This window comes from Papaver somniferum, chromosome 1 (assembly GCF_003573695.1).
Source record: "Papaver somniferum cultivar HN1 chromosome 1, ASM357369v1, whole genome shotgun sequence".
In the NCBI taxonomy this organism is placed as follows: Eukaryota; Viridiplantae; Streptophyta; class Magnoliopsida; order Ranunculales; family Papaveraceae; genus Papaver; species Papaver somniferum.
This window is the reverse complement of record NC_039358.1, coordinates 157,148,478-157,220,566: the sequence shown is the minus strand read 5'-3', so window position 1 is coordinate 157,220,566 and position 72,089 is coordinate 157,148,478. Positions and strand designations below refer to the sequence as shown.

The 72,089-nt window shown below is 36.0% G+C and overlaps 2 protein-coding genes, 2 long non-coding RNA genes and 1 pseudogene across 5 annotated transcripts; 3 read left to right on the top strand and 2 right to left on the bottom strand.

Moving 5' to 3' along the window:
* Positions 1-20,265: 20,265 nt before the first annotated feature.
* On the bottom strand, positions 20,266-24,050 carry LOC113305343. Its single transcript, XM_026554400.1, has 2 exons — positions 23,662-24,050; positions 20,266-23,593 (listed from the first exon to the last, which is right to left on the bottom strand). Exon 2 carries the CDS (start codon positions 23,010-23,012, stop codon positions 21,924-21,926), a length of 1,089 nt encoding a protein of 362 aa, XP_026410185.1. The 5' UTR covers positions 23,013-23,593; positions 23,662-24,050; the 3' UTR covers positions 20,266-21,923.
* An 18,078-nt stretch (positions 24,051-42,128) lies between these two features.
* Positions 42,129-44,338, bottom strand: LOC113333644. Of its 2 annotated transcripts, XR_003352179.1 has the most exons (4): positions 43,972-44,338; positions 43,571-43,788; positions 43,426-43,457; positions 42,129-42,394 (listed from the first exon to the last, which is right to left on the bottom strand). It is a non-coding gene; the product is annotated as an uncharacterized LOC113333644 (long non-coding RNA). The 2 variants fall into 2 exon arrangements; XR_003352178.1 differs by having other exon boundaries at positions 43,571-44,338.
* A 7,943-nt stretch (positions 44,339-52,281) lies between these two features.
* LOC113352712 lies at positions 52,282-56,421 on the top strand (annotated as a pseudogene).
* Positions 56,422-56,866: 445 nt separating this feature from the next.
* On the top strand, positions 56,867-58,079 carry LOC113305336 (ylmG homolog protein 1-2, chloroplastic-like). The gene has a single exon (XM_026554396.1). The coding sequence runs from the start codon at positions 57,058-57,060 to the stop codon at positions 57,814-57,816; it is 759 nt and encodes a 252-aa protein (XP_026410181.1). The 5' UTR covers positions 56,867-57,057; the 3' UTR covers positions 57,817-58,079.
* Positions 58,080-64,790: 6,711 nt separating this feature from the next.
* LOC113333639 lies at positions 64,791-65,832 on the top strand. The gene is made up of 2 exons (XR_003352177.1): positions 64,791-65,011; positions 65,304-65,832. It is a non-coding gene; the product is annotated as an uncharacterized LOC113333639 (long non-coding RNA).
* Positions 65,833-72,089: the final 6,257 nt, after the last annotated feature.

Below are 72,089 nucleotides of genomic sequence, written 5' to 3'. Positions count from 1 at the left end.
ATAAAAACCATGCCCAAACATGTACGTGTATGTTGGTTCAACATAGTAACCCAAAAGGTTAACCATATGAGCATTTCATATTAACCTTATTCTTCTTCACCATAACTAGTTCAATTGACTCAAATGAACTAGTTAAAGAGTTGTTCAATTGCTATCAGATCTTATGTAACTACACAAGACACAATTGAAACAAAGATGATTCTATTCGATTGAAATAGCTCATGAAAATTATAGCCACGGTTTGCATAAAGCATTCCTTAGTAATTTAATGTTTCATGTTCAGAGCACATCTTTAGATCATAACCTCTTAAGTTCACAAACAAGTTCGCGGACTTAAGTTAATCGGTTGAGTTTTCCAAACTCAGCAGAAATTATCGGAAACAGAACTTCCTCCAGTTCGCGGAATGGGGACTGAGTTCGCGGACTTAGCACGCAAACGAGTTTTGGAAAATCCAGCAGAAATTCTCGGTCGAGAACTTCCGACAGTTCGCGGACTTGGCAAGCCAATTCCACAATCCTCCCGATTTCTTTTGATCAACAAAGTTCGAAAACTTCGGTTCAAGGAATACATGGTTATGTAATCTAAACTCTCATTTCAATCATTGAGACATTCTCAGAGGACGCTATGTAGCCGTTATTCACAGACCGATTCACGTCAGAGCAATTCTCAAAGTGATTGAAACTTTTCATGACTTTCGTCACTAGGTGAATATAAACTTGATCAAAGCGAAACGCTTTACCAACACACTATTTCGAGATAAAAGATAAGCAATGAATGCTCAGCTAGAAATGTCAAATGTGTATGATCTAGTCTATATAGCATACGATTTTTGTCTCATAAGAAGTAGGAGATAGAAGAGATAGACTTTTGAGTGATAGATAAGTTCAAGTCTCCACATACCTTTTTTTGATGAAATTCCACGGTTCCTTGTATAGATATTCGTCGTTGTATGATGAATCGCCATGAAGTCCTTGAGCTCAACTACACTTTTCTATCCTAGTCCGAGACTTAGCTATGTAGGCTAGAAATCAAGACTTATAGTTTTGATCACTAACATTGACAAACATGCTTGAGATAGAAACGCATGCGAGGTTGACCGAGCTATGCTCTAACAATCTCCCCCTTTGTCAATTTTAGTGACAAAGCTATTAATACATATGGAATACAAAAAAGATAAACTTTAGTGGATCCTATTCCATAGTCTAATCTTCAACGTTCCTTGAAATCTTCGTTTTTCCAAGTACTCCAATGATCCCAAAAATTGTAAGTTTAGCACCATCGTTGTTGAAGATCCGTAGCTATAAAAATGAGAGAAATCGAGATTCTCGATCATTATTATATAGTGTCATAGTATTATTATATAACATCAAAATCCAATTGTATCACGACTTTAACAATAATTCTACGGTGATATGTATCACTCCCCCTTAGTCAATACTCCATCTCGATCATGGAAACCACTCCCCCTTACACAATGATCCGAAAACCATATGTATTTGTAGTGTGAACTACAATATTTCTCCCCTTTTTTGTCAATAAAATTGGCAAAGGTACAAGAATGGGATCATAATGAAATTTCCACAAGAGACATTGCTTGACCAAAAGAAAAATACATACCAACTTAATTTAGATGCAATCTAATAGCCGAAGCTAACAACATTCATCAAGGAGTTTTAAGATACAAGATAACCCCTATCAAATTCCACAGCCGCACTCCCCGCAAGATATTACCATTAAGCACAAGTTCAAAAGAACTCTCCCCCATTTGATGTCATTCCCGAGAGAACAACAAGAGCGACCTTAATTTCGAAAGAAAAGAAGGATTTTTTATTGGACACCAAAAAACCATAGGAATGATTTTCTATATCCAAAGGTCAACGAAATTAACCACAAGTAAACCCATGATTAATTCAATTGGAATACACAACTAAATCAAACCACAAAAGTGATCAATATAATTGAAAGTGCTCAACATAAGTAAACTCACGGAGCTACGACTAAGTCAATCATATGGAGATGACTAACTTAACCGCTCAAATACTCAACATAAGGAAAACCTTACGGAATATATGACTACATTAACCAAATAACATGATAGTGTAGCCTTTCATATACGCAACACAAGAACTTGTGGAATATATGAAAACTCAACTAGATTAATTACAAGAGAACCTATAATTAATCTAATTTGAATACAAACAACCAAACTAATCACCGAAGTAATCAATTTAATTATTTTGGGATCAACATAAGAGAACTTATGGAACCCCGACTAAGCTCATCATAGAATATGACAACCTTAAACGTACATGTACTCAACATAAGAAAGAAGACTTATGGAGTAATAACTAAATAACCAAACTAGTTGATTAATTTAGTTCCTAATACTCGACATATAGCATCTTATGGAACAACCAACAAAGACAAGGTAAATCGACTTAGTTGTAAGGTGCTCAACATAAGACACAGAATGGAGCCTTCACAGTATAATAAAATGGATCAATGAAGATCAATACCGTGGATAACATACAAGGATCTATTCTATTTTACATCATAACGATATAATACAATTTATCCTTGTCAAACAAAAGATTTTATCCTATTTTCTATCAAATACATGATTGCATAGGCATAAATTTTGTATATGTCAAAAGTCCATTCGTCCTTTCATCAATACGAATACCGATTCATGAACGACTTTACTTTTGACTGCAATATGAGACCTTCAAGTTCACGGACGTAAACAATACATATCCCATAAAAATATTGCAATATCACAAACCATTAAAATACTACAATAAACATCATCCTCCAAATATTTTTAGAATTTAATACCAATAAACCTAAAAAATAACATAAGAAGATGAAAACAAAAATAGCTATGTGTAGTCACAATCATCGCTATTCAAAGCACTAGTTATTCTTCCAACTAATCCAAAAAGAAGACATCCTACGCGACAATGCCTTTGAGAAATTCAGCATCATTCCCAAACTCCTTGTTGTCAACAGCCATTGGAACATACGATTCACGAAGATAGGAGTTTATATCAACGAACTGTCTTGGCTGATTATGTCGTACCAAGGCTCTCTGAATTTCTAAGGACTTTGACACAAAAGCCTTTATTTCATGAACCTCCTTTCTTACTTCCTTCAACTCATCAAGAACATCGGAAAACTTCTGAGAGTTAGAAGGCACAGCCCTGGGATTTCTTGTATTCCTTCTTTTTCTTTTCAGGGACTTAGAAATAGGAGATTTTTCTTCTTCCTTGATTGAAGATTTAACAATCATGTTGACATCCTTTCCATCTGACATGGTGCTTTGAGAACAGTTATAAACTACTGGATTTGTGTGATTGAATCACTTAACTCAACAAGCAATCTTATATAGGATGTCAAAAAGGGAAAAGGAATGTAGGGTTCGAAACCTATTGACAGGTTCGTATACGCCCAACTCTAAAACCCTATAAAGAGTAGAATTGTCGATAATTACCCTTTATTTTATTTGATAGACAGAAAATAACAAATATAAGAAAAGAAGGAAAAACTTTACTGAAGCCTAAAACAACACTCAATCTTGCCTATTTTCGATCAGGCACATGAGACAAGATTTTCCCAACAACACAATCAAGTTGTGTTGCGATGAACAACGATTTTTCCATCTTTTTCCTCAAGGGAGGAATCTTCAGACTTCTGTCTATCAAAACGATTCGACCATACTTTCTTTTCAAATGGTTTTACTCTATCCCTGGAAACCAACTTCTTAGACGAAGATAAGATCTTACATACCTCGGCGGTTTTCTGAGCAAGTTTCAGCTTCCTTGCTAATCGATCTGCTCTTCGTTGAAGTTTGCTGTCGTGCCTTATCTTGTGCTTGTACTTGTAACACCTTGATAGTTCGTGTCCCTTCATCGAACAAAACGAGCACGTCAAACTTGGATAGTATTCAGGCATCTGAGATGTGCAAGCAGCTAGACATACAGTAGATCCTGAAACATTACTAACAGGGTTTCCAGTTAGAGAATCTTCCATCTTGATTGGGTTTCCTTTTTCTTCGAACCCATTGAGGTTGATATATGTATTGCTACAAATATCAAAATCGATGTTTTTACCAAGGAGCCCTACACTTGATTTCCTATCTTCATCGGAATTATAGGTTTCAGACATTTCATCAAGTGTTACAGCTAGACCTATGTTTCAAGTGTATTTTCTAGGATTTGGGCATTCGTTAGAAAAATGGCCAAAACCCTTACACTTAAAGCACTGAGGCATGTCCTCGTCATCAGCCTCGTCAGCATCCATGTTTTTAGGAGGTACGCGACCGTGAGGTTTGTCTGATGACCTAGGTTTGTCTCTTGAAAACCGTTTACTTCTCTTCAACAGAAGATCCATAAGTTTTCTTGTGATCAAGGACACCGACTTGTCAAGGTCTTCATCTGAAAAATCATTCTCAGATTGATCATCCTCAGAGACATGAACACTTTTACCTTTGGCAAGTAATTTAGTGCTCTTCTGTGCTTTAAAGGCAACATCCTTACCGACTTTTGATGTATGCTCATGGTAAAAGATCTTTAGCTTCCCAACCAAGGTGTTTCTGGAAAGATTATTGAGGTTATTCCCCTCAACGATGGCATGCTTCTTATACTCGTATCTAGATGGCAGGGATCTGACAATTTTCATCACAATGTCCTTTTCAGAAGTAGTCTTACCCAATGCAAAAGATGCATTAATAATTTCAGACACTTCGTGATTAAACTCATCAAATGTTTCTTCATCTGCCATACGAAGGTTCTCCCAATCAGAATTAAGGTTTTGAAGCCTAGCTTCCTTTTCACTGGAGTTTCCTTTAAATACGGTTTCTAAGATATCCCAAGCATCTTCAGACCTAGTGCAATTAAACACATGGTGTTGAATACTTGGGGCAATGGCATGTATGATAGCATTTAACCCTTCAGAATTCTGCTTTGCAGCAAGAATCTCGGCAGCATTATATTCACCAATATTCTTGGGAAAAGTTCCGTCTCCAACAGCAACAACGGGCACATCATAACCATTCACCATATATACCCATGATTGAAAATCACGCCATTGAAGAAAAGCTCGCATAGCAATTTTCCACCATAAGTAATTGGAGCCATCGAAGACTGGTGGTACGTTAATAGAGATAACACCTCTGTCCATAGAGTCAGATCGCTACAAACACGGACTTGTTAGGTCTTAAACGTGTTTGCCTGCTCTGATACCAATTGAAAAAGCGGGGGTCTAACAACACCACCCAATATTTCTCTTAGCAATCTGTATGGACTAACTCCGAAATACTTTGTTAGAGAATCAACTAGATGGTCAGACTCAATCAAGATAAAAGTATCTCAAGGAGTTAATATCTCTCTCTTTATTTGATTTTTACTCAAGCTAAAAACAATATCGAGTCTTAATCAAATACAAGGAATACTTGTACGGTACCAAAGACCAATGTCCAAGGATCAATCAATATCAATCAACGACCAAAGGTTGGATTTCCAATTGATGATCACGAACGCACAACCTGTATTATTTCAATTATATAAAATATAATGCGGAAAAGAAATAACACAGACACCGGAATTTTGTTAACGAGGAAACCGCAAATGCAGAAAAACCCCGGGACCTAGTCCAGATTGAATATACAATGTATTAAGCCGCTACAGACACTAGCCTATTGCAAACTAACTTCGAACTGGACTATAGTTGAACCCCAATCAGTCTCCCACCGATCCAAGGTACAGTTGTACTCCTACGCCTCTGATCCCAGTAGGATACTGCGCACTTGATTCCCTTAGATGATCTCACCCACAACCAAGAGTTGCTGCAACCTAAAATAACAGACTTGATAATAAACAGATCTGTCTCACACAGAAAAGTATATCAAAGGATAAATATGTCTCCCACAGATAAACCCTAGGTTTTGTTCCGTCTTTTGATATAAAAGCAAGGTAACAGGAACCAATTGATAATCCGGTCTTATATTCCCGAAGAACAACCTAGATTAATCAATCACCTCTCTACAATCCTTCCTGATTACACAAGCGGATTGTCGAGGAATCACAAACAGTGAGACGAAGATGTTTGTGAATTCTTTATCTTGCCTATCGGAGAACTCTCACGATCTCAAGTCAATCAATCGATTGTACGCGTACGATAGAAGATGCAAGATCAGATCACACAACTACGATAAAGTAGTATCGGTCTGGCTTCACAATCTCAATGAAGTCTTTAAGTCGTTAACATTATTTTAGAGAAGAAAATCAAAGGTTAATGGAGATCGACTCTAGCGGGCGCACTAGTAGCACACGGACGTGTGGGGATTAGTTTTGCACAATGCTAGATGTCTCCTTTATATAGCCTTGAAATCAGGGTTTTGTCTTAGTTACAAAGCAATCCTTATTCACCGTTAGATGAAAACCTGATTTAGATTCAAGCTAATATTTCTCAACCGTTAGATCGAAAACTTAGCTTGTCACAGACACTTGGGTATAGGTTTACTGGGTTCGTGAAAACCATGCCCAAACGTGTACGTGTATGTTGGTTCAACATAGTAACCCAAAAGGTTAACCATATGAGCATTTCATATTAACCTTGTTCTTCTTCACCATAACTAGTTCAATTGACTCAAATGAACTAGTTAAAGAGTTGTTCAATTGCTATCAGATCTTATGTAACTACACAAGACACAATTGAAACAAAGATGATTCTATTCGATTGAAATAGCTCATGAAAATTATAGCCACGGTTTGCATAAAGCATTCCTTAGTAATTTAATGTTTCATGTTCAGAGCACATCTTTAGATCATAACCTCTTAAGTTCACAAACAAGTTCGCGGACTTAAGTTAATCGGTTGAGTTTTCCAAACTCAGCAGAAATTATCGGAAACAGAACTTCCTCCAGTTCGCGGAATGGGGACTGAGTTCGCGGACTTAGCACGCAAACGAGTTTTGGAAAATCCAGCAGAAATTCTCGGTCGAGAACTTCCGACAGTTCGCGGACTTGGCAAGCCAATTCCACAATCCTCCCGATTTCTCTTGATTAACAAAGTTTGAAAACTTCGGTTCAAGGAATACATGGTTATGTAATCTGAACTCTCATTTCAATCATTGAGATATTCTCAGAGGACGCTATGTATCCGTTATTCACAGATCGATTCACGTCAGAGCAATTCTCAAAGTGATTGAAACTTTTCCGTCACTAGGTGAAGATAAAATTGATCAAAGCGAAACGCTTTACCAACACACGATTTCGAGATAAAAGATAAGCAATGAATGTTCAGCTCGAAATGTCAAATGTGTATGATCTAGTCTATATAGCATACGAATTTTGTCTCATAAGAAGTAGGAGATAGAAGAGATAGACTTTTCAGTGATAGATAAGTTCAAGTCTCCACATACATTTTTGTTGATGAAGTTCCACGGTTCTTTGTATAGATATTCGTCGTTGTATGATGAATCTCCATGAAGTCCTTGAGCTCAACTACACTTTTCTATCCTAGTCCGAGACTTAGCTATGTAGGCTAGAAATCAAGACTTATAGTTTTGATCACTAACATTGACAAACATGCTTGAGATAGAAACGCATGCGAGGTTGACCGAGCTATGATATAACACATCTTTTGCATTGGGTAAGACTATTCATTAAAAGGACTTTGTGACGAAAATTCTCAGATCGCTGCCATCTAGATACGATTCTAAGAAAGCATGCCATCGTTGAGAGAAATAACCTTGATAATCTTTCCAGAAATACGCTTGTTGGGAAGCTTAAGATCTTTGATCACGAACATTCCTCCAAAACTAAGGACGTTGCGTTCAAAGCACAAAAGGACACTAAATTACTTGATAAGAGTAAAAAAGTGTATATCTCTGAAGATGATCATTCTGAGACAGATTCATCAGATGAAGATCTTGACAAGTGAGTCTCGATGATCACAAGACAGTTTAGAGATCTTCTGTTGAAGAGAAGTAAACGGTTCTCCAGAGATAAACCTAAAGCATCAGTTAAACCTCATAATCGTATTCCTCCTAAAAACAGGAAAACAGATGAGACTTATGATGAGGATATGCCTCAGTGCTTTAAGTGTAAAGGATTTGGTCATTTTGCAAACGAGTGTCCAAATCGTAGAAAATACACTGGGAACAAAGGTCTTGCTGCAACTCTTGATGAAATGTCTGACAGCTATGATTATAATTAAGAAGAAAAATCAAGTGTTGCACTTCTTGGTGAAAATATTGATTTTGATAACTGTAGCAATACATACATCAATCTCAATATTCTTTCAGAAGATAATCCAACTAATCTGGAAGAAAAAATTGACCCATTTCTTGGAAACTCTGTTTGTAATGTTTCAGGTTCCACCATGTGTCTAGCTGCATGCACATCTCAGAAGCCTGATTTATATCCTAGTTTGACGTGTTCGTATTGTTCTCTAAAGGGTCATGAACTTTCAAAGTGTTACAAGTACAAACTCCAATTGAGGCACGTCAACAAACTTCAACGAAGAGCAAATCATTTAGCAAAGAAGCTTAAACTTGCTCAGAATACCGCTGAGGTATGTAGGATCTTATATTCGTATAAGAAGTTAGTTTCCAAAGATAAACCAAGACCATTAGAGAAGAAAGTATGGTCAAGTCGTTTTGATAGACATAAGTCTGAGGATTCCTCTCAAGAGGAAAATGGTGGACAAATTGTTGTTCACCGCAACGCAACTTGATTGTGTTGATTTGGAAATCTTGTGTCATGTGCCTGATCAAAAGAGACAATGATTTTGTACCTCTCAGGCTTTAGGAAAAGTTTTCTTTCTTCTTTTCTTAGCTTTTGTTCTTCATGTCTATCAAAGGAGGGTTATTATCGATAATTCCACTCTTTATAGGGTTGTGAGTTGGACGTGTGCGAACCTGTTTAAAGGTTTCGAAACCCTACATTCTTGTTTTCCTTCGTTGTGACTTCTTTTTATCTCAAGACTACTTGTTGAGTTCAATTTGTGATTTCCTCTCACAAATCCATACGTTATTGATAACCCAAGCATGATGTCTTCTGATGGAAAAGATGTTAATATGATTTTAAGCCATCAATCATGAAGGAAAAAGAAAAATCTCCGTTATCTTCTACCTTGAAAAGAAAACGAAGGAATGTGAGGAAGCCAATAGCCGTTCCTTCAAACTCTCAGAATTTTTCTGGTGTTCTTGAAGAGTTGAAGGAGATGCGAAAGGAGATTCAACAAATAAAGGCTTTTGTGTATAAGACTCATGAGATTCAGAAGGCCCTGGTTCGACAACATCATCCAAGAAGGTTTATTGATATAAACTCCTACCTTAATGAACCTTATGTTCCAATGGTTGTTGACGACAAGGAGTTCAGGGACGATAAAGAATTCTTCAAAGGTCTTAACATCTAGTAAATCTTCTATATTTCTGTTTTTATTTAGAAGAATAACTAGAGGTGGAATAGACATTATTGTGATTTCACATAGCTATGTCCAACGTTTTCATCTTCATGTTTTTAGATTTATAGATTTAATTCTAAATTGTTTGGAAGATGATTTTTGCAGTATTAATCTTTATGATTTTATATATTGCAAGTTTGTTATGGGATGTGTGTGTTTACCTCCGTGAACTTGACTATCCCATATCTTGTCAAAAGTAAAGTTTTTCGAATGTCGATATTCATGTATTAATAAAAGAATGAATAGACTTTTGACAAATACAAAAGTTAAGCCTATATTGTCAATTACTGATGGAAGATAGGTTAAAATCTTTTTTTTGCAAGGATTATGTCTATTAAATGTCGTTATGCAAATAGTGATGGAAAATAGAATGAATCCTTGTATATTCCGCAGTAATTGATCTTACCTGATCCATATTTTATGTATTACTGTGAGGCTCTTTAAAGTGTCTTATGTTGAGCATTAAACAACCAAGTTGATTATTTTTGATTAGCTATGTTGTTGTTCCGTAAGGTACTTTATGTTGAGAAAATTGAACTAAATTAATCATCTTGTTTGGTTATTTAGTTATGACTCCATAAGTCTTCTTATGTTTGAGCGTTCATGACTGGGTTGATTGTTTTCATGATTAACTTAGTCATTGCTCCATAGACTCTTTTATGTGAGTATGACCAATTAAATTGATTACTTTGTGATTAGTGTGATTGTGTATTTCGATTAGATTAATTATGGGTTTATTTGTGATTAATCTAATTGAGCGCTCTTAAGTCTCCAGAAGTTTACTTGTGTTGAGCGTTTTCGGTTAAATTAATCATGATCTTCTTGTGGTTAATTTAATATTTTGGATTCAAATTCATATTTGTATGTGATTTGTTATGTAAAAGTAAATCCTTCTTTTCTTTCGAAATTAAGGTCGCTCTTGTTGTTCCCTTGGGAATGAAATTTTATGGGGGAGAGTTCTTTTTGAACTTGCGCTTAATTGCCAAATCTTTGTGGGGAGTGCGGATGTGGAATATTATAGGGGTTATCTTGTATCTTTATAAACTCCTTGATGAATGCATTTAGCTTAGGCTTTATGATTGCATCTAAAGAACAAGTTGATATTTTTGCTTTCTTTTGGTCATGAAATGTATCTTTCGGAAATTTCATTAGGATCCCGTTCTTGTACCTTTGCCAATTTTATTGACAAAAAGGGGGAGAATTAATATGTAGTTCACACTACAAATACATATGGTTTTCGGATCATTATGTAAGGGGGAGTGGTTTCCATGTGAGATGGAGTATTGACTAAGGGGGAGTGATACATATCACCATAGTATTGTTGTTGAAGTTGTGATACAATTGAACTTTGACGCTGTATAATGATACTATGACACTGTATAACAATGATTGAGAACTATTGTTTTCTTGTTGTTATAGCTACGGATTTTCAACAACGATGATGTTAAACTTACAACCTTTGGGATCATTGGAGTACTTGGAAGTTACGAAGATTTCAAGTAATGTTGAAGATTAGGCATGTGGAATAGGAGCTACAAGAGTTAATTTATTTAATTTTTGTATTCCATATGTATTAATAGTTTTGCCACTAAAATTGACAAAGGGGGAGATTGTTAGAGCATTGCTCGGTCGAACTCGCATGCGTTGCTATCTCAAACATGTTTGTCAATATTAGTGATCAAAACTATAAGTCTTGATTACTAGCCTATTAGAGCTAAGATCTTGGATTACATAGAAAGTGTAGTTGAGCTCAAGACTCCATGGAAAACATCAAACAAGACGAAGGACTACTCAAGGAACTGGTGAATCTTCATCGACTAAAAGGTATGTGGAGACTTGAATTTATCTGTCACTCAAAAGTCTATTTACTCTACCTCCTACTCTTGAGATCGTTTTGATATATAGACTTTCATTATACATATTTTCTATTTCGAGACGAGTTTATCTCGCCTATCTATTTCTCGAAATGTGTGCTGGTAAGCTTTCGCTTTAGCCGAATTCATCTTTACCAAGTGATAGACACATTTTTGTGTTTAATTTATCTCGATCCTATATATTGATAGTGCTCATTTTTGTACTTATTATGGTGTTTTATGTGTGTGTAGGTATTTTTGGCCAATAAACATTTTTGGAAAAATCTGCTCGAAAATTTGCGCGAGGCACCCCCGGAGGACACTTGCTATTCGGACCCCTCAAATGGATAAGGGGTAACCAATTACTAAAGGGCATCCATTTCCAGGAAGCTGCTAAAGGGAGACCAGCACAGGATAGGGGGAGGTCATCCTCATCATTTGAATTCTGGTTTTGGCGGGAAACAAAACCAGCGAGCCTGCAGCTTAAGAAATCAAAATTTTGAGAAGTTTTAGGGAGATTCAACCTCGGATTTTTGTTGGGCTGGACGTGATATAACTAAACAGGCCTGGTATGGGTGATTTAATCGATCAAATTGGGCTGAATAATCTGGAAGAAAAAAACAGAGGTTGACTTGTAAAAGGAAACTGTATGGAATTATTTTAGGAATTTCAGGGAAACTAAAGGTGTGATATTGTTTCCTAAGGTGGGATTCTATCTAAGGAAGAGTTTCGGATGATTTGGAAGTCTTAGAAACGCGTAAGGAAGTTGGCAGAGAAGATTATTGTCGTGGCTTGCACGAAAAGAAAAAGAGAGAATTAATCGTTATTTTTAGGTTTCTGAGCAGTATAAAAGGTGTGTTCGAGTTCCAGGGAAGGTTACGAAGTTATTGGAGCAGTCGCAGAGGAGTTTGTAGCACTACAGAGCTGAATTGATCAAGTTGCAGGAAAACCCGTGTTTCTGCTGCTGCTGCTGAAGAACAAACGTTGCAAATAAGAACAGTGTCTCAAATTTGTAACACTGCTACAGTGACTTCTTTGTAACAGTCAGTCCTTTGTTTTGCAACGCCATTACATCGTTGCAAACAATCAGTGTTATAGTTTTTCATCTTTTAATCAACTTTTGAACCATAAACAAATATTTTGAGCAAGTGATTAATATGAGGAGCTAAACCCCATTGCTGAGGCGATAGAGGAAGCTATTTTTCCAACAAGAAGTGGTATATTCTATTTTATTTATTTATTTGCAACTATTTTATGATTATTTTCCTTGGTTGAAAATTGTTTGAATGATCCTTGTTAAGAAATTGTTATTTATTTTGATAGAGCATACTTGGACCTAGGTTTTTGATGTTCTATGCTTCGGATTTACACTTGTTATTTTGAGAATCTACTTGTTGCAATAGTTAGAATCAAATTGAACGAGAAAATTGCATAAATATAAATATTGGGATTAAATCACTTTGAACTTGGAAAATAGTGGAATCTTAGCCTCAGTGTTCTTTTAATATTGATATCATCTTTGGTTGATTTTGTGAAAATTTTTAGTTTGTTTTCTATTTTAGTTTTAGAATTTAAGTCTATATTTTATCTTTCGCAAGTCTGAGAATCGAACCACTTTTACCACTATCTACAAATCACATCAATTTTTGGCGCCGCCGACGGGGATTTGCTTTTAGGGTTTTAGACTTATTTTTCTTTTATTTTTTAGGTTTTTATTATTTTTTTTCTTTTTTACGTTTTTGGGTATTTATCTTTTGTCTACAGGTTATGTATCATAAAGAGAATTGAGCCAAGGAGTTTGGTGATTTCGTAAAGATTGGATCTTAAAGCATAAATACTTGGAGCGAAAGATTAAAGCAAAAAGAACGGAAAAGAAGACAATTTCTTTTTAGTTATTTTTCTTTATTATTAAAAAAAAAAGAAAAAAAAAAAAGAGAACTGTATTAGGGTTTGTTATTTTTGTAATTTTTTCTTTTCTTTTTGGACACTTGGACAATAAACTTTGGACATTATTATTTTTAAACCCTAACGAAGGGTTAGTTTAAATACAAACTGTGTGCAGGGAAGGACGGTGATTACGATATCACCTCGGCCCCTCGGGTTCGTACATGACATAGGAGTCGTGGCCCGAGTCGACTTCAACGGTTCTTCGCCCGTCTGGTACGGAAGGTAAGTTTTTCGAAACACCCGCGAATCCCCTGTCAGCGGGTTTACTGTATTCCTTCGTTTGCATATATGCTGAGGACTTGAAAACGACTGCTTTAATTTCCTAGTAAATGGCAAGAACTGGCCATACAAGATAAGGGTTCGGATTTCATCACCGTTCTCTTCTTGCCCGCCTTAGGAAAACGAAACCAAACGCGAACCTAAGCCTAAAATTTTGACTAGAACGAGACCTATAGGGTAACGAGCTTAATAGGAAAGTCGTTCGAAAAATATTGGTTACTCTTTTGAGCATACTTTGAAGTTATTGAAGGTTTCTGTGAGTTGAATGCGTGACTGCGCCGCCTTGTAACCGGTGAGTCCTTGGGTATCAAAGCTCCACTGAGCTTCCCTCGCCTCGATTCAACTTACTTTGACTCAGATTGATTCGAGAGGGGTTTGCTCAGATTGTAACGAGTTGCTTTCCGAAAGAATAGAAGCTGGTCTAGAAACAATCTAAGTGGAGCCGTCATGCTTTTTGGTTGTTAGAAATCAATAGGTTTGATTTGGTTGAGTCAGCCTTGTTTTGTGATTGCATAGAATTCCCCACCTTATTCTTTTGCATGCCTGAACGTAAAAGAGACGCCCTAGGTAGATTTGTTAAAGAGAAACCTAATAGTTCTAAGCGTCTCGATTACCTCAATTTAGAAAGCCCGATTCTTGAAGATTCCGTTTTTGAACGTCTGTTTGAGGAGAAAATCCCTGATATTCCAATAGTGCCAGAAATGGAAACTTTGAAAGCTTTGTTGAACCCTACTAGGACTACTCGTCCCTCATGTATCAGGTTATCTGAAACTGGAGCAAATTATGAACTTAAGCCTGAAACCTTACAGTTGCTCCCAATATTTTTAGGGAAAGAAAATGAAAACCCCTATTTCCATGTTAGGGACTTTGAGGAAATTTGTAGTACCCTAAAAATTAGAAACCTTGATGATGATGCTTTGAAACTCAGGTTATTCCCCTTTTCCTTGAAAGATAAATCCAAACCGTGGCTATATAGTTTGGCTTCCGGATCAATTGAAACGTATGAACAACTTTTATCTGCCTTTTGAACAAGTTTTTCCCTAGGCATAAAACATCGTCTATTAGGACGCAAATCTGCACATTTTATCAACAGGAGGGAGAATCCTTATATAGGTATTTGGAAAGGTTCAATGATCTATTAGCCCAATGTCCTCACCATGGTTTAGAAAGGTTAGGTTAGTTCAGATCCTTTATGAGGGTTTAGATTATCCCACTACAACCACAGTAGAATCTATGTGTACAGGTGGGTTTGAAAACCAAACAGTTGATGATGCGATGACATATTTGCATGAAATCGCGAAAAGACCCAACAATGGGAAAGTAATAGGGGACCCCAGAAAACAATTCTTCTAGGCAGAGGAAATATTAATAGGGTAGAAGGAAACTTTGAATCAGATGCCAAAATTGATGTTATAGCGAAAAGGTTAGAAGCTTTAGAAGTGGGTCACACTAGTGGTAGATTAGAGCCTTTTGGGGAAGGCCAAAATAATGAAGAGCAAGCCAATGCTCTCTATAATAACACTAGATTCGATAACCGTCAGAAGTTTGACCCATATTCAGAAACCTATAATCCTGGTTGGAGAAACCTTCCGAAACTTTCATGGTCTAAAGGCCAGAGTCAAGGTCAGTTTAGTAATTCTAATGCTCCCCTAGGTTTTGGTTCAGATAAGAACTCTTCAGGTCAGTTTCAGAACTCTTCAGAGAATAGAATAACGAGCTTAGAGGAATCTCTTAGTATATTAAGAAAGAGCCAGGATATGTTAGCACAGAGCCAGGACATGTTATTAAAGAGCCAAGTTAGTTTCCAACAAGAAACCAAGCATAACTTTCAAACTAATGCTCGGACTCTTGCTAAGTTAGAGCTTCAAGTCGGCCAAATAGCTAAGACCTTAAGTGAGAGAGATAACGGAAGATTCCCTAGTCAGACTAATCCCAATCCTAGAGGAGTTCATGAAGTAGGTGCAAAACCATCGAATCAATTGAATGTTGTTAGAACCCTTAGGAGTGGTAGAATAGTAGACAATCAGGTAACCATGCCCGATAGTGAACATATTGTAGTTCACCCCTCAGGACCAACCATAGCTGAGGAGACTGATAACGTTTTTTATGATGTCAATTCGGTTCCTGAGAGGCCCTATTTTGTGCTTAGAGCCCCATTTCCACAGCTATTAGTACCAACAAAGAGTGAATCCAACTTTAATGACATAATGGAGGTTTTTAGGAAAGTTACCATAAACCTTCTGTTACTAGAAGCAATTAGGAAACTTCCATCTTATGCCAAGTTTCTTAAGGATATGTGTACGCGAAAGCGAAAGCTTAGTGTCCCTAAAAACCCTTTTTAGCTAGTCATGTAAGTTCGATCATTCAGAACCCCACAACTCCTAAATATAAAGACCCAGGTGCGCCTACCATTGCTTGTACGATAGGAAAACACAGGGTACACAAAGCTTTACTTGACTTAGGAGCCAGTGTGAACTTACTCCCATACCATGTGTACTTAAAGCTAGGGCTCGGTGAATTGAAACCTACCAAGATAACATTGCAGTTAGCTGATAGGTCTGTCAAGATTCCTCGTGGTGTGATAGAAGATGTTCTTATTGAGGTCGACCAGTTTATTTATCCTGTGGATTTCGTGGTCTTAGATACCCAACCTGTCCCTGACCCAGAAAACCAGATACCTGTGATTTTAGGTCGCCCATTTTTAGCTACGTCTAATGCGATCGTAAACTGTCGAAATGGTATTATGAATCTATCTTTTGGTAATATGACTATTGAGTTAAATATTTTTAATTTCAATAAGCTACATTCTGAGCTAGATGACACGTGCATTGAAGAGGTGAACATGATAGGAACCTTAGTTCAGGAGTCATTACCAAATATCACATCAGAAGATCCATTAGAGAGTTGTCTAGCCCACTTTAGCATGGATTTCGACGAAGATAGCAACATTGAACAAGTGAATGCTATGTTGGATTCTATTCCTATGTTAGATACTGATAAATGGAAATCTAGGTTCGAACCATTACTAGCTTTTGAGTCTACCTTAATCCCTTGTTTAGAAGAGCCTCATAAGTTGGACCCTAAATCTGCATTCTTAGGGCCATCTAAGACTTTTCCTGTGATTATAGCATCCGATCAAGACAGCAGGCCAGAAATTGTGCTTCAAGACAATAAAGAAACTTTAGGGTTGACCATACAGGATATGAAACATATAAGTCCTACAACTAGTATACCTCAAAAGAATTTAGAGGATGAACCACCCCATTATAATTCAGAGAAAGCAATTGACCTTTTTCAGGAACCTGATGGTCTAGAAGTTAGGAATATTGTGACTTGTCTATTTAGAGACACCCAAAATTCTAAGTTTGGGGGTAGTGATCGTCAATTATCCCCAGTAGAAGTCCCTAACTTGGGACTCGAGCCTACTGCATATGAGGTATCACTTGAGTCTATTCATACTCCTCAACTCGATCCTCCTGATACTGTCCAGGAGGAAATCCAGCTATTAAAGTCCCGTTGTTCGGATGAATATGTTTTTCAAGACACTCATATGAAGCCCAAATGGGCGCCCCAAATAAATCCAGTTGTCTTGCAAGAAACTTTCAATGAGGTTGTGCTCCTTATGTTATTTTTCTGATCCTGTGCAGTTGTTTCATATTAGTGGCAGTTTTATTTGGTTTTGATGACCCACAGTTATTTCGACTACTGATATATGATTTGAAAGGTAACTAGCCATTTTATGAAACTTGATGTCTGGCTGAAGACTTTAAACTTAGCACTTCTTGGGAGGTAACCCAATCTCATGCAACACGGTAATATCTTTCCTTAACTCTTTTGCTTCAATGGTAACAGTTTCTCCTTGTTCATGCTTTTAATTTCATCTTTAGAACATTGAGGACAATGTTAGATTTAAGTTTGGGGGTATGGGAGAAAATTTTTAGTTGCATTAATAAACTCCAGAGCATAGAAATTTATGTTTATTAAGGATCGCACTAACTAATCTAAGTGGATGGAAGCATTTTGGTTCTAGGAGTTGAGAAACCAATCTGATTAGATGGCAACATCTAAAGAGTCTATTCATAAAAGCACAGAGCTCAGTTGTTAGGAATAACATGATAGTTTCACCATATCTCGTTGAGTCCTTTTCACTTCTTTTTGATGTTGTTTTGTTTTTAAACTATGTTTCTCTAAGTGATTAGGTAGGGCTCACGATTCAAGTTGTTACCAATGCTAGGGTGAATTATAGCGATTGAGATACCATGGAAAAAAAATTGAAAAAGAAAAAGGAAAATAAAAGTTGAAAAAAAAAAATTTGAGACCAGACCATTTGACCAAAAGGAATAAATTCAATAAAGTCGACCACTGGTACCCTTGTATATGCCAGCTGTGTTGACCTAGAGTTAGGATTATCAATCAATGGTTCCCTTGTATATGTCAGTTGTGTTGATATTAGTCAGACTAGTATCTCAGTCCATTAGGATAGGTTCATTTTTGGCGGAGGCCTTCAGACAGATATGGGAAACACCGTTCACTTAGTAAACATCAAAACCATCTACGTTTTTCTATATCCATCTCTTAATCTATCCATGTGATTGGTTTGACTCTGAATATTGATGTCCATAGTGCAACTATCTGAGTAGAGCTCTGTCACTTTATATGAATTTTAGTATGCTTGAGTGCAAACTCGTGTACATCAATTGGAATTTCTCATCAGGGTATTTCTTCCTGTAGTAAATAAGTATGCCAACCAAGGAGATTCTTTAGTGCTTTCCAAGGTTCTGCGTAGATATCTAGGGTCTGGAGTATAAAGGTTTTGTGGGTATACCTCTAGTAAGCCCTCCCGAGACTATAACTCGGCCACGAGGGCCACCTAGGGATTTAAAGGCTTATTGCATACGCTAAATGCAATCGACGATGCCTGCGTCAGTGAGTTAGGATTTTATTTTCTATTTTGGATTTGCTCGAGGACTAGCAAATAATAAGTTTGGGGGTATTTGATAGACACATTTTTGTGTCTAATTTATCTCGATTCTATATATTGATAGTGCTCATTTTTGTACTTATTATGGTGTTTTATGTGTGTGTAGGTATTTTTGGCCAATAAACATTTTTGGAAAAATCTGCTCGAAAAGTTGCGGGGCACCCCCGGAGGACACTTTCTATTCGGACCCCTCAAATGGATAAGGGGTAGCCAATTACAAAGGGGCATCCATTTCCAGGAAACTGCTAAAGGGAGACCAGCACAGGATAGGGGGAGGTCATCCTCATCATTTGAATTCTGGTTTTGGCGGGAAACAAAACCAGGGAGCCTGCAGTTTAAGAAATCAAAATTTTGAGAAGTTTTAGGGAGATTCAACCTCGGATTTTTGTTGGGATGGACGTGATATAACTAAACAGGCCTGGTATGGGTGATTTAATCGATCAAATTGGGCTGAATAATCCGGAAGAACAAAACAGAGGTTGACTTGTAAAAGGAAACTGTATGGAATTATTTTAGGAATTTCAGGGAGGCTAAAGGCGTGATATTGTTTCCCAAGGTGGGATTCTATCTAAGGAAGAGTTTCGGATGATTTGGAAGTCTTAGAAACGCATAAGGAAGTTGGAAGAGAATATTATTGCCGTGGCTTGCACGAAAAGAAAAAGAGAGAATTAATCGCTATTTTTAGGTTTCTGAGCAGTATAAAAGGTGTGTTCGAGTTCCAGGGAAGGTTACGAAGTTATTGGAGCAGTCGCAGAGGAGTTTGTAGCACTACAAAGCTGAATTGATCAAGTTGCAGGAAAACCCGTGTTTCTGCTGCTGCTGCTGAAGAACAAACGTTGCAAATAAGAACAGTGTCTTAAATTTGTAACGCTGCTACAGTGACTTCTTTGTAACAGTCAGTCCTTTGTTTTGCAACGCCATTACATCGTTGCAAACAATCAGTGTCATAGTTTTTCATCTTTTAATCAACTTTTGAACCATAAACAAATATTTTGAGCAAGTGATTAATATGAGGAGCTAAACCCCATTGTTGAGGCGATAGAGGAAGTTATTTTTCCAACAAGAAGGGGTATATTCTATTTTTTTTATTTATTTGCAATTATTTTATGATTATTTGCCTTGGTTGAAAATTGTTTGAATGATCCTTGTTAAGCAATTGTTATTTCTTTTGATAGAGCATACTTGGACCTAGGTTTTTGATGTTTTATGCTTCGGATTTACACTTGTTATTTTGAGAATCTACTTGTTGCAATAGTTAGAATCAAATTGAACGAGGAAATTGCATAAATATAAATATTGGGATTAAATCACTTTGAACTTGGAAAATAGTGGAATCTTAGCCTCAGTGTTCTTTTAATATTGATATCATCTTTGGTTGAGTTTGTGACAATTTTTAGTTTGTTTTCTATTTTAGTTTTAGAATTTAAGTCTATATTTTATCCTTCGCAAGTCTGAGAATCGAACCACTTTTACCACTATCTACAAATCACATCACCAAGTGACGAAAGTCATGTTATGTTTCAATCACTTTGAAAATTGCTCTGACGAAAAATGGTCTGTGAATAACGGCTATATAACGTTCTCTGAGAATGTTTCAATGATTGAAATGAGAGTTTAGATTACATAACCATTGGTGGATATAAGCATTGTTGTGGATTGTAGTGATCTACACTACAAATTAGCACAGAAAAAACTCAGAATCTCTAAGGATAGAGATTAGACTGGGGAGAACAGAAATTGGGAGAGAGAAAAGCAAATTTGATTAATTCTTTTTCATGTCTTTACACAGATACGAGTACAGACTATATCCCTTCCATCACAGGAATAACGCGCAGTGTTTGTGTGGTTGACACACTCTACTAACGGCTATCTAACACCGTCAGCACTATCTAACAGAACTACTGGGGTGCCCTTAACACACACAAGGGTTGCCCTAAACAAAAACATAAACATAAACAAAATGGAAGATTTATGACAAATCCCACTCCTTCAAATCATCCTTGTCCTCAAGGATGGAGGATATGGAAAATGAGTTGAGCTCTTGATGGAAGTCATAGCTGCGGCAGCTTCTTATCATCAATCATAAGAGTTGAGTCCTTTAAAAATTTCAGCTTCAAGGCCCACAAGAGACTGAGCTCAAACCTCAATCTTAAAATTTCAGTAAGCAAGCCAAACAGTAAGCATAACTGGTATAAGGACCATATGGTGTCTCTGTTTTTATCTAGACAGTTAGCATACCAGGTAATAAGGTGGATTGTTGCAATGAGAGTTGATGGAACCAGCGAGACCCAATGTGTGTTTCTGGTACTCCACACAACCAGGAGGAACAAAGCTAATCCCATCACCATGAATAAAACCACATCATAAGGCCAAGATTGTGCAGCCAACTAGTTGAGGAATGTAAGAGTTATTTCTACAGAGCTAAGCATGTTCTGCAAATACCTCGTTCCTTCGTACTGCTCAATATATTCCTTAATTATCACCTGACTGTATCCCCTCCTCACTTTTGAGTCGGATATGATGTTGACTCTAGATAAACCTTCAATCTTGAGCTTAATGAGAACTAATATATCCAGAATGTAATAAGTTGCAGGTCTGCTAGTTACTGTGTAAACTGAAGTTAGGTGACCATTCATTGCTGAGAGACGGTAGTTTGTATGGATCACAATTTGATCCAACAATATTACTTTTCCTCTGAAGTTGTGCATAATAACTCTGGTGATATGTCTTCTAAATGATTTAGGAGTTGAAACTGCAAAGAGTGTCGAGAATTCCTGTAAGCCACAGAATGCAACCTCCCTTAACTGACTAGTAATCCCTGGATCTGAAGAGGACAATATTACCTCTAACTGAATATCTAATGTGAATTCCTGTTCGTTCCATTCGGCTTCTCTGAACCTGTTTTGCATTCTCATTCTCCATTTGAACTCCTCGGGAAATAGCAACAAGAATGTATGGAGATGGACACATTTGAACCTGAGCTCGAAATCCAGAGAGCAATAATAACTTGTAGATATCCTCACACTCAAACAGTTCTTAAGCTGTAGACTCCTAAAACGGTCTTCATCATTAATATCTCCCAAAGCTTTAATAAGACAACATATTTGCGTTATTTTCAAAGTTACAATATCTTCCACACTCCATGAACCTGTAGACTCAACATTCTTGGCCTGCACTCCCACTCTCCTTACAAGGAACTCTGACAATCTCAAATTCTTCTCGAGTTTGTCTATGAACTCCCATCTCAACAGTATATAGTTGAGCTTAGCATAATAAATTGTTGTAACCTTCCACCTCAAGTAATCCACCAGTATTAGCACATTCAAAATTTGAATTCCCCTGAGTAAGACTTGGGTTCCCACTAACCTTGCAAGAAATCTGGTCCAGCTATAACTTTATGTTGCTTCATATACCCATCCCCACAAATAATTGTTACAAAGAAGTAAGTAGTGAGTGGAATGATAAATGGATACACCCGCCACATGGTTGAAACAAGAAATAAGATACTGGGCAAGGTCAGATGTGGCCGGACAACTCCAATTGGGATGCTTAACTGCCATTAAATCTCTATCTTCAGCATCTCTATCTACTGGGATCTTTTCGAAACATTCTGACGCACTAAGAACTCCAAGTGAATGAACATAACTAGCCAGAGAATGTGTGTAGGAAGGAAACACAACCCAAGACGCATACTGAATTGCCTGAGTACTCTTTTCTTGACTTGGAAAATTCACAAGAGAAAAAACATGGAACTCTACAGTATCGTTATCTTCATGAGTGGCAGGAAACAATAAGATGCAATACAAGTAAGATGTGAACTCAGATTCTTCATACATCCACTTTCTCTTGAACACAACACCATATACTCCATGAAAACCCCAGCTAGGGATACCAGGAATTTGATCGAAAAGTGGTGGAGCCCTTCCAAACTCCTTTTCCAATGGCACTTGAAGTGACGATACATCCCAGAGAGTAGCACGCTGCGAAGATTCATCAAACAACCTACTAGAACCACTTGTTGCACCATCTGGATTAAGCACAAGGAATGATAGCCAATAACTCGAGTGAAAGAAACTTGCACTTAAAAAAACCTCTACAAGCTGTCGATCAAAAATTTCTTGTGCCATGTCGTACTCATCCTGCCTTGGCATTTGGGGACTCAATTTAATGGTCCAGAGAAAAAAATATTGTAATGGCATTTCCTCAGGTAGCTTCTTAGCATCACTACTGCTACCATCTTCATAATAAGGAGACCTCTTTCTTGAGTCAAACAACTTCCCTCTATCAATTACTCTTCCAGCAAAAACCAGGACATCATAGGAACAGTTTTCATAACTTTCACACATAAGAACTGATCTGAATTCCATTATTCCAGTGTACTTAGGGAGAATATGAATTAAGACCAAAAATGAAGCATCAAATCCTTTCGATTGAGAACTCCACATTATGGTTTCACTCATACTTCCTCTATCAAGCAACACCATACCTACTGATACTATCACTTTGTGACACTTTCAAAAACAATTTCCAAGCAACACAACTGTCACAATTTTTAACAACTACAAACACAATTGAATTCATAAACCTTGAAACCAATGTGTACCCCTGTCGAAGAACAAGCTCATAATTGATTGCAGAATTACCCACAACACAACAAAGATACCTTCTAATAACTTCAAACTCTCTTCCCCGATCAAATATGACTCGAACAAAATCAAAATTAAGTAATACAATACATTCAGACTTAAATAGTAATATATGTAAGTTGGAAAGCACCTTGAATGACTTGAATAGGTAAGAATCAAATTGATTAAAGTTGTCAACAGTTACAAACTTCCAATCTTCACATTGTTGAAGCTCATCATTAAAGTTCAGATTTAACGCACTGAAATCATTTACCTCAGGGGTTCCATCTCTTTTACTTCGAAAATCCACCACCAAATTAGTATCAGGACTGAAAGTTTTACCTTCTTGATAGTCCAGAAATGTTGAATTCCCATTGCGTTTTTGAAATTCAGCTTCAGAACTAGCTTCATCACGGTTCGAGAATTGTGTTTTGGTAGATCTACAATTTCCTTCACTTGTTAGATTTGAATCTATAAATATTGAAGAATTGGGGGTGAAATCACTCACTGATTTGAAATCTTCCTCGAATTGGCATGTAGATTCAGATGAGGGTTTTGGTAAGACTTCATCCACTTTCACTTTGCTCAACCGATCTTCTACAATCTTCAATTCAGCAGATAAACTCTTAAAGTTGGCGATAAGTTGTGGTGAAGGATTGTTGTAAGTATCCTTCAATTCCCTAAGTAAGTATCCCTGAATTCTCATCAGAGAATCAACTTTCTTAGCTAACTCATCAAATTATTTTTGATTCTCCATTGTAACCAGGTCACTCAGGAAAGAGTGCTCTGATACCAATTGTAGTGATCTACACTACAAATTAGCACAGAAACAACTCAGAATCTCTAAGGATAGAGATTAGACTGGGGAGAACAGAAATTGGGAGAGAGAAAAGCAAATTTGATTAATTCTTCTTCATGTCTTTACACAGATACGAGTATAGAATATATCCCTTCCATCACAGGAATAACGTGCACAGTGTTTGTGTGGTTGACACACTCTACTAACAGCTATCTAACACCGTCAGCACTATCTAACAGAACTACTGGGGTGCCCTTAACACACACAAGGGTTTCCCTAAACAAAAACATAAACATAAACAAAATGGAAGGTTTATGACAAAATACATATATGTATAAGTCCTATTCCTTGAACCAAAGTTTGCTAAACTTTGTCGATCAAGAGAAGTTGGAAGTGGCGTGAGCCAAGTCCGCGAACTAAGTCTGCAAACTCAGTCCGCGAACTTGCAGAACTTCTCGACCCGAGATTTTCTGCTGGAGTTCGTGTACTCCTTCCATGAGCTTAATTCCGCGAACCCAGTCCACGAACTTGAGCAGGTTATATCTAAAGTCGGTTGTTCTTGAACTAATATTTAAATAAACTAAGGAATGTTTTTGCAAACCGTGGATATTAAGTTCATGAACCGATTCGAGTGAATCAACCCAATTTTGCTTCAATTGTGTCTTGTGTAGTTACATAGGATTTCCTTACAATTGAACAACTCTCTAACTAGTTCATTTGAGTCATTTGAACTAGTTATGGTGAAGAAGAATAAGGTTGACATGAGAGTAATCATATGGCTAACCATTTGGTTGACTTGTTGTACCAACAAATGTTAATGTTTGGATACGGTTCATAAACCCAAAATTGGACATTTCATTTGTGTGTGACAATCTAAGTTTTCGATCTAACGGTTGAGAAATATTAGCTTGAATCTAACCAGGTTTTCATCTAACGGTGAATATTGAATGCTTTGTTACTAAGCTAACATTGATTGCAAACCCTGATTTGAAAGTGTACATAAGGGAGAACTCTAGAAACTTGGAAACCTAATCCCAAAACATTCTGTGTGATACTAGTTGTGCTAAGCTAGAGTCGATTCTCCTTTAACCTTTGGTTTCTTCTTCTAAACCAGGTTAACGACTTAAAGACTTCATTGGGATTGTGAAGCCAGACCGATACTACTTTTCTTGTAGTTGTGTGATCTGATCTTGCATCTTCTATCGTACGAGTGAAATTGAAATAATTGGCTTGAGATTTTATATCTCCGATAGGCAAGATAGAAAAGTAATCACAAACAAACTTCGTCTCATCGTTTGTGATTCCGGAATATATTTTCTCGCTGCGTCGATTAAGATTATTGTGAGGTGATTGATAATACTACGCCGTTCTTCGGGAATATAAGTCTGGTATTATTGATTGGTTCCTTTTCACCTTGATTTATCAAAATACGGAACAAAACTCGTAGGTATATTCGTGGGAGACGGATTTATCTATTATCGTAGACTTTTCTGTGTGATACAGATTTATTTACTAAATTCTTCGACTTTGGGCCGTATCAACTCTTAGTTGTGGGTGAAATCAGCTAAGGGAATCAAGTGCGCAGTATCATGCTAGGATCAGAGACGTAGGAGCATAACTGTACCTTGTATCAGTGTGAGATTGATTGGGGTTCAACTACAGTCCAGACCAAAGTTAATTTGGAGTAGGATAATGTCTGTAGCGGCTTAATACAGTGTGTGTTCAATCTGGACTAGGTCCCGGGGTTTTTCTGCATTTGCGGTTTCCTCATTAACAAAATTCTGGTGTCTGTGTTATTTCTATTCCGCATTATATTTGTTTATATAATTGAAATATCACAGGTTGTGCGTTGTTCAATAAATTAGAATATCCGACCTTTTTGGATGTTGATTTAAATTGATTGACACTTGGATATTGGTCTTTGGTACCATCCAAGTTAAGTCTCTTTGATAAAGACTCGCAGATTTCTATTTGCTTGAGTAAAGATCAAATCGAGAGATTGAGATATAAACTCTTTGATATAATTTTAATCTAGATTGAGTCTGACTGTCTAGTTGATTCTCTAGAAAGTATATTGGAGTTTGTCCATACATATTGCTAAGCGAAATATTGGGTGTGGTTGTTAGATCCCCGCTTTTTCACATTCGATAAAAGAAACGTTTACATGATGGTTTTCAAGAAAGATAAGTACATCAAAAACAATGAAACAATTACAAGTAAGCTGCAACGCGCAAATAAATCGCGAAGAGAAAGAGTGATCTATAACAAGGACAACACCCAATTCTTGTACATAGAGACTGGAGAAGGAATGGTATTCGAAATTATAATTCGACCATTTTGATTTCTTTTCTTCTTTGAAAAGGGATGCTCCTATGAGAGAGGAGTAATTTGCCCCAAAAATCTTCATGTGTAGCGAATAACCCGGAAAATTTAGATTTACTTTTGATGAACACTTGGTCTTGGCCGCGTTAAATCGTTGATGTACTTGTATCTCGATAACGAATCACGAACAAATCTAAGGAAATAAACACTATGAAAGTGTAAATAGAATCGCCCTAATAGCGAAAAATAAAATCGCCCTAATAGCGAAGATAAAATTGCTCTAATAGCGAAGAAATTTATTATAATCGACGATTAACTACAAAAGCAAGAAATCTTTGCTCAGGTCCGGCTCCTAAAGGACCATATCTGAGCAAAGAAGGTAAAAGATGAAGAGGTGTTTTCTAAGGTTTTATGGAAACTATTACTGAAATGTTAATCAATAATCAATAACGTGAAGGTTAAAACGGGGAAGTTTTCAAATATTATTATGGAAAACACTTTGAGAAACATTATGCTATCATTGTAGAAGATAAAGTAGATTATGAAAGATTCATCAAGAATACAAAACACAGTTTAGATAACTTAGCCTAGATAAAGAGTGAATGAAATTTGTCTAGGAAGAAGATAAATCTACGGTTGTGGTTTGTTCAACTTAACAATTATAAATGTTTTATTAATTAGTGACTCATTAATTGCTTATAACGAATGATTAATTAATATTCTATTATAAATATCCCCTTAATTAATCTCATAATACATATTATTATTAATAATTAATTTTACTAAAAATTATAGTATTACTAAATGGTGGTAGTGGAAGAAGCAATAGGAGGTAGAAATAGTGGCGGGTGTTTTGTGAGTGGCGGAGGCGATAACATTACTGGTGGTGGAGGAAATAGTTACGCTGGCTGATTTTTATGGTCGTGGGCGTTGGTGAATAGTAGTGGACAATAATAGTTTTGTGACTTTACAAAACATGCAATATTGCATTGTGAAAGATGTAGTTGGTTGTTTTTAGCACGATTGGTAAGGACAAAAACTAAATATTTGATGATGGTACCAGATCATATAAGACAATATGATCATGATCGCTGCACCCAAGTGGTATCCCTATTATATATGATTCCCGATCGAATAAATCATGGTTTTTGATGTTAAAATAAAATTGATTACAATATAAAAGAGAATATGACAAAAAATAAATAATTGAGTACTTAAGTTTTTCAGTCTAAACTTTATGCATGATGTGCCCAACTGCGGGGATGGCAGCGTTGGCGGTGGGGGAAAGAAGTGGTATCAGGTGATTTTGTGAGGGTGGAGGGTGATGGTATAGTATTACTAAATGGTGGTAGTGGAAGAAGCAATGGGTGGTAGAAATGGTGACAGGTGTTTGTGAGTGGTGGAGGCTGTAACATTACTGGTGGTGGAAGAAATAGTTATCGTTACTGATTTTTATGGTGGTGGGCGTTGGTGAATAGTAGTGGACAATAATAATTTTGTGACTTTACAAAACATGCAGTATTGTATTGTGAAAGATGTAGTTGGTAGTTTTTAGCACGATTGGTAAGTGTTGATGGCGGACTTTTGACAAAGGCTAGAATCGTAAAATCACAATTTAAAATATTTCGAACACAGCTTCAGACACGTATGTGAAACTATTTTAGGATTCAACGAGCAATCTCTGACTGCGCGTACATCCTCTCAGAGATCACAGTTTTGCATATTTCTGACACGGCTTCAGACACATATGTGAAATTCACGAACAAATTCTGACCGAGCGTACACCCTCTCAGAGCCCTACATGAATATGTGATTCGTAAAGTCTCTTAACTGAGCTTTTCGACACTTCACATATTTTATGAACACTTCTACATATAATCGAAATGATTGGAAAACTCCTAGACATATTGCATTCTAGTATAGGGATTTAACGTCTTTAGGATGCCTCACTGTTTCCTGACTATGTAGAATGCATATGTATAGAATCTTAATGATTGGGAGGCTCTTAGACATATTGCATGCTAGTATAAAGCGTTAATGTCTTCAGGATGTCTCAATGTTTCATGACTATGCAGAATCAGTATTCAGAACGAGTATGATGTCGCTACCATGTCATACCTCGCCTCTCGAATTAACTCGCTCCTAGACATATTGCATGCTAGTATAGAGCAATTCATAGATTAATTCTAGCACAAAATTCATCAACTGAATTCCTAGAAAATATCTATTTTATCTCATTACTCCGTTTCATGGTTTATCCTCAGCTGGATTCCATGAAATAGTACTAGATATTCTCATTACTTCGTTTCATGGCTTATCCTCAGCTGGATTCCATGAATTAATAATATATATTCATCTCATTACTCCGTTTCGTGGCTTATCCTCAGCTGGATTCCATGAATTAGTAATAGATATTTAACCCATTTTATTACTCCGTTTCATGGCTTAATCTCAGCTGAATCCATGGATTAGTAATAGATATTCACTTTTCGGACATTTGGGCCACCACCAAGTAATTAAGCCCCGAGAAAATGGTGCGAGTGTACTTAACAATAATGCACGAACGAGCACCCAAACGCATAAACGAGCATTCAAAAATATGGACGAACGTGGAAACCTATGTGAAACATGGTAGAAAATAATAAAAAATAATAAAAGGAAGGCGTACAGGACCGGCCCCATTGGCCGGCTGGTCATGTCGCCGTGGCCGGTCCACGCCTCTCTCCTTTTATTTTTTTTATCTTATTTTGTTATTTTCCTCATCTCATGAAAACTCCCTCGTTTGAGCAAAACTCTTAGTTTCTCCGTATTTCTTCTCACAACGATAAAATAATAACATAAAATAGGGAAGAACGTCATGGGACCGGGACCAGCGGCTGGCCATGCCTTGGACGTGGCCGGTCACACTCTTTCCTAAATCCTTATTTTATTATTATTATTCCTTCCCTCGTTTCATGAAATTCTCTGTTTGAGCGAAAAACCTAATTTTTTCCATATTTCTCCAATGTTGCTCAAACTACCAAAAAGCCAAAAAGTCAAATGGCCACACGACCATCTGTGCTTCTCATGACAAATATTAAAATATCATTCTTTTAATATTATCAAAATATTGGTCGCACGAGCAAAGTTCTACTTGCTTATTCAAGCAAAATCAAGAGTTTCTGTCAAGATCAAACTCTTCTGAAAATCCAAAATATTGCTCGAACGCGCACCAAAAAATACCAAAATTCTCAGAATTGAGTCATGGGAAATATGGTGACACGGGATTGCTACCTTGACCGACCAACGACGGCCCTTTGGCTTGCAAAATCCGGTCCCACATCTTTTTATGATTTTGACCTAATTAATCTTTTATAGTTCATATTGGATTCAAACTCTTTCTAAACAATTTGGAATTTGATCAATCGACCATCAGTTAGTCCCAAGACCACCATGGAAGGTTTCATACCCCTTGGTCGGTCTCTCCTCTCTCCATAATTATGTTTTAACACATAATGCTCAAAAAAGCATTATTTTAATAATGATTAAACGATCATTTAATCATCCTTTGACCAACTGGTCTACAAAGGACTTTGGTGCATGCTCATTCGAGCACCTGGGTGCTACAAGGTCGGCCTATCATCCCCTGTAGCTCTTATTTATTTGGTAGATTTTCAATAAATCATCAATTGATCAACAATCGATCAAAATTAGGGTTTCAAACCAAATGCTCTGCAAACCATAATTCTGAGAAAATCCAAACACTAATAATTTTATGTTGATCCAGAAATAAACATCTTGATTAATTATATAATATTCGGTCCAGTTACCAGTATTTTTAATTAATATTTTACTAGGTCATGCTACCAATAATTCATGGATCGAGAAATATTGCTCACACGAGCAATATTTGTTCACACGAGCTATATTTGCTTAAACTAGCAATATTTATTTTGCTCATCTATTAACACTAAATTGCTTAAGTTAAAAAAATACACGATCAACTGGGTTCAAAATCCACTTCTGGCAATATTGATACAACTATGAATATTTAATTGCTCAACCGAGCAATATTCCTCATGTTGATTCAACTGTCAACATTCGAGAATTATACTGATCTTCATTGGTTGATCAACCAATATTTGGTTCGTCAGTCGACCATTATAATATTTCTTCGTCATTCGACAACTCATGACGCAGACAAATGATCAACAACATTTCCTATTAACAAGTCCATGATCGAGCAATCTCATTGGACGCTCATCGATTTAATTTATCGACACATCATTTGTTAGAGCATAGCTCGGTCAACCTCGCATGCGTTGCTATATCAAGCAAGTTTGTCAATGTTAGTGATCAAAACTATGAGTCTTGATTTCGAGTCTATTATAGCTAAGTCTTGGACTAGGATAGAAAAGTGTAGTTCAGCTCAAGGACTTCATGGCGATTCATCATAAAACGACGAAGATCTACTCAAGGAACCGTGGAACTTCATCAACAAAAAGGTATGTGGAGACTTGAACTTATCTATCACTCAAAAGTTTATCTATTCTATCTCCTACTTCTTATGAGACAAAAAGTCGTATGTTATATAGACTAGATCATACACATTTGACATTTCGAGCTGAGTATTCACTATTTATCTTTTTCTCGAAATCGTGTGTTGGTAAAGCGTTTCGCTTTGATCAAGTTTATCTTCACCTAGTGACGAATGTCATGAAAAGTTTCAATTACTTTGAGAATTGCTCTGACGTGAAACGGTCTGTAAATAACGGCTATATAACTTCCTCTGAGAATGTCTCAATGATTGGAATGAGAGTTTAGATTACATAACCATGTATTCCTTAATCCGAAGTTTTCGAACTTTGTTGATTGAGAGAAACCGGAGGAATTGGCTTTGCCAAGTCCGCGAACTGACGGAAGTTCTCTTGCCAAGAATTTCTGCTGGGATTTTCCAAAAACTCGTTTGCGTGTTTAGTCCGCGAACTCAGTCCGTAAACCTAGTCCGCGAACTGGAGGAAGTCTCTTTGCCGAAATTTTCTGCTGAGTTTGGAGAACTCTGCCGGTTGCATTAAGTACGCGAACTTGTTTGTGAGCTTAAGTGGTCATGATCTAAAGATGTGCTCTGAACATGAAACTTAAATTACTAAGGAATGCTTTATGAAAACCGTGGATATAAAGTTCATGAGCCTATTCATCGAATCGAATCATCTTTGTTTCAATTCTGTCTTGTGTAGTTACATAAGATCTCATAGCAATTGAACAACTCTCTTAATTAGTTCATTTGAGTCAATTGAACTAGTTATGGTGAAGAAGAACTAGGTTAATATGAATTGCTCATATGGTTAACCTTTTGGGTTACTATGTAGAACCAACATACACGTACACGTTTGGGCATGGTTTTCACAAACCCAGTAAACGTTTACCCAAGTGTGTGTGACAAGCTAAGTTTTCGATCTAACGGTTGAGAAATATTAGCTTGAATCTAAATCAGGTTTTCATCTAACGGTGAATATGGATTGCTTTGTAACTAAGGAAAAACTCTGAATTGAAGGCTATATAAAGGAGACATCTAGCATTGTGCAAAACTAATCCCCACACGTCTGTGTGATACTAGTGCGCTCGCTAGAGTCGATTCTCCTTTAACCTTTGGTTTTCTTCTCTAAAACCAGGTTAACGACTTAAAGACTTCATTGGGATTGTGAAGCCAGACCGATACTACTTTTATCCTAGTTGTGTGATCTGATCTTACATCTTCTATCGTACGAGTACAATCTTTGATTGGCTTGAGATCGTGAGAGTTCAACGATAGGCAAGATAAAGAAGTCACAAACATCTTCGTCTCACTGTTTGTGATTCCTCGACAAACCGCTTGTGTAATCAAGAAGGATTGTTGAGAGGTGATTGATTAATCTAGGTTGTTCTTCGGGAATATAAGACCGGATTATCAATTGGTTCCTGTTCACCTTGATTTTATATCTTAAGACGGAACAAAACCTAGAGTTTTTCTGTGGGAGACAGATTTATCCTTTGATAGACTTTTCTGTGTGAGACAGATTTGTTTATTATCAAGTCTGCGATTTTGGGTTGCAGCAACTTTAGTTGTGAGTGAGATCAGCTAAGGGAATCAAGTGCGCAGAATCCTACTGGGATTAGAGGCGTAGGAGTACAATTGTACCTTGAATTAGTGGGAGACTGATTGGGGTTCAAATATAGTCCAATCTGAAGTTAGCTTGGAGTAGGCTAGTGTCTGTAGCAACTTAATACAATGTGTATTCAATCTGGACTAGGTCCCGGGGTTTTTCTGCATTTGCGGTTTCCTTGTTAACAAAATTTCTGGTGTTTGTGTTATTTTTTTTCCACATTATATTTTAATAATTGAAATAATACAGGTTGTGCGTTAAAGATCATCAATTGGAAATCCAACCTTTGGTTGTTGATTGATATTGATTGATCCTTGGATATTGGTCTTTGGTACCGTCCAAGTTATTCCTTGTGTTTGATTAAAGACTCGTTATTGTTTTGGCTTGAGTAAATCAAAACAAGTGAGAGATATTGACTCCTTGAGATACTTTAATCTAGATTGAGTCTGACTGTCTAGTTGATTCTCTAGCAAAGTATTTCAGAGTTTTTCCATACAGATTGTTAATCGAATTATTGGGTGGTGTTGTTAGACCCCCGCTTTTTGAATTGGTATCAGAGCAGGCAAACACGTTTAAGACCTAACAAGTCCGTGTTTGTAGTGATCTGACTCTATGGACGAAAGTGCTATCTCTGTAAACGTACCACCAGTCTTCGATGGCTCAAACTATCTACGGTGGAAAGTTTTTATGCGCACATTTCTTCAGTCGCGTGACTTCCAATCATGGATCTATGTTGTGAATGACTATGAAACTCCCGTTGTTATGGAAAGAGATGCATTTGTACCTAAAGAATTTCTTATGTATAATGTTGCCGAGTTAATTGCTGCAAGGCAAAACTTCGACGGGCTAAACGCCATCCTGCATGCTATTACCCCAAATTTTCGACATCATGTGGCCTTGTGCACGACATCTAAAGAAGATTGGGATACTTTGGAAAGCGTATTTGAAGGTAACCCCAGTGAAAAGGAAGCTAGGCTTCAAAACCTTAATTCCGAATGGGAAGACCTTTATATGGCAAAAGAAGAATCGTTTGAAAATCTTTTATCACAAACTGTCTGAAATTGTTAATGCATCATGTGCATTGTGTAAGACCATTCCTGAAAAAGAAATTGTGATGAAAATCCTCCGATCGCTGCCATCCAGATACGAGTCCAAAAAACATGCCATCGTTGAGGGAAATAACCTTAATACTCTTATGCGAAACACACTTGTCGGAAAACTTAGAATTTTCGATCACGAATACATGTCAAGAGGTGACCATCTATTGTATAGCAATCACGTCACTTCTCCTGATTGTAAGACCCGTCTTCCTAAATTGACGAACAAGAAAAGTGAGAATTGCTTTATTTCTACGTTGTCTCTGTTTATACAGAAACTTAAGAAAATACTCAGACGTAGTAAAAGAAAGTCTCAAAAAGAAACTCCGTTAGTCAATGTAAAGGATAAGAATATCGAGAAAAGCCGTACAAATGAAACTGGTCTCACGTGCTATAAAAGTGTTCAGGTCACTTCGAAAGATCCAGAAACGGAGGTAAGAGATATAACTAAAGCATGGATGAATACTCTTGATTATTGTCATGAGAAAATCTGTGATTGATCTCACAGTATTTTTGCTGAAAATCATTCTCATAATTCCTTCATGACATGTTCATCTGTGTCTCATGAGTGGGGTCAGCAAACCTCTCCTGATTTTGTGTTGAACTCCAGAAGGTTCTCGGAGAAGGCTCTACCAAATCTCTCTGTTCATTTGAGTTCATCTCAGGATCATCTTAGCACGATAAATCAAAAACAGTCCCGCCCGACTAACCATTATATGCATAAAAAGAAAAGGAAGTCTACCTTTCATCAAAAGGTGTTTTCAAAAATGGTGCAGGATTTGCAAAGATCTGCAGTCAAGTTTTTTTTAAAGCTGTGATTACAATGGATAGGAAAGTTCTTCATAACTCTCATTTTCAAATAGATAAGAAGAAACCTAGTGGAATGAGTGGCTTCTCTCTTTGTAGAGATTATCCCAGTCCAATCTTGGATAGGAGGCCTTATGCTCAGTAATCTTGTTGAAAAATGATTCTTGTATTTTCTTCCTCTTATACAAGAATCATGATATACAAGAGGATTGTAACATAATCTTGTTATTTTCTGTTTGTGCTTTTACCAGGTCTTGTTCGTGAACGGCTTCAGCTTTTTGGATAACTAACTTCTGTTAGGGTTTGGTAAAAAGGGTGTTTCTGGGAATTCGACACATGTATTCCTTTTAAAATCTCTACCTCTTCAGCACTCTCATTTCATCTTCTCTATCATGTCCTCCTCTAGTCTTTCAAGTAAAGAAAGTGATGTATGGACAATTCTTTTTCCTTCAAAAAGGATTCGTTTCGATTCTTCTGACAATGAGACATACTACGAAAAACATGTCTCTTCTTCTGATGAGAACCCTACTGTCTCTCAGTTTGATAAGCTCTCTTTAACCATGAATCTCGTCTTGGAACAAGTTCGTGCTCTGAAAAATGAACTTGAAGTTTCTTCCAAAAGACTTGAGGAGAAAATGGATAGTTTTGAATCCAGGATTGACCTAATCAAAGATGAGCTTGAAGAATATAAAGAATACGAGAAGATTATTCAAGGTGAGTGAAATGATTGTTAAGAGGTATAGATACCTAGTAAGTCTTCTTTTTGGATTAGTTGGAAGAATAACTAGCGTTTTGAATAGCAACGATTGTGACTACACATAGCTATTTTTGTTTTCATCTTCTTATGTTTATTTTTTAGGTTTATTGGTTTTAAATTCTAAAAATATTTGGAGGATGATATTATTGCAGTATTAATCTGTTTTGAAGTATTGCAATATTTTTATGGGATATGTATTGTCTGCGTCCGTGAACTTGAAGGTCCCATATTGTGTCAAAAGTAAAGTCGTTCATAAATTGATATTCATATTGATGAAAGGACGAATGGACTTTTGACAATTACAAAGTTATGCTATGCAGCCATTTATTTGATGGAAAATAGGATGAAATCTTTTGTTTGACAAGGATAAAAGTCTATTATGTCGTTATGCAAATAGTGATGGAAAATAGAATAGATCCTTGTATGTTATCCATGGTATTGATCTTCATTGATCCATTATGTTATGTTTTACCGTGAAGGCTCCATTCTGTATCTTATGTTGAGCACCTTACAACTACGTCGATTAATATTGGCCTTGTTGGTTGTTCCATGAGATGTTGTATGTTGAGCATTCTTGAACTAAATTAATCATCTTGATTGGTTATTTAGTTATTTGCTCCGAAAGTCTTCTTTTTTCGAGCAAAATCTTTTGACAATTAAATTGATTGCTTCGGTGATTAGTTTGGTTGTGTATTCCAATTAGATTAATTATAGGTTCTCTTGTAATTAATCTAGTTGAGTTTTTCATATATTCCAGAAGTTCTTGTGTTGAGTATATGAACGGCTATACTAATCATGTTCTATTGGTTGATTTAGTCGTATATTCCGTAAGGTTTTCCTTATGTTGAGTATTTGAACGATTAAGGTAGTCATCTCCGTGTGGTTATCTTAGTCGTAGCTCGGTGAGTTTTCTTATGTTGAGCACAATCAATTAAATTGATCACTTATGTGGTTTGATTTAGTTGCGTATTCCGATTAAATTAATCATGGGTTTACTTGTGATTAATTTGGTTGAGTTTTGGATATAAAAAATCATTTCCATGATTTTTGGTGTCCAATTAAAAAAATCATTCTTTTCTTTCGAAATTAAGGCCGCTCTTGTTGTTCTTTCGGGAATGAAATCAAATGGGGGAGAGTTCTTTTGAACTTGTGTTTAATGGTAATATCTTGCAGGGTGTGCGGCTGTGAAATTTTATAGGGGTTATCTTGTATCTTAAAACTCCTAGATGAATGCATTTATCTTCGGCTTTATTATTGCATCTAAATTAAGTTGGTATGTATTTTTTCTTTTAGTATATGAAATGTCTCTTGTGGAAATTTCATTATGATCCCGTTCTTTTACCTTTGCCAATTTTATTGACAAAAAGGGGGAGAAATAATGTAGTTCACACTACAAATACATATGGTTTTCGGATCATTGTGTAAGGGGGAGTGGTTTCCATGATCGAGATGGAGTATTGACTAGGAGGAGTGATACATATCACCATAATATTGTTGTTAAAGTCGTGATGCAATTGGACTTTGATGTTACATAATGATACCATGACACTGTATAATAATGATCGAGAATCTCGATTTCTCTCATTGTTATAGCTACGGATCTTCAACAACGGTGGTGTTAAACTTACAACCTTTGGGATCATTGGAGTACTTGGAAGGACGAAGATTTCAAGGAACGTTGAAGATTAGACTATGGAATAGGAGCCACTAAAGTTTATCTTTTTTGTATTCCATATGTATTAATAGTTTTGTCACTAAAATTGACAAAGGGGAGATTGTTAGAGCATAGCTCGGTCAACCTTGCATGCGTTTCTATATCAAGCATGTTTGTCAATATTAGTGATCAAAACTATGAGTCTTGATTTCTAGTCTATTATAGCTAAGTCTCGGCCTAGGACGGAAAAGTGTAGTTGAGCTCAAGGACTTCATGGCGATTCATCATACAACGACGAAGATCTACTCAAGGAACCGTGGAACTTCATCATCAAAAAGGTATGTGGAGACTTGAAATTATCTATCACTCAAAAGTCTATCTATTTTATCTCCTACTTCTTATGAGACAAAAAGTCGTATGCTATATAGACTGGATCATACACATTTGACATTTCGAGTTGAGTATTCACTACTTATCTTTTTATCGAAATCGTGTGTTGGTAAAGCGTTTCGATTTGATCAAGTTTATCTTCACCTAGTGACGAATGTCATGAAAAGTTTCAGTTACTTTGAGAATTGCTCTGACGTGAAACGGTCTGTGAATAACGTATATATAACGTCCTCTGAGAATGTCTCAATGATTGGAATGAGAGTTTTGATTACATAACCATTCCTTAATCCGAAGTTTTCGAACTTTGTTGTTTGAGAGAAACCGGAGGAATTGGCTTTGCCAAGTCCGCGAACTGACGGAAGTTCTCTTGCCGACAATTTCTGCTGAGATTTTCCAAAAACTCGTTTGCGTGTTTAGTCCGCGAACTCAGCCCGCGAACCTAGTCCGCGAATTGGCGGAAGTCTCTTTACCGAGATTTTCTGCTGAGTTTGGAAAACTTTGTCGGTATCCTTAAGTCCGCGAACTTGTTTGTGAGCTTAAGTGGTTATGATCTAAAGATGTGCTCTGAACATGAAACTTAAATTACTAAGGAATGCTTTATGCAAACCGTGGCTATAAAGTTCATGAGCCTATTCATCGAATCGAATCATCTTTGTTTCGATTCTGTCTTGCGTAGTAACATAAGATCTCATAGCAATTGAACAACTCTCTAACTAGTTCATTTGAGTCAATTGAACTAGTTTTGGTGAAGAAGAACTAGGTTAATATGAATTGCTCATATGGTTAACCTTTTGGGTTACTATGTTGAACCAACATACACGTAAACGTTTGGGCATGGTTTTCACAAACCTAGTAAACGTCTACCCAAGTGTGTGTGACAAGCTAAGTTTTCGATCTAACGGTTGAGAAATATTAGGTTGAATCTAAATCAGGTTTTCATCTAACGGTGAATATGGATTGCTTTGTAACTAAGGCAAAACCCTGATTTGAAGGCTATATAAAGGAGACATCTAGCATTGTGCAAAACTAATCCCCACACGTCTGTGTGATACTAGTGCGCTCGCTAGAGTCGATTCTCCTTTAACCTTTGGTTTTCTTCTCTAAAACCAGGTTAACGACTTAAAGACTTCATTGGGATTGTGAAGCCAGACCGATACTAGTTTTATCGTAGTTGTGTGATCCGATCTTGCATCTTCTATCGTACGAGTACAATCTTTGATTGGCTTGAGATCGTGAGAGTTCTCCGATAGGCAAGATAAAGAAGTCACAAACATCTTCGTCTCACTGTTTGTGATTCCTCGACAAACCGCTTGTGTAGTCAAGTAGGATTGTTGAGAGGTGATTTATTAATCTAGGATGTTGTTCGGGAATATAAGACCGGATTATCAATTGGTTCCTGTTCACCTTGATTTTATATCTTAAGACGGAAGAAAACCTAGAGTTTTTCTGTGGGAGACAGATTTATCCTTTGATAGACTTTTCCGTGTGAGACAGATTTGTTTATTATCAAGTCTGCGATTTTGGGTTGCAGCAACTCTTAGTTGTGAGTGAGATCATCTAAGGGAGTCAAGTGCGCAGTATCTTGCTGGGATCAAAGGCATAGGAGTACAACTGTACCTTGAATTAGTGGGAGACTGATTGGATTCAACTATAGTCCAGTCCGAAATTAGCTTGGAGTAGGCTAGTGTATGTAGCGGCTTAATACAGTGTGCATTCAATCTGGACTAGGTCCCGGGGTTTTTCTGCATTTGCGATTTCCTCGTTAACAAAACTTTTGGTGTCTGTGTTGTTTCTTTTCCGCATTATATTTTATATAATTGAAATAATACAGGTTGTGCGTTAAAGATCATCAATTCGAAATTCAACCTTTGGTTGTTGATTGATATTGATTGATCCTTGGATATTGGTCTTTGGTACCGTCCAAGTTATTCCTTGTGTTTGATTAAAGACTCGCTATTTTTTTAGCTTGAGTAAATCAAAACAAGTGAGAGATATTGACTCCTTGAGATACTTTAATCTAGATTGAGTCTGACTCTCTAGTTGATTCTCTAGCAAAGTATTTCGGAGTTTGTCCATACAGATTGATAATCAAATTATTGGGTGTTGTTGTTAGACCCCCGTTTTTTCATCATTATTACCTCAAATGGTAAAATGATATATCACAATTCATCAAGACTCAACGTATTTCCATTATTCTGTCCCAGCAGATACCTTATGCTCAATCCATGAGTCTCAAAGCATACCACATTCGTTCATTATGCTCGAATCATCAAGGCTATGACTCATGGTTTAGTGAAGTCAACAACTGACTAATTAATACATGTATGCCTTGCAGACTCCACATTCGTGAGATATCAATCACGTCATATGGGGGATATTCACTAGGGTTTTGGTTTGGCGTCCTACGACACGTGTGTGTACACCCAATATGAGAAATGTGAGTAAGTCGTGCAAGCAGTTGAGGGAGTTAGCAAAGTAACAGATGGACAATCAACCAAGTCTCTGCACGACGTGGAACTGGTTTAACCACGATTTCCAACTCTTCACTCCAGCAACCGTCACACTTACTGAGATCAATGTGTCTACTATTCTTGTATTATAAATAAGTTCCTGGATCCACGATTGAACAACGACAATTTCGATCCACAAGAAATTATCACTCAATCGATCAGAACTTATTTCAAAACTCAGTCGAACTTATCACAATTCATTGACGTCTCACCAACTTGCATAATTCACAGCATACTCACAATCCTCGATAATCATTGATCCCACTCACTTCTCAGCTTTCCTCCTACAGATCGACGCTCATCCCTCTTTGTGACCGAATTGACTCTGGAACGACCATTGTCTTGGTTTAGGCCGGAGTCCTACAAATTGATCTCTCAAACTCAAAGCACTCCCATACAGTGCATCTGTTTGAAAAAGGCTTAGGAAATTTGCTCGGTCGAGGAGTCCCCGCCAGCACGGTCGTCTCTTAACTTTCCTAAAAAACCAGCAAATCGTTTTCTCCCATAAATAGTAAGGACAAAAACAAAATATTCGATGATGGTACCAGATCAGATAAGACAATATGATCATGACCGCTGGATCACCCAAATTGTATCCCTAATTTATATGGTACCCGATCAAATAAATCATGGTTTTTTGTGTTAAAATAAAATTGATTACAATATAAAAGAGAATATGACAAAATAAATAAATAATGGAATAAATTAATTGACTACTTAAGTTTTTCAGTATAAACTTTATACATGACGTTTGTGATTACAATTAAAAGCATGCCCAACTGCGAGGGTGGCAGTGGTGGCGATGGGGGAAAGAATTGGTATCAGGTGATTTTGTGGTGGTGGCAGGTGATGGTAAGTAGTAATACGGTCTATTAATTATGTGTCGCCGCGAATCGGTTAACATTATAAAGAAAATAAGATGTGGTCGATCATCTTAATGATAAAATAAATTCTGTTAAAATACATGACAATCAAAAAAAAATACTAGAATGCCACATTATATAATCGCTGCAAACGAATGGTATGAGGCAAGGTCGGTTATATCCTATCTAGGTGATCGTTTTTTCTGTTTCTTTGTTCTGTTTTATGAAACAAAGTTGGCCTAAGTTAGTCAACATAAAGAGATCTTGATTTTCCCTTCCAATTGATAAATCCATGGTTGTGGTCGATTCTATGAATACACGCTTTAATTGAGAAATAATGCATTACTTCTCTTTTTCCTATCTCAAAAGTCAGAAGCAAAGCGGAGAATTTTATAGACCGGAAATAATAAACCTACATTCCCATAAAACTAAACAATTGATTCTCTCGCTCACATCCGGTAAGAAAATTGGGTTTAAAAACTTTGATTCTCCACTTTTGTGCAAACCTAAATCAGAAATAAATTCGAAAAAGAGATATAGACTATAGAGACAAAAGAACTTAAATCCAAGAACATACTTCCGCTCAATCTTCTTTCCTTGACGACTTGGTATCATCCTCGAAATATTGGTATTTGTCTTAATTTATCAATTGTTTTTGGTATCATCCTCAAAATTTGTTTAGGGAGAAAATAAATCAATGGTTCTTTACGTAAGTGTTTATAAGTGACTATATGATTGAAAGTTAGAAATTCATCTAACGGTCTTAAACTGTGATTGTGTACATCCATAATAAATATTTCATTAATCCCTCATAATAAATGTGTTATTAATTATCATAATAAATATATACTCCCACTAAACAATTTTGTTAATAATTACATAAATAGATATTAGGGATGATCAGGGTGGTATTTGTGAGTGGTGGTGCGTGGAGCCGGTGACGATAACGATGCTGGTGGAAATGGTAGTGGTAATGGGTGGTTCTGTTGGTTGTATTGCAGTTAGTCAACGTAGTAGTAACACTATATTATGGAAATTGTGCTTGACATTTTTAGTGTTAAAATAAACTCGATTATTATACAAAAAAATAAAAATAATAATAATAATAATAATAAAATATGGAGAATAATTATGACTTGTCGCATATGCAATTACTCAACCATCACCATTGAATGCACTGCAGGGATGGGAGCATTGCACCTAGATAAATAATTTATTAGCCAAACATATATGTAACTTTCAGAAACATGAAGCTTATTCTTGAACAGCTTCAGGAGCTCACTAATCCATGTAATTCAAGTGGGCAACAAACTCCCTATACTTTGCCAAGTAACGAAAAATTTAAACCAAAATGATGGAAGATTTTGAGGATGAATTAAACACGTGATATTTTAGATAAGTGGATTAATCGAAGCATTCGACTTTGAGCTCTTCTCAACACAAATTGGTGATAGTCAAATGGACATTGATTATTTAGGGGGTAGTTATCTAACTAATGCCATAAGCAAACAAGAATACCTACATGTTTTAGCATGTTATTGTTCAGTTATTTTTGCATACACCCATAAACTACAACTTGTTAGTCCGGTAAAATGTCAAATTTATAGAATTCTATCATGCAGATGCACATATGTGCATATATACATATGAAGTATCAGCTGGAAACCAAATATATATTAACTTCACTTCTATGTATCTCTGATATACCTCAGGCATCTCAAAATCATTTTGAACATCTGTTAATATAATAATTAACCAGCAAGGCATAATAATCATTTTGAATATCTGTTGACACTAATAAACAAACTCACTTCAGTATTCTACATTCCAGAAACAAAACCGATTCCCATAAGATCTTTGCCAAGCTTAACAAACTCAACCATCACCATTGAATGCACTGCAGGGATGGGAGCATTGCACCTAGATAAATAATTTATTAGCCAAACATATATGTAACTTTCAGAAACATGAAGCTTATTCTTGAACACCTTTAGGAGCTCACTAATCCATGTAATTCAAGTGGGCAACAAACTCCCTATACTTTGCCAAGTAACGAAAAATTTAAACCAAAATGATGGAAGATTTTGAGGATGAATTAAACACGTGATATTTTAGATAAGTGGATTAATCGAAGCATTCGACTTTGAGCTCTTCTCAACACAAATTGGTGATAGTCAAATAGACATTGATTATTTAGGGGGTAGTTATCTAACTAATGCCATAAGCAAACAAGAATACCTACATGTTTTAGCATGTTATTGTTCAGTTATTTTTGCATACACCCATAAACTACAACTTGTTAGTCCGTTAAAACGTCAAATTTATAGAATTCTATCATGCAGATGCACATATGTGTATATATACATATGAAGTATCAGCTGGAAACCAAATATATATTAACTTCACTTCTATGTATCTCTGATATACCTCAGGCATCTCAAAATCATTTTGAACATCTGTTAATATAATAATTAACCATTAAGGCATAATAATCATTTTGAATATCTGTTAACACTAATAAACAAACTCACTTCAGTATTCTACATTCCAGAAACAAAACTAATTCCCATAAGATCTTTGCCAAGCTTAACAGCCAAAGCCAAGAGCATAATAATATTCAACCACCAAACATAACCTATAAAATGGACAACCACCATCCACAACACATACGACCTAACCTAAAAACAACAAGCACCAACACAACAATAGCAACAACTTAATGTAAAACCTTCATTTAATCAAGAAAACCCCAAAATCAAAAAAAGAAGAAAAGTGGAAAACTCATTCTTCAACAAAATCAGTAGAGTTGAGTTCTGTATGAACCCTTTTGTTGATCACATAACTGAAGTCATATTATAGTTTAAACATTACACAAACATAATTTTCATCTATAAAAAAACTAATAGCTACAAATTACCATAATTACACAATTAGATAGTAAGAAATCGTACCTTTTCCCTGGTAGATTTTATGACAGATAGACCTAAAAATGAAACCAAATACAAAAAATTACTCAATTTCAACAAAACATTAAAAATATAGATCCAAAATGAAGAAGAAAAATACTGAAATTTTTTGATTTTTGATTCTTTTTACCTCAGCAGCTAGATACTCAAGCACAGCAGCCATGTAAACGGGAGCACCGGAACCAAGACGTTGGGAGTAACGACCTTTCTTCAAGAAAAGTGTGATTCTTCCGACTGGGAATTGCAATCCAGCTTTGGCTGATTTTTTTTACGACTTTCTTTCTGTAACCGCATGTTCTTCCTCCCTTACCAACAACGTTTGCAGTTGCAGTTCCTTCCGTTGATAACCTAAAATGATTATGAATACTAGGGTTTTGAGATGGAAAATTTTTGTGAATCGTTGAGAGATGGAATCGAATTTGTGAATCAAACTGGCCTGTTTCGCTGGTTATTTATACTGAACTCTCGGGAAAAGTAAATCTCAGAAAAATATTGAGAAATCAAATTAAATTTCTACAACTAGGAACTTACATCAGCAAGGCCATCGAAATCAGGTAGACATATTTTCTTCTTTAAACACATGAGAACACTAGTTACAAGAGAAAATGAATCGAAAAACAAAAATTGAAGAAGGATTCTAATCTATTGTTTCCTCTTCGATTCAAACTATTGTTCTTCAGATCTGTGTGTTTATATCTACTTTGAATTGTTATTGAGAAATAAAAGGAATTTTAATTCTAGGGTTTCTTTTATTTTGAGCAGAAAAACTTCGTAACACTGATGAAGGTGATGGAAAAAAAATTATTCGGGTTTGCAGAGTTGAAGAGAGAAAGATATGAGAAAGGGGAAATAAGGTTATTTCAGGTCTGTAGAGTTGAAGAGAGAGAGATGAGCAAGGGGAAAGAGGAAAGAGGAAAATAAAGATAAGAGAAAGGGGAGATAAGGATATAGATTATATTCTAGCCTAGAAAAACGTGTCACATAATTAACTAACGGGGGTTAGTCGTGGGAGAGTTCGAGAGATTTTAATGTATTTGTGTTTTCTCCTGTTAGTCGTGGGGGAGTTTGAGGGAGTCTCTCCAAATCCCGTTAGTCGTGGGGAGTTTAGAGGAGTCTCCTAAACTCCCTAGAAAACACCTGTTAGTCGTTGGGGAGTTTAAAAAAAGCTCTTGAACTCCCTGTTAGTCATAAAACCCTACAATACTAGGGAGTTGGTTGCTTTAGGGAGTTCGAAGGAGTTTTTAGTGTATTTTGGTCTCACAACAAATCTCTCAAAAGAGTAGAGATTTGGGAAGGAGTTTGGTGCGTAGAAAACCATAGGAGAAAGAAGAGGAAACGTTTTTTCCAGGTATGTTTTTTTTTTCTTCTTTGATCTCCATGATTGTTTATAGTTTGATTTGTGTACTATTTTGATTGTTTTTCATATCTTTGATCTCCATGATTGTTTATTTTGATTGTGTATAGTTTTTTTTGTGCGTACTCTCTCTCTCGGTCAAAACCCTAATAGTGTTTTTCGTATAGATTTTTCTGAAAAACATGTTCCTGCCCTGTTTGTCGAGACGATTCTGACATACCTATAAAACTCATTCCTTTGTGATATAATTTTTATGTTAAAGAGAGTTTCTTAGCTTTGCAACCAGACCAAATTTGTTGAATTCCATCACACAATGATTTTTGTATGATTTTTTGAGTAAAGACCGTGAAATCTAAAAAATTTCTGACGACGTATTCAAGTCCTGAAAACGTGATTCCTGCCCTGTTTGTCGAGACGATTCTGACATACCTATAAAACTCATTCCTTTGTGATATAATTTTTATGTTAAATAGGAGTTTCTTAGCTTTGCAACCAGACCAAATTTGTTGACTTCCATCACACAATGATTTTTGTATGATTTTTTGAGTAAAGACCGTGAAATCTAAAAAAATTCTGACGACGTATTCAAGTCCTGAAAACGTGATTTTTGCCCTGTTTGTCGAGATGATTCTGACATATCTATAAAACTCATTCCTTTGTGATATAATTTTTATGTTAAAGAGGAGTTTCTTAGCTTTGCAACAAGACCAAATTTGTTGAATTCCATCACACAATGATTTTTTGAGTAAAGATTGTGAAATCTAAAATTTTCTGACGACGTATTCAAGTCCTGAAAACGTGATTTCTGCCCTGTTTGTCGAGATAATTCTGACATATCTATAAAACTCATTCCTTTGCGATATAATTTTTATGTTAAAGAGGAGTTTCTTAGCTTTGCAACAAGACCAAATTTGTTGAATTCCATCACACAATGATTTTTGTATGATTTTTTGAGTAAAGATTGTGAAATCTAAAATTTTCTGAAGACGTATTCAAGTCCTGAAAACGTGATTTCTGCCCTGTTTGTCGAGATGATTCTGACATATCTATAAAACCCATTCCTTTGCAATATAATTTTTATGTTAAAGAGGAGTTTCTTAGCTTTTCAAGAAGACCAAATTTGTTGAATTCCATCACACAATGATTTTTGTATGATTTTTTGAGTAAAGATTGTGAAATCTAAAATTTTCTGAAGACGTATTCAAGTCCTGAAAACGTGATTTCTGCCCTGTTTGGTTTAGACCTTTGGGCACAGCTATCAAACCCATATTTATTTCTTATCATTTTTATGTTAATGAGGGATTCCTCGGCTTTCTAAAGAGACGAAATTTGCTGAATTTCATCACCATAGAATCTCTTCTTTCTTGCTTTGTTAAGTTCTAGTATTAGTCTAAGTACTAATGTAGCTAACATGTCACACCATAGAATGGAAAAATCCAGCCAATCTTCTGAAAACAACAAGAAGAAAAAGAATGTTAGGAAGAATAAGAATACGGAACCGGAAACGGAAGTGACTACGAATTACAAACAATGGACAACTCGAGAGACTGAGAAATTATTGGAAATGTTGGTAGAAGCTACACTTGAGAATAAGAAAGACACTAGTGGATGTTTTACTAAGAGAATAGTGGAAGAGGAGATACTTAACGACATGGAATTACATCTCAAAATGTGTTAGCGGTTTGCAACTTCGACTTGGAGTTCATATACGTGCTCAGTGGATGGGAAGGGTCTGCTCATGATTCGAAAATACTTAACGACGCAATGACAAAAAGAAATGGACTGAAAATAACGCAAGGTAATTTTACTTTTATCTAATGTGAAGTTTTGAGTTTTTTGGTTAAGTTATTTTCGGGTTCTACTTGACGAAGTTTTCTTTTTGTGTTTTATTCAGGTAAATATTACTTGGGGGATGGTGGCTTTGCAAACCGACGATATTGTTTAACACCATTTCGTGGCCAACGTTATCATTTGAAAGAATTTTCTGGTACGGGTAATCATGCGAAAAAGGCTGAAGAATTATTTAACATGCGTCATGCTTCTTTGAGGAATGTAGTTGAAAGATTGTTTGGTGTTGTGAAGTCTCGTTTCTTGATCTTTAAGTCTCAACCTCCATTTCCGTATCAGGTGCAAGCGGAGATAATGACAGCTTGTGCAGGCCTACACAACTTCTTACGAAAAGAATGTCGTTCAGATGAGTTTCTTGTCGAGGAAGAGGAAGATAGCCATCCATCAACGCTTGTAAATGACGACGAAATTTTGACACAACAAACTCAAGAACAACAACGTCAAGAAGCTAATGCATGGAGAAAGAGTATAGCGGATGATATGTGGGAAAATGTTCGTGAACAAAGGGAGTTAGAATTGTATGGAGACCGTTAAATTGAAGGGAAAAAAATATCTCGTTACACAAAATAATATACTATTGATACAGAGATATGATCATTTTCATTTATTTTTTTCCTTTGATTAAAGATCAATGTTATTTGCAAATGAGGGTTTATTGTTTCTTAAAAGAGAATAAGTTAGGAGTGAACTCTCTCAGACTCCCCCAAACTCCCCCGAACTCCCTCTAATAAACTCTCTCAAAATACCTACACTCTCCCAAACTCCCTGCACTCAAAAACACCAAACTCTCTCAAACTCCCTACACTCTCTCAAACTCTCTGAGATTTAAAATACACTCAACTCCCCCGAAATCACTCGAGGACTAACCCCCTGTAAGTTCATCGGTCGTGGTGTCGGTAGTCTTTGAGGGTTAAAATGGTAATTAATCAACGACCAACTTTAGTTGCACATGAATTTTTCCGTGTTTTTTTGGGATCAATGAGCGTCTTGACTAGTCAATGGTCCGGTGACCGTCAACAAGGGTCACGGATGTGGGTTGAAAAAACCCTATTTTCCACTAGTGTGGTTATCCATTATTAATAAGTACACTTTTTCTATTAAACATAAAAGTGGAAAGATTAATCAAGTTGCAGACGCTCTCTAAGTAGACGGCGATATCTTTGAGCAACTATTCGAAATGAGAGTTTTGCTTTTGATTATATTAAAGAGATTTATGCCGAGGATGATGATTTTAAGCCACTTTGGGAACAATGCAGTTCTTTGGCTCATGGAGTTGATGATTTTCTCATTCAAGATGGATTCTTATTTAAAGGTAATCGTCTTTATATTCCTAATGGTTCTTTACGTCTTCATTTAATACGTGAACTGCATGGAAGTGGACTTGGTGGTCATTTTGGCAGAGATAAAACTATTGCACTTGTAGAGGAACAATTTTATTGTCCTTCTCTAAAGCGTGGTGTACAAAAATATGTTATGAGGTGCATGGTTTGCCAACAAGCTAAGGATACTGTTCTGAACACCGTCCTTTATACCCCTTTACCCGTTCCGGAAGCTCCATAGGTGGACATTAGTATAGATTTTATTCTTGGTTTACCTCGTACAGTTCGAGGCAATGATTCAGTGATGGTTGTTGTAGACAGATATTCCAAGATGACTCATTTTATAATCTGTAAAAAGTCTACCGATGCTTCAAATGTTGCTTCTTTATTTTTCAAAGAAGTAGTTCTTTTACATGGAATTCCTAAGTTCATTACTTCTGATAGAGATACAAATTTTTTGAGTTATTTCTGGAAGACATTGTGGATGTGTTTGGGCACTAGTTTAAAGTTCAACACTACTTCTCATCCTCAAACAGATGGACGGACTGAAGTTGTTAATCGTTCTTTGGGAAATTTGATTCGATCTAAATGTATTGATAACAACAAACAATGGGATATATTACTACCTCACATGGAGTTTGCATTCAACACTTCAGTGAACAGATCCACAGGTAAAACTCCTTTTAAAATTGTTTACTCTAAAGTACCTTATCATGTATTAGACTTGGTTGTACTTCCCAAGTTACATACTTCCAATATCAAAGTTGATAATCTCTTGGAGCAAGCTTCTCAAATACATCATGAAGTCAAAACAAAACTTGAGGAGTCTAATTCTAAATACAAGGATGCTGCAAATAAGCATAAAAGATTCAAAATATTTCAGGAAGAAGAGCTAGTCATGATTCATCTACGTAGAGAAAGATTTCCAGTTGTAACTTATAACAAGACTAAGATGAAGAAGTACGACCCTTTTAAAGTTTTGAAGAAAATCAGTGACAATGCATATGTCATTCATCTACCTAACGACTGGAACATCTCTAATGTGTTCAATGTTCAAGAATTTTTCACCTTTCATGGTGATAATGACCTACTGCTTGTTTCTACCAACTCTGAGGCGAGTTTTTTTCAAGAAGGGGGGACTGATGCAGGACATCTACCTATTTTCAATGCATCAAGTGTACCAGTTGACCCACTTGGTTCGTATCAACAATTATAGTTGATCCCTTTACATCTATATCAACTATTACAGTTGATCCTTAGCGTCTGTTTAGGTTTACTTGTTTTTCAAGTCTTTCCTTTCCTAGTTTTTGTAGAATTCCTTTTTATTTTCTCTTAGTCGGTTCCTGTAACATATTTAAAGGCCATGCCTTATTTGTTTTAAGGACAATCTATTATTATCAACACCCGTTCTTCTCTTAACTTCTTCTTCAAGTTTAATTATTTTCATCCATAACTTAATTTTTTTGTCATCCCTGCAATCTCCATATTGCCTTCTTCTTACACGTTCTACACTACTTTTGAATGAAACGAGATTTAACTCCCCGTGTTTCTCCACAACTTCGAAAAGAAAAATCAGACTCTTGACTTGTTACACTAGGCATTCCTTGAACTCCAATCCCAGAAGACTTTATTAACGAGTAGCTAAGAACATCTTGTTCTTCCTCTACAAGAACTTCAAGCATATTTGTAGTTGTTTGAACACTACCAACAAAGGATCTAGATTATTGTTGTTGCACATTGCTACACCATCTTTTCTCAATCTCGATGAAAATTGTGAAAATCACACAATTACTTACAAGGTATAAGCAAGTATTATGTGTACATATAGATGAGACCATTGCCTTTGTTTCAGTCGTGATTATTCCTAGGTGCATCTAGAATCACCAACATTATTATTAACTAAAGATCACCAAGATTATTATTAACTAAAGATTCGGTAAACCCACGGGCATGTTTGAATTCTAAAACCTGGCCAAATTGGGGTATACCCAGATTAATTGAGGTATACCCATTTTGTTCCCAACCATAATAGAGGGTTAAGGGGTGTCTATTATGTGTAAAGTTACCTAATTACCCTTCTCCTAATAATAACCAAAACCACCCCTTTTGGGTTTTAGATCAAAACCTTATTAATTTCTTTCCTTCTCCTTCATCATCAATCTAATGATCAATTCCTTTCTCCTACTCTATATTTCATCGTTTTCAAATGAAAAAATATCGTCGATTATGATCTTTTTTATTGTCGATTAATCCTTTCAAATTCATTCTAATACTTTGTTTTGTTATTTGAATGACAAATTAGATCAGAAAATTTGAAATTGTTGAATTGTAGTTACACAGTCGGCTTGGTATTTGTTTGTCGAGCATGCCGACTTTTCATATTTATTTTTAGTCGGCAAGCTTATAGGATGAATAACATGCCGACTTTTCATATTTATTTTTAGTCGGCAAGGTTATAAGATGAATAGCATGCCGACTTTTCAAAGAATTTTGTTTCTGAAAGTAATATTTACAGGGTCGGTACGGTATTCATCCTTATACCTTGCCGACTAAGAACTTGAAAATTTGAACCTTGCCGACGATAGTTTAGTTGGCAAGGTTATGAAATTAAAACCTTGCCGACTAATTATGCATTTGTAACACCTTTCTCTGTATGTCAAAAATCCTATAGTCGGCAAGGTATTTTTTTTCGACCTTGCCGACTATAAGGTAGCCGGCAAGGTAAAAAATCAATAAGATGCCGACTAGTGAATAATTTACAACAGTCTCCTGTGTATCAAAAATAATAAAGTCGGCATCTTCTTCATTCACCGACCTTGCCGGCCGGATATAGTCGGCATGTTATTCATCCGTATACCTTGCCGGCCAGATATAGTCGACATGTTTTTCATTCGTCAACCTTGTCGACTTTTCATAGTTTCATAATTGAAAGTGTTGATTTCTTCTTTAATTTTGAGTATGATTTCACACATCAGCTTTGCAATCCCCTTTTTAGAAGTGTTTGGGTAGTATGTTTTCATTTTCTTTGCAAAAAAATTCTTAAAACTATTTTTTTCATCAAAAATCTTCCCACATGAGTTCAATCAAAAACAAAATTTGATAACTTAAATTCATAAGTTTTAATCTACCTAATTAACTCATCTAAACTCAATTAATTAACCTAATCAAAAATTTTAGTGTTAATTAGACAAGGGTATATTTTTTTTTTGCTAAGTAATAATTTTATTAATAACCAAAAAGCACTAGGATTACAAAAGATTACAGCAGATTAAATAGAAAAAGCAAAAATAAAACAAAAATTACAGCCTAAACAGTCCTATAGTATTTTTGCTTTTCATTTTCAAGGTTTACAAGGAATGGAGGTTTACTAGTGTAGATATGTTGTTCTCCTCTATGCAGATTTGCTCCTCTTTTTGCTAGGTCATTAGCAGGGAAGTTGACTTCCTTGTAATTATGAAGAAACTCACACTTGGTTGCAGAGTTGCAAATTTGTTCCCATCTAGAAATTGCAAACCAAGGAACTCTAGCATTTTGAAATGCTGCTATTGCTGCTTTTGAGTCTGAGCTGAAAAGAAGAATTCTAAATCCATTGTGAATAGCCCATTCACCTGCACATAATATTGCCATAATTTCTGCAAAGAAATTAGTTGCAATCCCCAGACCTCCTTCAATGGCTATCGCTACTTCTCCAGTATCATTTCTAGCTATAATTCCTTACCCTGAGCTCCCTGGATTCCCCTTTGAAGCTCCATCACAGCACAAAAGAAGTTGGTTCTTCTGAGGCAGCTTGAAAGATATTTCTTTAACAACACAAGTTTTGACCTTTCTGCATTTCGTACCAAAATGTTTTAAGATTTGCAGGTCATAAACTGTATTCCACATGGGCTTCTTCATCCTAACTTCACCTTCTACAGTAAGACAAGGATATATTAACCATTTAGAAAATACAAGATTAAGGGATGACCTATTTTACTTCAAAATAACTTGACTTTTGTCTCATTAGGTATACCCCAATTAATTTGGATATACCACAATCAAGCCAGGTTCTAAAACTAGTATCTATTTTGTTTATTTCTGCTGTCTCGAAATCCAAAGATTCTGTATATCTGTCACTGACAACAGTACTAAATCCTTAAAAAGAGTCAAAAGACACAACTGATGTCAGGCAGGCAGCAGCCTTCATTGATAGTTTGTTAGAATTGATTATATTAAAAATTTATTTTGTACAAAAAAAACAAACTTCATAAATCAATAAATATAAAAGTAATAAGTGGTGTTAGTTAGGAGTATCACTTGCCATCACTCACCTCCATAAATCAAATCCGTATCATTGAATTTATTGACAAGTTGAAAACCCTTTTCTTGTGGTTTCTTTCTGTCTTCTCACATGAAATGAAACTGAATGTAGCTAGTTAAGGATTGACTGTGGTTGCCGGTCTGCAGAAATGAATACCAGAAAAAGCTCATGGTTCTTTATTTTTGCTGTGTTAATCTTATTTTTATCAAAAATTCATCCTGTTATCGCTGCTGATACAATCTCTGTAGGTCAATCCATTACTGGAAAACAAACAATCATATCCAAAGGCGGCGTCTTTGAATTCGGTTTTTTCTCACCGGGCAAGTCTCAGAATTATTACATAGGTATCTGGTACAAAAAACCCACAGTTGAAAAAAGTGCAGTAGTTTGGGTGGCAAATAGAGATAAACCCATCCTTGATCCAGCTGTTGCAGAGTTCAAATTATTAGAGAATGCTAATTTAGTACTTTTTAGTGAATCCAAAATCCAAATTTGGTCTACAAATACAACCTCAAATAACTCGAAATCCTATGAAGCTGTTCTTGGGGATGATGGAGATCTCGTGTTAAGAGACAGCTCGAATTCAGCTGTGGCGATCTGGCGGAGTTTCGACAATCCAACCAATATATGGTTACCCGGGGGGAAACTTGGATTAATAAAACGTACCAACAGAACACAGACGCTTACTTCGTGGAAAAACTTAGAGGATCCAGCTCCCGGAATCTTCACACTAGAACTAGACCCAAGTGGAATCAGCCAGTATGTGATAAAGTGGAATCGCACCAAAACATATTGGAGTAGTGGGACATGGAATGGGGAGTACTTCAGTTTAGTTCCTGAAATGCGAGTAAAAAGTAATTTCTTTACTTTCGACTATATCGATAATGATGATGAGAGCTATTTCACTTATGATGTTGTTAACAAAGCATTAAATTTTCGATTTGAGATGAGTATGTGTTGCGTCTGTAATAATAAAACACTTAAGAAAGATGTTAGAAAGATGTTAGAATAAAAAGATTAATTTCTAGAAGGTAAATATACACTCAATTGGACTGCAAACAGAGGACAGAGTCACGTGTTCAATACGCTGTCCTTAACACGATATTTGACCGGTACGCCTCAAGAATGAGTGATGCTTATACCATGTGGTCAAGTTCGTATCCAGGATAAAACTGCCCGTTGCAAGCACTGTTAGCATTACAGTACTTGCCCACTCTTACGACCTCAACAGCAATTGCGCACGGAATGAAAAATAAAGGACCACACAGGGGGAGAAGACGAAAAGAAGAGGATAGTAGCTCTTCTGGACACAAAACGAAATGAGAGAAAGTGATCGCTTTATATAGGGGAGAATAGAGAGAGGTCTCATAAACGCGCATTAAAACGATTTCAATTAATTCAGATTTTTTCCAACGGTTTTAAACGTTCATGCATCACTTAATATCGATTTGAAACGTTCATGCGTTCATGCAAATTAATGTTCATGCATAAACATAATGTTGTCCAAAGAAATTTTGCCAATAAATCCGTGTGCATGCACGGCGTGTGTGAAAATGTGCGATTGCACCAACTAGCCCATTGCCTAAGTCCTCTCCCTCGCACAAAAGTGCTAATGACCCAAGGGCCACTCTAATATCAAAAAATTCAATACTTATGGAGAGGTATCATCTTTAGTTTTCCCTATGTGGGACTAAAGGTTCATTCACAAATAGTGAAAATGAGCTAGTGTCCTTAGTGACCAATAGATCCTAAGTTCCAATCCCACCAAGACCAAAAAACCAAACTATTGTATAAATTCATTTTCTCTAACAGTATGTCCGGCCAAATCAAGCAGTATCTTTGGTCTGAAGATACCCAGGAGTGGAATTTGTTTTGGGCTCGACCTTCTCGGCAGTGTGGGGTTTATGGTATCTGTGGACCTTTTGGGATCTGCAACCAGAATTCCACACGACTTTGTACTTGTATGCAAGGGTTTAAAGAACGTTTTCCAGAAGATCGGAATCTCAATGATTCAACTGGCGGGTGCAAGAGGAAAACAAGTTTAAAGTGTGGGGACCAAGCCTCTTATTCACTGACGCGCAACATGGAATTACCTGCAAATGTCCAGTCTTTGGAAGTAGAGAATTTCGAAGAATGCAAATCAGCTTGCTCGAGTACATGTTCTTGCAAGGCTTATGCATATGCGAGTGATGGGTGCTCATTGTGGGACGGTGACTTATTAAATGTTCAACAACTCTCACCTGGTGAAACTGGTGGACGGGATTTTTATCTCAGACTTGATCCATCTGATATCCTCTCCACTTCTGAAGGTAAATTGAAGACTGCTTCTTCAATTGGATTCTCTTCATCGATACTAAGGTTTCAGCTAAGCTTCTTTTCTTACTTTGAGGCTTCTTATGAGATTATTTTTCATTTTTATAGCATAATGGGTATACATATATTTGTATAGGACTAGCCAATGGCACCAGCAAGAAGAATAAAGGGGCAGAGCTGATGACAATCATTATCTCAGTTGGTACGGCTATGATTGTCCTTGGTCTCATCATCTACTTTGCCATTTGGAGGAGGACGACCAAAAAAGAAGGTAAACCGTAATGGACCTGTAGCCAGTGCGAATATACAATTTACCGCATAGTTTCATCTTTGGGCATAACATTACTCATGGCTGCTCCATTATTTAACGTATTAATAGGTAAGAATGAGGAAATCCGTACACAAGAAGACCTTGAACTACCTTTAATAGACCTGATTACCATTGAAACTGCTACAAACTACTTCTCTCAGCAAAATAAAATTGGGGAAGGTGGTTTTGGTCCTGTATACAAGGTATATTTTGATTCATTTGAGAACTGAGATTTAGTAAAAGCCAAAGAGGAATTAACATTTAACATTTCACACTTCTTGTTGTCATCTTCCATTTACAGTATTTATAACTTGTAGGGTTGTCTAGCAGAAGGACAACAAATAGCTGTGAAAAGACTTTGTAAGGAATCTGGTCAAGGACTGAATGAGTTTAAGAATGAGATCATTTTGATTGCTAAACTTCAGCATCGAAATCTTGTTAAGCTCTTAGGGTGCTGTATTCATGGAGATGAAAGGTTGTTGGTCTATGAGTACATGCCGAATGGAAGCCTGGACTATTTCATATTTGGTTCGTCCTTCTAATCTATGCTTGTTGTGCTTTTTTGTGGATCACATTCTTGCTCATGTTTATGTGTAAATACATCTCTAGAATCTTGTTAATTCTAGGGATTTCCATTGACTTGGACTGCCACATTGCTCAGATGAAAAGCGAAGCACATTACTCGACTGGAACAAACGAATGAACATTATTATGGGAATTGCAAGAGGACTTCTTTATCTTCACCAAGATTCTCGATTGAGAATTATTCACAGGGATCTCAAAACCAGCAATATTCTACTAGATATTGACTTGAACCCAAAAATTTCAGACTTTGGTATGGCCAGGCTTTTTGGAGGAGATCAAACCGAAGGAATGACTAGGAGAGTAGTTGGAACATAGTAAGTATTTAACTTCAGACACTGAATCAGGATCCACATTTCACAGTTATCAGTACTTAACATGTCTTCTACCTTGTTGTTCAGTGGTTATATGTCTCCAGAATATGCGATAGACGGGCACTTTTCTCTGTGAAATCCGATGTCTTCAGCTACGGAGTCTTAGTCTTAGAGATGATTAGTGGAAAGAAGAACAGAGGGTTTTCCAATGACAGCCACCAACTTAACCTTCTTGGACACGTATGTACTAAATTCAGTTTAGCAATTTCTTTATTTGGTTTGTCTTGTAAATTACAATAGTATAGTTGCTTAATAACAAAAACAATATGATCTCGCTGTAGGCATGGATGTTATGGAATGAAGGCAAAGCTTTAGAGATAATAGACCCATGTTTGGGGGATGCACTCCCCGTATCTGCTGAAGCACTAAAATGTATTCAAGTGGGTCTGTTATGCGTTCAACAGCTACCAGATGATAGGCCAACTATGTCAGCTGTTGTTTTTATGTTGGGGAGTGAAAACGCTGTATTACCGGAACCTAAAGAACCAGGATTTTTTGTAGGAAGAAACCCCACTGATACAAGTAGTAGTAGAGAAAGGAATAGTGAAAATCAAGTAACCATTTCATTAGTAGAACCTAGGTAGATATAGAACGTGTTTCTGTTGGTAGAATGGAAAAACAGAACAAGATGCCATCTTCTTTACCTTCTTCCTCTCTTTATTGGCTAGCTGTGATTTTGCATATATTTATATATACCTGATGTAACTGCCGACTTCGTTTGAGCAGCTTGAATTCTGTTCAAAATCTATAGAAAATTTCATCAGCCGTGTTTCGAAATTTTATAAGAGTGGTTTTTGTTACATACCCTCTCACAAATTTGAAATGGGACTATTTCCCTATTCATTAAGCCTAAATCGACCATAAGACATGTACCAAGGCACATGATCATTGTCATTAGACAGATGAGGGAAAATCGTCCTTCATTACAGTAAATGGAAGAACAGATGGGTGAAATAAAACGAATAGCGATTGACGAGTGACGACCCAAAATCTGCACTTTAAATCTTTAATCCGAAATCACATCCAAAATCTCAATGGTAACTAATTATTTGTGCTACTGCGGTGAATTTTAGCCATTTTGGCATGATAATACGAGAAGAATAATAGATGCCCCATATCGTAGAAGATGTCCCAACAAATAGCATCCCCTTGATAATAGAGATAAGGGAGTCTTTATAAACACAACTCTTGAGTCATCCGGAGGAAAAAGAAGTAAAAAAATGGCTACTTCTGCATCTTCTACGATGGCTACTAAAACCCTAGTTCTTCGAAATCCTAATTTCAGACAATCTTATCCTACACGCTCCAATCGTATAATCACTCACTCTCGGATAAATTATCCAAGAATTTCTCTCTACAACAACAGCAGCAGATCCAAATTCCCTTCCAATCTTACTCACTCAATCCCAAAATTTAGGGTTTCTGCTTCATCATCATCAACAGCTTCTCCTATTCTCCCAACGTCAAGCCCTAAGACCAACTCTGTTCTGTCCGATTCAACTCGCTCGATAACATCTATCTTTGCTGTTGTTTTATCGTTATCGAAATTGTTTGGAAATGCAATTCAAGGAGTTTTAAAGAAGGTTAGCTTAACCCCAACACCAGAAGAATTGGGGAAACTACAGAATTTGAAAGAAAGTTTGGTTTGTACAGTTGGACCTTTGTTTTTCGCCGCGGTTCGTGAAAGACCCAGAGGGTATTTGAATACACCTCTTACTGTTGTTGCCTCAGGTATGTCTAAATGGCTTGATATCTATAGTGGGGTTTTAATGGTTAGGGTTTTACTTAGTTGGTTTCCAAATATTCCTTGGGATCGTCAACCACTTTCTGCAATTAGGGATTTATGTGATCCTTACTTGAATTTGTTTCGAAATATTATTCCTCCCATTTTTGATACCCTGGATGTGAGTCCACTTTTAGCTTTTGCTGTTTTGGGTGTGTTGGGATCAATTCTTAATAACAGCAGGGGAATGTATTGAAGAGTATAATATAATATCTTGTTTGATAATAATTCGGAGATGGGTTTTCTTATGGTTTATGCATGGGGGGACTGTAAAACTGGAGTAAGTTCTGCAGTTCAAGTTTTTTGTTTCGTTTGCTATTCTTGCTGAATGTAATACTGGTTATCATATCTGAATGTATGAATACTGAGATTTTGTGAAAAATAATGTCAATTTTTATAGTTGTGCATTTGCTTTCTTGTTCTTTATGGAGTCTTATATGATGTTTAATAAACAAAAATTTAACTGACGATTGAAATTATTGCAACTTCATTTGATTATTACAGTAGTTTATCTCCTTATTGATGTTATTAAGTATCTTGAAGTATACCAATAATTTCATATTCTACTTTGGATGAGTGAAAAAGGAAAAACCTAATCTTTCAGCATTTGGAACTGTTGAGGTCTGTTACACATTTCTTTGGCTCGTAAAAACATATGTCGTGTTTGGGAATGAAACCTTAGAGTATACAGACTTGGCATATCTAGTATAGGTGTCTAAGTTTATGGTACTAAACCGTTCTAATTCAGGCAACATTTGAGATCCAGAGGTGAAACTTTGCAACTTAGGAATTGCACACCTTGGTGATTATATAACTTTCCCTATGTACTTCCCTTAAATTTATTTATCTCAGATTAAACACTACTTAATTAAACTGAATGACTTCGTAAGTTATCTTTGAGATTAATGGAGCAGTTCACATTTTCTACTACATGCAAGATTTTCTTGGTGTGCTGTTGTGTAGTAATAGCACATTTATGGCTTTGTGTTTATGGAATATTGAATTTCAACACGCTTGCAAATGTTATACTAATTGCAAGCCAGCAGCAATAGTAGCACATGTTCGGCTGACTTTTCTTGTGGATAAATAGTTTTCTGAACATGGAGAATGGAATTTCTGAAGTTAAACTAGTTGCAAAGCTGTATAGTCCCCCATTCATTGCATTTTTGATAAGAAATGTTCTGTGTGAGTGTTACAGACAATAAGATTAATCATGAAATAAAAACTCTGTACACTGTTCTGGTTGCACACAAATGTATGTGTTCTTTATCGATATTGGAAGATGTATTTATCATAGGATGTCGGTGTTCTTTAATAGCTCGTGTCCTTATGATGTGATCTTATATAACTTTTCACGCTTTATACCAGTCCTCTGCTGATTTGTTTTTTGTTTTAGTCTATATCTATGGTCAAGATATCACAACAGATCATAGATAAGAGTGGAACATATTTATTGGTAGATGATATTGGAAATGGGCTTCGCGGGGATCAAATGATCAGTTAAGTGTTGGTTGATTTGGATCATCATGTTTCCAGCGGTAGTTAAATGTTGGTTGATTTGGATCATTGATTCAATCATAGCGAGTCCTTTAGGTGGAATACTTGGCTAAGAGTTTTACGCATTATCACGGGCCATCCAAAATGTTTGAATATTCTATTCAGCTAAAAAGGGACATGATTTTTACAGCAGATGTGCACTAAAAACATTTCTGGGTCACACTTCATATGTTCCTAACTTTGACATTTTTGCTGATTGTCTATAGTCATGTCCATCATTGTTTCATTATGGAATTCATGTGTGTCTCACACATAAGGATCAGTAATCACTTAGATTTGTTGTGCTCTTGTGATAGTTTTAATCCAGTTCAACGGCCATATGTTGCTAACCTACCATGTGCACTACACACTCTTCAGTACATTTGAGTGTAAAGTTGTTCTGATGCAGGGGCATATTCTACAAACTCTGTCATGTTCTCCTTGTAAGTAATATGAATTTTCAGATCTCCAACACTCTGGATTGGAATACAGGTTTTCTATTTGGATCAAAATGTGTGAATAGTTGATTTTGTTTATTATCAAGTCCAGTCCTTAGATCTATGTGAATACAGATTTAAGAGCTTCTCCAATGGTCAATGTGTTAGTTTCATATGTGGCACCACCTTGACGATATCCTCTTGATATTTATTTACCATAATTGACAATAAGTTCCTAAACATAAGGAGCACAAAATTTCAATCTCCTACCCATAGGTTTTTCTAACTTTTACATGTGTCATTTATTTTATTTTTGATAAATTTGCATTAGTCACTAAATCAAATTACAAAAACAACATAATGTTTTTTGTTTTTTTTTGAAAATTAAGTTGATTAAAAAGCACAAACAGGTTACAAAGAGTTACTCAAAGTGTTGGTTGCTCTTGTCTCATGACAGTTTGAGATATTGGCCCCTACCAACATATTGTTAACTCCTATAGCAAGAAAGGGAAATACATTTGAAATTGAAAAGTGAAAATCTGACTGTAAAAACATCTGAAATGCATTCAGGCATATGAAACCAAATCTGCTTGTGGATGTTCTTTTGTTAGAATGTCCGCCACTTTGTTGCATTTCCTATTCTTAAAAGAGATACCCTAAAAACTGTTACATGATGTTAAAAAACAATATGTTATGTTACAAAAGAGACTCTAAACGGAAGAATACTGAACTAAAAACATACAGGACGCTAAACTTCGCTAAACCTATAAAATATAAAGTGCCATGATGCTCGATCAATCCCAAAAATGAGGTTTATTGTCAAATATTTCAATTTCTCCACTTCTCATTCCAACATCCCTTTTCGCTAGTTATGAGTTGAAAGATTCATTTCTCTGTAAACATGATCAAAGCTAACTCTCCTCAGAATTTTCAATATGCGATACCACCTAGCTTTGTAACCCGAAACACCTCATTCTTGCAAAAACTTGATAAAAACAGACATCACCTTCACATCTACAAAACATCTGCACAAGCCCATTCCAAAGCAATAATAATCGTCATAGATTCAACCGCAAATTTAGATAGAACTCCAAGCTACTCATAGCAAAAACATAATCTCCTTGATCACTTCTGCAAATAAACTCATATATGACTCCCTGAATTACCTATAGAGGAACCATCACAACATAATAAAGTCTGATTTTGTTCAGGCAGCTTCAATAATCTGCTACTTCCTAGTAGTTCTGCTAAACCAAAACATTGCAGAATTTGAAGATCATAGACATAGTTGAACATATATCCCCTCATCCTTTATCCGAACTCATGCACAGTAGACATAATCTTCTTTTGTATTCTAGTAGCGGACCAATCCCTTTTCTCAGGTGACATGGAATTTCTGCGCAGCTATATATTCACAGCACCATTACACACAACAAGCAACCAAATCTCTTTCATTATAGGGCTCTTATTCTTAGCTCTATGAACCATATCTTGAAAAGCCAAAAATAACGCATAGCTAATCTCAATCAGCAACACCAATATCAGACTCTCACAAAAGGTCAACTGTGGCTTATTACTGCGTAATTAGTGTTGAAAAGCCAAGAGTTATTAAGAACCAAAAACATGACAACTCGTAAGATGGAAGTTAACAAAAAGCTATATTAGAGAATTGCTCGGTTGAACCCACCAATCATTGGTATGTCAAATTTGATTGTCATATTTTAGTTCCAAAACTCGAAGATGCTTGATTTGATTACTAGAGTCAACTGCGTTAGGTTAGACTAAGAACGTAGAAAAGTTAAGGCTTTTTCTTTTTACTCATGAAGAACCTAAAGACGTATCGGCAACAATAAATACGTTTTCCTTCAGCTCGAGTTTAGTAACGACAGACTTGAATTGTTCCACTTATATATTTGTTCTTTCAAGTCAGTATTTATTGAAAACATAACATATGTAGTAAGGTTTGTTTACTTGTCTATAGTATTGGTGACTCGGTCATTATACTGTGATCAAGATATTAATGAAAGATATACTAGTTGTTTCATGTAACTTGATTATATGAATTTACGAAGTATAGTTTTATTACGGACTTCGTGAATCGACATTACACTAATTGGTAACTTGTTATTATTTAGTGTATTGAACTTCCTGATGAATTCAACCTTTGAGATTATGTTGGGAAGCAATTTCATAAATATAGTTTAAAGAAGTAGACTTGCGAAATGTTGTTTCTAGTTGAAATGGAATTCAGGTATGATCCTAGGACCGATCCCTGGTCAAAAAGGATCGATCCCAAGACCGATACTGACATAGTTCAATCGTGTTTATAAATTACGATATGTTTGTTATCTTCGGGTTTTCTGCAAACATCGAGATGTATACGCCTTGAACTTGGAATGGTCATAATATGTCAATATAGTGATTTGAACATGTGCTAAACTCTTATGTATTAATATTCAATTATTTTCCTTTGGTACTCAAGGAAAGATCCTGAAACCGAAATTCAATATCTTTTAGATATTCTGAAAATATATGCTTACCATATCCCAGAGGTTTGTGTTAGAGCATTGCTCGGTCGAACTCACAAGTATTGCTATCTCAAGCTTGTTGTCAAATTTTGTTGATAAAAACTATACCTTGATTTCCAGTTTACATTTTAGTCAAGTCTCAGATTAGGATAGAAGTGTGTAGTTGAGCACTAGACATCACTGCGTTCTACCGTTTGAAGGCGAAGATCAATCGAAGCTTTTAGAGAACTTCATCAATAAAACGTAAGTGAAGAAAGAACCACATATTACTCAAGTTTTCACCTTTCTATCTATGAGACACTGTCGCATGACTAAATTGGACTTTACATGCATAAAAGAAATTTCGAGTCAAGTTTATCTTGTTAATTATTCTCGAAATATGTTGACTAAGCTTAAGAAAATTTGTTCATACTTGATGACTTTGGTTAAGAACAATTAATTGTTTATGACCTAAATTATGATTCAAGATTATCATTTGAAAATAGCCTGGAACAGTGATATGTGTCATTGATGTTATTTGGGAATGTTTCAAATTGATTAATAGAGAGATACAAAATTATTGTAAATCTGGATACAGAACAACACACGTAACAGCTTACATACTGGCGCAAACTGTTATAGGTATGGAGCCGCAATACATGTACCTAATACACGTACTGTCTTAGCTATAGTTCAGCAACGATTTTATCTTTGGATTACCAATATGTGTGAGTTAGTAGAACCGATCATAACTTGTTATGTATATTGGTAAAACTAGTCGACATGCCTGACTTATGTATTGGTATGACTTTTATTAGTGTAACCGATCCTAAGTAATCACCTTAGATGGTATGATCGATATTTGTAATTGGTGTAACCGATCCAGTTGTAAACTAGAGTCGTCCTCTCCTTTAAGCCTTTTTAGGTTTAGTGACTAAAAAGACTTCACTTAGGGATTCATGAAGCAAGGTCCAACTATCTTTATCTTTATAGTTCGTGTATCCTGATCTTGCTACTAATTGTTGATCATTTAGCTCCAACATGCGAGTTAGATAGAAATCACAAAGTTTCTTCGTCTCAGACTTTGTGATTCCACTGGTATATTCCTCTATAACGATTCTTGGTTGAAATCAGAGTAGGAATTACTTGTGAGGTGAATAATAATCTAGGCTGCTCTTCGGAGTCATAAGACTGGATTTTGAGGTTTTCTAGACTTTGTTTATTGCAATCGATTCCTACCTCACCTTGATCTTTGATCGGAACGGAAATCACATATAGGCTTATCTGTGGGAGGCAGATTGGTTTAAAGTCTTCAATTGAGTTAAAGCAACTCTTAGGCTGTAAAGGACGTCAGCTAATGAAATCAATTGGGCAGAGTCTTGCAGGATTCAAGAGGCGTAAGGAGCACGACTGTAACTGAATCGTTGTGACGGTAGATTCGGTCTCAACTACATTTAAGTCTGAAATTTTGATAGTAGGTTATTGTCTGTAGCGGCTTAGTACAGTTTGGTGTCCAAATCTGCACTAAGTCGCGAGGTTTATCTGCATTTAGGGTTTCCTCGTTAACAAAATTTCTAGTGTTTGTGTTATTCCTTTTCCGCGTTATATTGTTTATCTTTATAATTGAAATATCACAGGTTGTACATAAAATCAATTCAAGTAGATAAGTCCATCGTAATTTTTGGATACGACTTGATTGATCTTGGATATTGATCTTTGGAATCGTCCAAGTACTCTCACAGAATAACCAAGTTCACGGACTTGTCTCTGTTTACATGCTGATTGTGAGAGAAAGAGATGTAAGCTCCTATATAATTCCTGATTGATATTCATTAAGTTGAACTCTCGGAATTGTATTTGAGCCTAATCCATATAAATTGCCTAAGAAAAATTGGTGGTGTATTTTGGTACCCCCGTATTTTTATTCTCTCTCAGATGGGCTTGCAAAATTTGAAGAATTCTCAAGCCCCGGTCAAAAAAGTAAAAAAAAATGACGAAACGGCCAAACACCAAGTTCCCACATATGCAATTGGAAGGATATTAATCGGAAGATAAACTAATAGTAAGAATTTATTACATTTTGCTAAAGACCACTGGCACAAAAATCAAATCAAAAAGATACTTTTTTCTTTTTAAGCATAAAGAAAACAGAAAATAGTTAATCAATTTATTAACCGATAATTCTATATCTTCTGGGGATAAAATCCCGTGGGATTTCCCTATAGACACAAACTCAGTGGTACCCACCCCTGAAATTCTCCAACGGGTCCACGGGACTGTCTCTCACGGGATTTTATTCGGGATACAACCCTGGTCAACGTCGCATTACTCTTTATCAACGCTTTTTTATCAAGAAAATAAAGCGTGTGCAATAGTAAAGGTAATTTTGTCCAACTTAGTTAAATTAAGGGAATTTTAAAAAATGGTCCCAGTATTAAGACCCGATTCACAAAACCATCATAGTGTTACAAATCATTTACAAAATAGTCATCAATCTGTTTGGGTCAGAGTTAAGTTGGTGGGGTCCCCAGAATCAGAGTTAAACCAGGTGGCCAGTTTACAAGTTTGTCCCTCGCAGATTTAGCCCGTGTTAACTAGGATTCATCATCTTAGACATATCTATATCTCGAAGAAAATTGGACGGGTAGATGAAAACCCTAGGAAATTATAATCTTTTAAGAAAAATCGACCTCCTTCTCAATCTTATTTCACCGCCGCTTCTTCCTCTCTAACTTAATCTCTGCAACCGAGATTTGTTGTTCGTATGAAGATGGTAATATATAGATGATGTTGTTACGGTGAGGATAGTGGTATGTGTTTTGTGGAAACGTATAGAGAGAAATTTGTTATTAATTTCAGTTAGAGCAAAATGAAAGATTGGAGACGCAAAAATCTCAGGAGAAGTAAACAGGTGATTGTTCTTTCACTACTTCAAGTTGTTTAAATAGTTTTAATTTGGGTTTTTAATTTGAAATTTCAATTTGGGAATTTCTTTTAAAGAAATCTGATTTCAATTTCGATTTTTCGGAAACCCTAATTTCTTGTTTATAGGGAAAAATTGATTTTGTCTGGAATGGTGTTTAGTACGTATGATAGTTAGGATTCACAATTTTAAATTGGTTTGTTTTTGTTTCACTGATCTTGGTTATGGTGATGAAGGAAAACCATATTGGGTGACAATGAATTTGTTTTTAATGTATTAGTGTTGAAAATGTTGATGGGGGTAGATTGCTGCTGTGATGGTTGGTAATTGACCAAATGATTTTGGTGGTTTTTGATGTTGCTGCTGAAGATGTTAATTGATGTGGTAATGGACCAAAGTTGTGGTGTGGTTTTGAAGATGCTGCTGGTTTTTTAGATTTTGATGGAAATTGTAATCGATCAAGCTTTTAGATGCAAAAATGTACCAAATTGTGCTGATGTATACAGGTCCATGGCATTCAGAACATGACCATTGCTGGCTCCTAAAGGTTCACCATTCCAGACCAGGGTCTACTTGGTGCCAAATCCGTCTGGTTAATTGTGGTTAAGATGCTTGAGTTATAAGGGAATGGTATTTATGTGAAATTCTGAGAGCGTTTTTTTGGATAGTGTTAAGTCGGATGGCAGATGACCATTTTGTAATTATAATTGAAAAGCATGATCAATTTGTAACTCAATTATAAAAAGTAGGACCATTTTATAATTGGCCCTTAAATTAATTAATCATGTCCAGTGAGGGAGTTGCACCCCTAAATCACAAACACTTCTCGATGACAAATTTCTTTTCAGTAGACACAAATATTTGACGGTAAAAGGATTGATTATGTTACTTAAAAAGGTAAATTTTATAGGTGTGAATCTAGATCCCTTTGTTGTATGATTTCTTTCTTCAATGATGATTACATGAGGAAACACCTGAATGGCTTTGATGAGATTTTACAGCACGAGTCATGACTGAAGTGAATCAAGAACGGACATGCTTCAACGGAACGCATTTTATGTTGCCTTAAATAGTATTGTATTTGACTACGGTGCATCATGATGAGGCCCGACAAACTGATCAATCTGCCTCACTCCTAGATAACTTATGAATTGGACTAGGGCCAATTAATCTATACGTGCCCTTTCAACATTGCTCTTCTAACCACGTGTTGCGACGTGGAAAATTTATTTGTTACTACGCAAGAAACATAGGCACGAAATCAATCAAAATGGCAGCGGATCCTAATTGATAACTAATCAATACCACTTGACTAGAGTTTAAAGAAGAAGCCTAGTATAGGCGGTCCGAATTTTTGATTTTAAGGGCTCACAAGAGAACAAATTCGGATCATGAAATAGTAATCTTCAAAACTTCTCCCAGTTTTATTTATGGCTAGAATACCATTGGTTAATTAGTGCTAATGATTAGATTAACAAAACTAAATAAGATTAAATTAGGTTAATAATTTGATTTATAATTATTGTTAGAAAATCAAAGATAAAAAGAAATGATTTTTTTCCTGAAAATTGAACTTACGGTAAGGTTTTCTAAGAACCCACAATTGGGGAATACCATTACAAATTGGGGGATACTCATGATTATATAGGGCTGGATTTTGGTTAAGGGGTATTTTCTAGGATACATCATTTATATGTCCCTACTTTTGACACTAAATAAATATATCCTTATACAACAATAAATATGTCCCTACTTCTTAATAACCTTATCCATTTAAAATTAGATTACCTTAATACCTTCACGCATATAATATTTTTCTTTATTTCAAAATGGAACAAATTTTTCCACTACCACTTCACCACCACCACTAGAACCACCACCACCAACATTCAACTACCATTCCACCACCACCGTTCAACAACCACCACCTACCAACCGCTACCACCACTAATATTCCACCACCACTCCTTCACCACCACCATTACACCACCAACAGTCCTCCACCACCACTAGTCCGTCGCCGCTACCACCACTAGTTCGTCGCCGCCACCACCACCGCCACTGTCAGCGCCGCCGCCGCCACCACTAGTTCAGATATTTTTGTATCAACAGCAGTAGTTGATCCAAATAAAAATAGAACCAACAGTAGAAGTTGATCCAGTTTAGGGGATCAACAACGATAGTTGATCCAAAAAAAAAAAGGATCAACAGTGGAAGTTGATCCAATTTAATGGATCAACAATGGTAGTTGATCCACTAAATTGGATCAAAAATGAAAGTTGATCCAAGTAAATGTAGTGAACCTGGCGTGAGTCGAACACACATCATCTGACATGGAGTCAGTCATGCTACCATTGCACCACAAGTTCAACATTGGAAGAAAATTACATGATTTAAACTACAAAGCATGATTTAAGCTACAAGCATGATTATGCTTATCCAAGGAAATATTGTCAACAATAGGAGTTGAAAGGATCAACAATAGTAGTTGATCCCATAAAAAATTGGGTCAACAACAGGAGTTGATCCCATATATGGATCAACAACCATAGTTGATTCCATAAAAAATTGGGTCAACAACAGGAGTTGATCCCATAAAATGGATCAACAACAACAATTAATCCCATAAAAACATAAACACCATTCAAAGCAACATTTATCACTACCCTAACATCCACCACCACTGCCGCAAAACTTAAACAACCACCACCATCAAAAACATCCAAAACAAATACAATTATAATACAGTCATTACCACCAACCTAAAAAAAGTCGTCAACAACAGTAGTTGATCCAATAAAAATTGGATCAACAATAGGAGTTGATCCAATAAACGGGATCAATAACAATAGTTGATCCAATAAAAATTGAAGTAAGTAGGTTAATGAAAGGACAATTGCTATACCTGGAACACCATCAACATGTTGAACTCGATCTCGAACACAGATTCAAACCTCCATTAAAAATAGCACCAATAGTTCCCATCACCAAATGTGACCCAAATCAAACAGAAACTTCATCTTCTTTGCTAATCTAACTCGATCTCAATCTTAATTTCATCTTAGGAACCCTAATTTCATATTTCCTTCTTCAATCTCTCAGTTTAGATTTCACAACACCAAAATTTATTAACTTTAATAGATCTATTGATAGCGGTTGCGGAGGTGATGGTGCTGGTTTTGGTGGAGGAACTCGAGATGATGATGATTCTTTGATAATTTAACTCGATCCCAATCTTAATTTCATCTCAGGAACCCTAATTTCACCTTTCGTTCTTCAATTTCTCAGTTTAAATTTAACAGCAGCAAAATATATTGACCTTGATAGATTTGTTGATAGCGGTGGCGGAGGTAACGGAGGTGGTGGTGCTGGTTTTGGTGGAGGCGATCGAGATGGTGGTGGTGATGGGAACGATGAAGATGGTGGTGGAGACGGAGATGAATATGGTGAGGACGAGATGAAGATGATGGTTCGTGTTTTGCTGAGAAGTAAAGAAGGAAGGGCGTGGAATTGATACATAAAGGATAAATATGGAAACCATGAAAATAACTTTTTTTGATAACATTTCAATTATGCCACTAGGGACATATATAAAATCTGTTAGGGATATTTGTGAAATCCCATCAAAAGGAGGGACAACAGTTCAATTTCTACTATTTTTTATTGAGATGTAATGACAATACTCTCCTTCACCCTACTAAAAACAAAAACCTAAAAGACACTAATCTCGTTCAAAGTTTCAGAGATCGTAAATTTCTTCTTTTATTTTTTTCTGGATTAAATGAGGGATCAAGTAATGACAAATCACGTTACGGAATCAAGTAAATTTCTTCCATTAAAACTTACATTTTGATTTTATAGTGTCAGTATACCCCAAACATCTAAACTTCAGTCGGCGTTGTGTTTAACCAAAAATCTATACCGACTTCCTTTATTTTAGTCGGTATAGCTTTTTGGTTAAACACAACGCCGACTGAAGTTTAGATGTTTGGGGGATACTAACACTACAAAATCAAAATGTAAGTTTTAACATGTTTGGGGATGTTCAAGGATAATTTAGTCATTACCAATATCTTTTGGATAAGGGACGTTTCAAATTACTTCATAATATTTTTTTTTATTTTTTAATGAGTATCCCCTAATTTGTAGTGGTATCCTCCAATTGTGGGTTCTTTTTTAACCGTAAATATACAGTTGGGACTTCATATTTCCACAACCACAGTAAAAATAAATAAATTGAAAATCTAAAATACGGTTGGGTTTTTAACCGTAAACCCTGAATACGGTTGGGAGTGATGTTTTTCCAATAAATATCTGCGGTTGGAAAACCCAATCGTAGGAAAACTTAAAGTAAACAGTAACATTGGTTTACGGTTGAGAGTTCATGTTTTCCCAACCGTAAATCAACTCTACGCTGGGAAAATATGAACTCACAACTGTACACAATTCTGTAACAATTTTAAATCCATAATCTGATCAAATCTTAACATATTCATGCAATCAAAAAGATGAGTTTTTCTATTTTTACCTTATTGAAGTCATATTAGTTGATTGTTCGATTCTTCTTCTTCTTGGAATTTACCATAATTAATTGCCATTGCAGAAGATGAAGACAATGAGGAGAAGAACGATTTTTTTTTTTGTTTATGTGTAGCTTTTGATTTTAAATAGGTTTAGGTTAGTTATTAAAGGGTAACTAAATTATTTATTAAAAGGTAATTTTGTATTTTTGTATATAGATTAGGTCCACCCTTATCTATAAACAGGATATTTGAATCCGTAGGAGCCCTCAAAACCAAAAATTTGGATCCGATAGTAGGCTTCTTACAGAAACAAGGAATTTTCATTTTTTATTTTTGGGTCCCATTATGATATAAAATTCTAAAAATATTCAGTATCGTATTAGAACCCCTAGTCAAAAACTATTAAAATATTAAGATCCTAAAATTATTTTTTTTTTGTATTTTAACCAGGTATCAAAAAATCTGGTGTGGTAGAAAATTCAATTCCAATGATATTATATATTTTCGTCCTTAGTTGGAATCTCATTTAGTATCGTCCATAAGAAAATTATGAATTCATTGATACTAATATCATAAAATATTACGAGACTTTATCAAGTGGGTCAAATAAGGTTGTACCACGATAAACCACCATTATTTGAGTATCACCTCCGACATATCGAAGTTGGTAGTCAGGTCTTTGAAAAATCGGACCACCCACATCATTTTCCTTCTTGATCTTTCTAACGATAGGAGAATTCTCCTCCCTCTCTCTTTTTTTTCTTGCGATTTAAAACCCTAAAACCGCCTGAACCCCCCGTAGGAGCAGATCTTGGTAGTTCAACAACTTTTTGATCCAACTTTTTATCTACTCTTTCTTCAATCCTCTTTTAGATGTTTGAAGTTTCTTCTTGGAATAATCTTTATTTTCGGTATTTTAGGTTTTAAATCTCAGTTTAAGTTTGGGTATTTTTCATGAATTTGTTCTAGTTCGTTGGGTTGTATAGTGATGGTGTTCAAGAGGGGGAAGTTGGGTTTTTTCAAAAAAAAAAAATTCTCTTCAATCTCTGCAGTAACATCAACAACAACAACCACTCCGACAATAATGACTACTATTTCAACAACAACTGCTTAAAGACACTGCATCAAAAATGGCAACAACAAATACAAAAGACATCTTCCCAGATTCCGACTGATTCATAGTGTTACAGAAATCATATGGTATTTTACTTTAGTGAATAATTTAGATTGGATAGTTTAATCATCAGTCAAAACCTTGAAAAATGGTTGAATCTCTTGAAAATCCTAACACATTTGCTTTGTGTATGACTATTACTTTGTTTGGTTTTGTTATCAAAACTAATAGGGCCATTCAAACAAATCTTGTTACCCTATTCTTGGTTTATTGGAAATAATATGGATGTGGTTGAAATTGAAGAATTGAGTCTGATGGATTGGACATATGATAGTGTTGTTGTAACAATCATGATCAGTGTTATAACAAAAAAAACCTTTCTAATCAGAAAAACCATGTAATAATTCCTGATCTTGAATCGGTATTATTAATGTAACCAGATGAAGTTTATCCTCTTTTATAAAAAAAAAAAAGAAAAAAAGAAAAAGAAATAAAGGTCTCTATATACATAATATGTAAATAATCTTGAATTGGCTTGTTTCCCTGATGCATGCATATTATTCTTCCGGTCTCGCATGAAAGTAAAAAGTATATATATATACTTTTTGTGACCAGAGAAAATAGAAATAACATAAGCTATCTTTTGTCTTAGTAAGACTGGGGTGATGAAATCATTACCCATAATCGGTTTATGTAAGTGTCGACATAAACCGATTCTTTGTGGAAAAAATGCCTAATTTTTGTGTATGTTTTTTAGCCTAGAATCGGACTACATGAACACTTATATGAAACGATTCTTTATGTACAATGTTAGGAATCGGTGTTTGTATGTGTCTCGTGCAAACCAATTCTATACTTGTAATTCATAAATATACTTTAATATGCCCCATACTCTCTAGGGACAACAAGGGAAAGAAAAAGCAATCCGAAAAGAAAGTGAAAAATAAAAAAAAACATGATCTTGCTTCTCCTCGGAGTTTCATCGTCAAGAGACTTACTCTTGGTCTCATCCAAGAGTAGGTCAAAAAGTTTTATTATGAACACACCAGTTAAAAAGTACGCAATCCAATATTTTTATACCTATGTCACCGCTTGATGTTTGCATACTAACATGTAATAATTCATTAAATTTCAGTTGGAACAATTCAATGGCCTATGGAGAATTCTCCAACGATGGAATCTTCATCTTTGTTGTTCCGGCGACGAAATCGTCATCGGTGATTTCTTTAACGATGGAAGCTTCATAACTAGTTACAAGATATTTGAGCAAATCCCTCCTATTTTGGGGGCACATCTTTCTAATGAAGAAAAAGAATTTAAATGGTTGGAATTTAATTCCGAGAAAAACCTTTTTTCTCCGATTTAATCAAATCTTGTTCATACTTGTATTTTTCTTACTCCGGTGATTCTTCTCTTTTTCTTGTCGGAT

Bases quoted from the DNA above. Each gene is read 5' to 3' on its own strand.
- LOC113305343 (XM_026554400.1), bottom strand. From the start codon at position 23,012: ATGGTGTTGCTTGATAGAGGAAGTATGAGTGAAACCATAATGTGGAGT.
- LOC113305336 (XM_026554396.1), top strand. From the start codon at position 57,058: ATGGCTACTTCTGCATCTTCTACGATGGCTACTAAAACCCTAGTTCTT.